Genomic DNA, 72,089 nt, shown 5'->3' with positions numbered 1-72,089 from the left:
GAGTAAACGTTAAGCACAATTTCTAAGTTGTAAAAACTCATACCTAAATTATGTACTCGTAGGCCTAGACTTCAAGAAAAGGTTTAAAATTTCAGAGGCCATTTTATTTGAAAAGTAATTATAAATTTATATTGTACTATTAATGTAAATTTTATGTACATTGAAGATTAAATAAATGTATATGATATTTTACTCATTATTTACCCTACAATGTAAATTAATCTTACAATTGTTAGTACAATGTTAACTAAAAATTATCCTTATTTGAATCATTTCTGTGTCAACCGTATTATGATATATTGCAGCTTCACCAATGATAACGATGAAATGGCTCTGTACTTTGTATTGTCAAAATTTAACTTGGTTGAATCAGTAACTCTATAAACTCAAGTTATTGTATATTTCTTTTATTGCAAAGTAAAAATATTTGTAATTGTTTTTCATATCATTTGGATTCTAGAAATTGTCTATTCTAAAGTTTCCCAGCTGATCCAAAAGTTAAAAGACAAATGCCTACGAGAAACTCAATTCGAAAATAATCATATTGGGTTATTTTCAAATTTTCAATACAGTTTGCAATGAGAAATTTATTTGAGGATGGCACGTCTTTATAACTTGTCTTTTTAAAATACTTTTCAGGGTAAAATATTTTCTGTATGGATTAGAATCTTGAAATTGAGAAAAGCCATATTAGAAAAGCGAATTGAAATGCAAAAGTTCAAACTTGAGATCAAATTACATCAAATTATCAACCCACAGATTTTACTTCTCAATCAATGGGCAAAGTTAGAGAAAAAGAACCAAGAATCAGTTAGCAGAGTGGTAAGAAAATTATCAGGAATATCGGTCAGGCTTCCTTTAGTCGAAGGTGCTAAGGTACTTCCGTTTTATTTAATATTTTTTTGGTAGTATCTACGTATGTTATGTGTCTGTATATATATATATATTTATATTCCTTTTCATCTCTCCCTCCCACCTACTTTCTTTCTTTTACATATATATATATATATATAACATTCTCTTAACCAAAAATAAAATAATCTCTAATCTTTGTTAGGGGAATGGAGGGTTGACATAAGCATAAAAGATTTGATCTTGATTTTTTTTTTTTTTTTTTTTTTTTTTTTTTAATTTTAAAATTTTTTAATTTGTAAAATATATAATTGGAGGTCCAATATGATGTCACCTTTCATACTTAACAAAATTTTATAAGTTATTTTTTAATTGATGTATTTCTTAACAAACCAATTATTCGATTATATTTTCTTGTTGTACCTTTCATACTTAACAAACAACATTTGAAGAGATCAAAGATCAAAAATTACCTTATTATATATAAAAAATAATTTTTTTATTTATTTTAAAATTATAAATAAAACTCAAATTTATGATTCATAGTTAATAATATCCAATTAAATACAAAATTTAGTTTTTGTGTTAAGAATAATAAAAAAGTGCAATATAACTAAGTACTAATTTTTAAAACATCAATCTAGTAAAAAATTTATTGAATAGTGAAGTATTAACAAAAAGTTATCATGTGGAACTTAATTGTGTCGCTATTTATCATTACACACAAAATCTTTTTTTAATTGTTTCCTTCGAATTTGAATAATAATTGAACAGGAGAAGTCTCTGTCTCATGGCATTTTATATTTCTATGCAGACTTTTGATGAAATTTTATTTTTATTCCTTCCTCAATCCCCTTCCAATTAAATTGTCATTTTTTCTAAAAATTTAAACTATTAGTAAATTTAATCATTTAATTATAATTTTAACACTGTTCTTCATTCCCAATCATATGGTAGGCTGAAGAGGAGTCTATCTACCAAGCTTTCAGCACAGCCGTGGGAGTTTTGGACAGCATTGAAGCAACGATTGCCAAATTCTTCTCAAAGGTACAATTTTCATTTGTGATCCTAAGTACCAAAATACATGAAATACTCCACTTTCTTCATCTTTTGAGGCTATATTTTCTTGAATAAATTTAACAGCTGAATCCATTGGAATTGAATTTGGTATCTTAACCAATAAATTTTAAAAAAAATTCTATGCACTGGTCCTGTGAAATCCTCAATAGCATATGTTTAATATTGGACATACAGGTCAACTAATATAAGTTTCGGTTATATTTCAGCAGATTGAGACTGTCCTTTTTATTCTTACAGAGCTCAGAAGCACGTTTGAACTAGAAGATGAGTTTCTGGAGGAACTGGAGATGGCTATAGCCTTGGTTTCTACATTATTGGTAAGCCTAGAATCTTTTACCTTCAAACATTTTTTCTTTTTTCTTTCAAAGGTGTCTGTCTCTATGTGCATTTAAATAGGAGTAGTTACATAAGAAATGCATTACTTTTGCTATTACAATTTTATTTATGTTTAATATACACAATAAGGTTTAAAATCTTTTATTTTCATTTTATGATAATTACTCCTTACCATCCACAATGAAGGTATCAATGAGTGTTCTTTTTGTGGTAGATAAGTTTTCATAAAAGATAGGGAAACATATAAAAATACCTTTTATTTTATTTGCAACAATAATTGTCTATGAGCTTTTAATGAAATGAACTCATTTGTCAACTATATAAGATACTAATTAATATTCATATGAAGGATATTTTAACCAAAATCATCCTCTCCAAGACTTGGACAAAGACTTTATTTTTTGTTTTTGGTTTTTTTTTTTTTTTTTTGGTATATATAAATTATAAAATGACCCAACCATATAGAGATGCTAGACAAACCACCAAACATATCCTAGTCTCTTCTCTTTTTTTAGCACCATCTGAGAGAACTAAGAAATGAATAAGAGCTTGGATTAGGCTTTGATATAAAATTTGAGGTTCTGGCCAGTTAAAATCCACAACGATTGTGGCCCAAATAAGGAAAACCACATTGCTATAGGGGCTACAACCAGTTCCGCTTTGATTTTAAAATTTCAATAAGGCAGGCCCAATCAAAATATCAATAAGCAAACAAATGAGTATCAAGGCCCAAATGAGGAAATAATGCACAGCTAGAGTGGCTACAAGCCTACAACCAGCCTCGGCTTTTGCCATTTGAAACGTGTAACCTAAGGGCTAAGGCCATAATCACCAAAAAGATAAAGTGACTATAAAAAAAAATGTGGATTTTAATTCAAAATTGCTACACAAACAATTTATTTTACAAACTTTCTCGCGTCTGTTAAGTGACAAGTTGTAAGTAGTAGACTATTATTTTTATATAAACTCATTATTGAAAATATTTTTATTTTCTACCGCTCACAACTTGTTATTTTAGTAAGTTAAGAAAAAAAAATTATGAAATAAGTTATCTAGATTTTTCCTTTTTCTTTTTCTTTTTCTTTTTTTGGGATGAAAAGAAACAAGCAAGATTCGACAGTTTAAACTCTAAAGTTATAGGTCTCTTAGATAAATTCAAATTTTGTAGTAGTAGTAATAATAATAAAAATTTATACAATAATAATTTAAAAGCAAAAATGTAGTATTTATTATTCCTAAACTCCGAGCCACATCATGATAGCATTTCGGACTACTTCGGTCCATTTCGGTATACTTCAAAAAAGAATAATGTCAATCAAAATATTCCAAAAATAATAAAATAATATATTTATAAAAATAGAATAGTAAATACTTTTCTAATTTGTTTAATTTTAAGAATGAATAATTATCTTTAATAAAATTTAAAGAATAAATTATACATTTTCCATTTGTTTCTATGGAAAATCTTGTGTAAAGATAGTTTTCCATATTTTCCAGTGTTTGGTAGTATAAAAAAAATATGAGTCAAAGGAAAACTATCTTTGGTCAACATAAAAAGTATGACTTATTTTTAGACATTATTTTCCATTAATTTTTTTTGGAAAACAACTTTATCTCACAGCAAGCTAAATAAGGGAAGTTAGAAAATTGTTTTTTAACTCATTTAAAATTGCTACCAAACATTGGAAAATAAAATAATTTTATAGAAAATAATTTTTGAAAAATGACTCATTTTCTAGAAAACATCATTATTAAAACAAATAAGGTGATATATCACAATTTAAAACACGCAAGCGTGTGCGTCGGCCACGGGTAAAAAAATAAAAGTTAAGTACTGCTGGGGCCTGGGTCAAATAGGACTTCAATGGCCCGGATGAAGGGTTATGAAGACACAAGAGACCCCAGCTTGACTGAGACTTAGCGATGAATCATGAAAGAATATTATCATTACCCCAAGTTCCACTAGTAGTGTTTGAGGACCTTGATTAGCGTTTGGGATTGCCTGTAGGCAACTTCTAGAGAGAATGAAATAATATAAAGTAAAAATATCACATGCACATATACCTGTTTGAACCTTTCTTGGGGGCTAATTATCAACTTGTTGAAATATATATATTTTGTCCTTCTATAAAGTTATAAAAAGATTTTTTGAAGAGCAATGAAAGGTGGATAAGCCTTGTGGATTGGGGAATATTGAATATAATTGGCGCGCTTCAACCACCTTATAAATAAATATTTTTTGAAAATACTTTGTAAATAAATATTTAAATTGTCTATTTATCATTGGTAACAGTTAAATAAAGTTCAATGTAGTAAAATATGTAGTACAAGTAGCACTTCTCAGCCAAAAAAAGAAAAAGAAAAAAAAAAGTAGTACAAGTAGCACTACTCTAAAAATAATATTTTCAAAACTTATTAGAAAATCCAATAATCTTTAGACCATAGTACTTCTGTATTCAAAAGTCTCACTCCTGTTTTTTGAGTCTCTCTTAACAGGCAAAGGAGGAAAGTGTAAATGTACATCTCATCCAAGCTGCTAAGGAGTCAAGGAGAGGCCAAGGTCACTGAAAAGAAGGGTGTATATATAATCTATATACAGATATAGCTGAAGTGTATTATAGAAAATTGATATTCTTGGCCTCTGAAAAGAAGGGTGTATAATCTATTTACATATGTAGCTGAAGTGTATTATAGAAAATTGATGTTTTGTAGGCAGCTTCCATTCATCATATTAAAAGTTCTTCGTTAAGAATTGGGTTAGTTTTATAACCACTCTGCCCTTTTTATTTCTCTTTTTAATTTTAAATAAAGTTTTCTACTAAATCAGACTGGAGGAATTTTCTATAACTCATTACGTAATGGATATGAGACCACTCACGTGTATTAAACCACTCACGTGTATTAAACCGCATAATTCATCAAATCATTTGAACAAATCACAGCAGCTCATATATATAAATAAAGTTACCTGTGGGTACTTATTTGATTTTCCATAGAGGGTTGTAGGAACTTTAAAGGACTGTCCTTCAATTTTGCAGCATACTTTCTAGAAGTACGAGTAAAACATGCACATCGATCAGGAATGACTGACCACCATATAAAATAATTGGAACAATGGCTTACATACTCTAATTTTTATCAATAATCGAAATAGAATTATTAGAACAAGACTTAGGTATAGTATTTAGGTGTTGTTTTTTAGGTTCTCATTTTAAGATTCTGTTATATGGATTTTTTCTCATAATATAATATGAAAGTGTATTTTTTACTTAAGTAGTCACATGGCTGAATTTTAAGAGGAGAACTTAAAGAATAACACTTAAGATATTATACCTAAATTTTGTCTTATTAGGACCTCCTAGCATCCAGTGATGTTAAAATATGTACTACTTTTTGTTATTTTCCTAACTCTTGTTGTTTCTTCTTCATCCCTTTCACTTTCGCATATTAGTTTGATAGGAAATTTAAATTTGTCATTGTTTTGTAACAAGGATAGAGTACAAGAACGTAAAGTGAGTTCAATCTATAGCTAGTGCAGGGTACGGCCAGTCCTCCGGATATATATATGTAATTCACTTGCTACTTTCACTATTCAAATGGTGCTTCTAATGCTTTAAATCTTCTTACATTTGGTACATACATTAGTCCATGGTAACCATCACTTAAAGTCTTTACACCCTTGATATTAATTATAAGCTCGAGCACACAGAAAGTTATATTTATAACAATATTGTAGCAAGTAGAGTAAGAAAACATGAACATTGAAAGCCAAAAAAATAAAGAAAAATCACTTCTCCTATACCAATCCCCCCACAATTTTAGAAGTAACAAAAAAAAAAAAAGAAAAAAGAAAAAGAAGAAAAAGAGGAAAACCAAGTAAAATTAGTCATATATTAACATTCAACCACTGGTTTTTCTGCCATAGGAATTTCACCACCACCACCACAACTAATAACATTATCCCGACCGCCACCGCCCACCCTCTCAGGCAATTTCCTCTTTGGCTTAGCTTCTTGCAGCATCAACACAACATCCCTCATGGAAGGCCGGTCTGCGGGGTTTTTACTAGTACAAAGCAATGCAATTCTAAGCATTTGCATCATCTCCTCCCTGACTGGTGAACAAGCTGCCCCAGCATTTTTGTCCAAAATGTCAATTACACCTTCCTTAGTCTTTATCTTAGACCTCACCCAATCCACAATGCTATTCCCATCACCAAATTCAGCATCCACTGATCTTTTACCACTTAAAACCTCCATCAACACCACTCCATAACTATAGATATCACTCTTTTCATCAACTTGAAGTGTATAAGCATATTCTGCAAGAAAAAAAAAATTTGTTAGTTTAATAATTAAGCTCAACTATAAAGTGCTAATATCCAAATCAATAAATTTATAAATACAATATTTTTCACAAATATTAAAATAACAAGTTAAGACTTAAAATTAATAAATAATAAAATAATGTCAATGATGAATAAGTTATATGAAAATTACTAATAATAACTTATCACTTTCTCAAGTATTAAACTATTAATACGTCCAAATGCATTATTTGTGTGTTAAGAAAACATTGATACTTTGACTTGTGAATATTTGCTACGATATTCGGGTCAAGTCAAGATTAGACAAAATTCTATGTGGGGCATAGTAATTATGAGGAAACCCTTCCAAAAACGACTTGTGAAAAAGAAAAAGCGGAAATAAAACAAAAAGAAAAAGTGACACACACCACGCGCAATAGTGCGCCATGAAAACAGTTCAGAGAAGAAGAAAATTCAACCTCTGCGTCTGTATAAAGAAATAGTATAAAAAAAAAGAGGCTTACAGCTACAGGCCAATGCAAATTGTGCACCACTGTCAGAAATAGCATTAACCAAAGCTTTAACACACAACCATGCACTGTAGTATTAGCTATTAACCACGATTTGATAGAGAAAAACAAGGGTCACTAGCTCACTGGATTACATTTTGGACCAACTTGGCCTATAAAGGAGGTGTGTATCAGCATTCAGCAACAAAAACAAACCAAAAACAAACAAAAGAAACCGAAAGTGTTACAGCCAAAAAAAAAAAGTGTATATGATTAACCTTCATGATTTGGGTAATCCATATAAAAGAAAAAGGTAAGATTTACAATAAGCGTAGAGAAACTTTGACTTTATGGAGCTAAAAGAAAACAAGGAGAGGACCTTGAGTCATCTCTGTTGAGTATTGAGGGCCTGAACAAGTAGGAAAGACAGACAAGAAATGGGCACTAGTCTAATCCAATAATAACCAAAAAGATATTTGTTTTTAAAATAATTGAGCTTTGAATATATATATATACACACACAATCAAGTATGGTTTTTTTTTTCTTTTTCTTTTTTCTTGGTGTGTGAACTAGTGTAATAAATAATAGTTGGGAAACACAACTTACTTTCTTTGTGTCTTTATCTCTATTTAACTTAACACATTCACTTCTAGATGTAACATTCTCCTTATCTTTACCCACACTTTATCATCGAATCCTATGAATGACATAGACAGAGTTGACACTTTGACATGCTATTGTGCATGCCAGTTAGCCAGTTATTTCGTCGCCCAACAAAAAGAACTAAGCAAACATTCTGAAAACAACAAACTCACCACACAAAGAATTAAAAAAAAAAAATATATATATATATATATATATATATTCACACTAACAGTAACTAAGAATTATCAACCCCTCATTCATTAATGTACACCAAAAGTCAAAAGTCAACATCCCATACACCCTTGGCGCACAATAGCAACTAGCAAGCTTTCGTCATCCAACAAAAGAAACAAAGAAAAGACTGTGTTAACATTAGTAGTATTTGGCTTGTTATGAGATGTGTTTTAAGAGTAATGCTAGTCCCACTAAAATTGGTACAATTTTGTGCTATAACTCGTCATATAACGAGTTTTGATTTATGAAAGTATGTTAGTGGGTCATATGAGGATACACTTTCACCAATCACAACTGACCATGTAGCAAGTTGTAACACAAAATTATGTCAATTTCAATAATACTAGCATTACTCGTGTTTTAAATAATCATGTAGATTTTACTACATAGAAACAAACGCGTAGCAGTTACATGTACGCATCAATCGCATCAGATCTAGTGCATTAAAGTACAAAATCTAAGATGTATTCAAAATTTAACAGAAAAACTCACCTGGTGCAATGTATCCATAAGACCCAGCAATCACCGACATGGACTCGTCGCTTTGGATCAACTTAGCCACACCAAAATCTGCCACCCTGGCCTCCATCTCACCGTCCAACAAAATATTACTCGGCTTAAGATCGCGGTGCACGATCACAGGGTCACAGTCATGGTGAAGATAACAAATCCCTTGAGCCACACCTAATGCAATCTTGTACCTTGTAACCCAATCAGCCACTAAATTCTCACCCTTGTTCTTTGCATGCAACAAATCATCCAAATTCCCATTAGGCATGTACTCATAGAGCAACATGGTACACTCCCTATTGCTACAACACCCTAACAATCTCACTATGTTTCTATGCCTCACGTTCCCCAACACATCCACCTCAGCCAACACGCCTCTCCTTTTTCTCACATTTTCAACCTTGTGTTTGCCCCACAACTTCTTCACCGCTATGATCTCGCCACCTGGCATCTCAGCCTTGTAAACGGTTCCCGTGGACCCCATCCCGAGTATCTTATCAGTTGCATCCAAACACTCCAACACATCATCAGCCGTGAAATTCAGTCTCTGAAATGCAGTCAATCTCCACGGTCCGACGATCTCACGGTCGTTGTTGCTCCCATTGCTAAATCGACTGCTGTAATTCGCGTGGAAACAACGGGTTCCAGCTGCTAACACAAACAAACCTATCCCAAATGCCAATGCTATGATCCACACGATCGCTCCCGCTGTGCGTTTTGGCTGTTGCTTATTATTCGCCTCCACGTCACCATTTGCATACGTGTCACTCGCACAAGGCTTCGCTAATATTCCACCGCAGAGTCCTTCGTTGCCTGAAAACGACGACGGATGGAGGTTTGGGAATATCGTACCGGTCGTAGGAATTGGTCCGGTTAGCAAATTGTATGCAACGTTAAAGCTCTCCAATGTGGTCGCATTACCTGTCAATTACAATTAAGACAAAAAAAAAATGTTATTATTAGAAGAAAAAAAAAAATCTTAGCATTTGAAAAATATGGATAATCCAAAATCATGAAGATCCATTGTTGGACACTTTCGGTTTCTTTTGTTGTTGATATTTGACCTTTGTTTTTCTCTTTTTCAAATTGGTTAATAATTAATATTACAGTGCATGGTGGTGTGTTTATTGTGATTTTGTGTAGGCATTTTCAACGGTTCAGTTCCTAATTCAAAAGTGTGAACCATTTTGAAAAATCTAAACCTCATATTTGAAAGTGAAAACAACTTTAAACGTTAAGTATACCAAGATAAAACAGCCTGTTATACATTCCATTTTTTGAATTGAAATTGTAAGTTAAAACATGATAAACTAAAATCATGTTTCAACTCACGATTTCAGTTAAAAAAATGTGCCTCTAACTGCTTAATATAATTCAAAACAAAACAAAGATTAGAGATTTAGTATGAGGTTTACCGAAATTTGAAGGAATGGTGCCGGTGAGATAATTGTGAGAGAGATCAACATCTGTGATAGAAGGAATGGTGGAGATCTCCCATGGAATAATCCCAGTCAGTGAATTTCGGCTGAGATTCAAAGAAATGAGCTTTTCGCAGTGTCCGATATCCCAAGGAATCGAACCGTTGAGAGAATTGCCTTGTAGCTCAAGCTTGTACAGACTCGGACAACCACTCAAAAAGTCCGGTATTTTTCCGATAAGTTTCGCCGAACCGGCCGAAAAGATATTCAAATTCGTCGCGTTCCAGAGATTATCGGGCAAGACGGCGTCGAATTGGTTCTCCGAGATGTTCAAATACTGCAACTTCACTGCATTGCCGAGATCTTCAGGAATCGGACCCGAAAAATTGTTATTGCTCAAGTCCATGAAAGTTATGTTCGGTGAGGATCCGAAACCGTGAGGAATTGAACCGTTGAGCCGGTTGTTTTGGATCCGAAACCGAATTAAAGAAGTGCAAGCGGTTAAAGATTTCGGCAACTCGCCGAAAAGCTGGTTCTCGAAGAGAATGAGCTTGAAGAGCTTGTTTCCGAGACAGAGATTTGGTGGTATCGGACCGGTGATTGAGTTCGACGACACGTCCATCCACTGTAGCTTGCCGTTTGATCCCAACCTCTGAGGCAAAGTGCCGTTTAGCGAGTTGTTCCATAGTTTGAACATTTCGAGGCTCGGTAAATCCCCGATTTTTTCCGGTATTTCGCCGATAAGATAGTTATTCATCAAGCTCAACTGTGTGAGTTCCTTCAAATTCGCTAACTCGGAAGGAATCGGCCCCGAAATTCGGTTATCGGACAAGTCCAAAGCCTTCAAAGCCTTCAAGTTCCCGAGACTTTCCGGTATTTCGCCCGAAATCTGGTTCTTGAACAGCAACAACCCTTCCAGCTTGGTTAAGTTTCCGATTTCGGGTGCAAGAGTGCCCGATACATTACCAGTAGAAATGTCCAAGTACGTGAGATTGAATAGCTTAGCGATTTCTATAGGCAATGGACCCGATAACTGGTTGTACCCGATTTCCAAGCGTTGGAGCTGAGTCAAAGAGCCCAATTGAAACGGTATCGTACCGTTCAAAAAATTCCCAGCTAAATACAAAATCTTCAACCTCGGAAAATTGCCGTAGGTTTCTGGGATTGTACCTTGGAAGTAGCTTCCGCCGAGGTTTAGTTCTTCGAGGAATTTAAGGTTTGTTATGTCTTCTGGGAGTGGACCGGTGAAGCTGTTACTGTAAGAGTTGAAACCACGTAGGAAACTTAGCTTTGAAATCCCAAATGGGAAGGTGGAGTTGAAGTTGTTATGGCTGATGTCGAGGAATCTGAGGTTGTAGAGTTCGAAAATGGATTCTGGGAATGGTCCGTCGAGGTTGTTTCGGCTGAGGTTCAAGCGGGTCAAGGTTGTCAAGTATCGGATATCGGATGGGATTGTGCCGGAAAGGTTTCGGTGAGAGAGGTCTAGCGTGTTGATCCGCGGCGAGTTCGGGTGGCATTTGATTCCTGACCAGGTGCACCAAATTGGGTCTTGGAAATTGGTGTTCGGGTTCCAATCTCCGAACGTGTTGAGCGGGTCGTTGAGCTTGGATTTGAGAGCGAGGAGAGAGACGAGTTGGAGCGGTGGCGGTAGCGGCGGCGATGGGGCGGAGAGAGCTATGGAAGTGAGTGTCAATGTGAATGTTAGAGAGAAAAAAAAGAGTGGGACTTTCATGGTTGTGGTGGTGGTGGTGTTGTTGGGGTTGAGAAGTGAGCTGTGTTGAGAGTGGTAGATTTAAGGGAAGTGAGGTTTTGATGAGAAAGAGAAGCTCTTTTTTGGAGTGCTGGGTGCAGAGGGTGTTTCATGATGATGATTATGTTTTTTTTGCTTCAGTGGGTTTTGTTGGTGGTGGCCATGAAGTAAAAAAGAGAGAGAGAGAGTAACTACTACCACTTGTAGTAGTAGTACTTGTTTCTCAGTCTTCAAATATCCCTATACTGATAAGAATAGCACTGTCTTTGTCTCTCTTTTATGTTATTTGCATTATTCTTCTTTCTTCTAATATTATTATACCTATACTGTTAAGAATAGTACTATTTTCCTATTTCTATATCTATCTCTATCTATCTCTATCTATAACTCTCTTTTTCTTTCTTTTTCCCTTGTTTCTCTCACTTCATTTTCTGTATTATACCTTTGCCTGATAGCCCAATATACTTTTGGTTTTTCTTGGAATTCTTTTTTTCCTTTTCTTTTGCATCTACTTTTCATCATTCCTTGTTTCCTTGATCTCAGGCTATCAAATTGATAAAAATATGTCCAACAGTGCCAATGTCTGTCACAGGATCCGAGAAAGTCATTTCAATTTCCCACCATATTCCCCGACCCCTTATTTAAATAACTTGTTCTCTATCTATTTATTTTCCACCTTTTATTTTATTTTTTCGAGTCACAAAGAATTTTCAGGTGAAAGTAACTATTTGGACCACTCTCTTAATTTTGGCATTACCACCTGATTTGGGTGGATCTAATCCGCGCCAGTTTCCTGTTTTTACAAATCATTGATATGGGTATAAACAATAATATTATTGGGACCATTTTTTATTTATTTATTTATTTATTTTTTTTATGTTTGAAGAATTCACTTAATTGGTGGACTACCATGTTCCAAGTACCAATTTTTTTTCTAAAAAAAAAGTACCAAATTTTGTGTCATATTAAAATGTTTTACCAAATAATTATTCCGAATATGAAAGAACGAATTACTAAAAGAAAAAAAAAATTAAGAAATTAATAAGCAATATAAATAGGAGAATTTATGACCGTTCTATTTTTTTAAAGAATTCACTTCATGGGTTCTCTCTTGTGATAAATCTTCAAATTTTATTGATACAGATTATGTCATTATTTCGTTAGATACATTGGTAAGAAAATTAAAAGTAACTAATGTATTCACTACTGATACCAATATCATAAAACTAAAAGTAATTTATTAAAAATTAATTAGTGTCTTGGTCTGATAATAAAGAGTTATTATCAGGAGCGGACGTTATAAGTTGAAACTTTCTCAATTTTTTTTTAAGATTTCATGAAATAATAGTTCTCATTTAAAACTATAGAGACAAAAACATTTAGTAAATAAATTTTAAATCAATAGTATTTTTGCTTGGATAAAATATTAAAACCCCTATCACCCTCCTATATTCCTATACCTCCAATTATATATCAAGAGAAAGAAAGGTTATATATTAGATTACGATGGTCAATCACCCATATAAAATAAAGATAATTCTTGAAGAATATTAAGTCACCCCGAGTATATTCTTTTTGTTAAGGTTAACCAATTCTGATATTGATTGAAGAGGGAGGGTATAATGTGTAAGTTATTCTAGGATATTGTAGAACTTTCAGATTTTTAGAATCAGGATCATTAAAAACAAAGATTTCGTAAAAGAAAAAGGAAAAGGAAAAAAAAGGAGAGGAAACAAGAAAACAAAAATGGCCAGTCATATGAGTGGCTTGTCACAACCTGTGTCGAGCAGGCCTGTCACTGTGATTATGCTTCTTGGAGTAAACAGCGTCAAGATGTTGGCGCGGATGTTTGAATTTCAAGAAAATTCATAAATTCTCTTCAATAATTAAAGTGTCAGTGGTAAAAAAAAAAAAATTTATTAAATTCACCAACTAAGATAAGGTCATATTTTTTATAGTTTACACTTTACATTTACATTACACTAATATTATACTGAGAATATACTAATCGTTGTTGCTTTTCTGCTCAGTTTGACTTCAGTTAAAGGTTTACAATGATGGACATCTACTTTGTATCATTAAGTGTTACTAAAGTATATATCAGATAAGAATAAAGCTTCAAACACAATCATCTTTGCACATTTTATTATTCACTTAAATCTTGGTTTTTTATGCACTAGCTTCCATCCGACATCTTTTGCCTATCTACATTATTCATGCTATTTCCTATGTATTCACTTCTGTTACCAATATTATAATTGTAATTATCCATAGAGATAATATTGTAGGGAGGGATTGATATGAATATAACAATATGTTGGAAAATTATGTTTTAAGTTTAAAATGAATGTTTGTAAAAAAGTTATATATGAAAAATTATGGTTTTAAAATAGAGTTTTGGATTTTAAAAACGCTCTTTTAAATTCTTAAAAAGCCTAACAAAACAGACCTACATAATAAGTGTGAAATGAATTCATTTAATTGGTAGTTTGGTACCTCTACCTAAATTATTGATTTGAATTTTTACATGGAAATGTGAAGTTTTGAAACACTGTATATAACTAGATAAGTTAAAGTAAGTTCCCCAGATAAACCAAACTAAAGTTACACGCAACTTTTGTTACACCAACAATGGTGGGACTGTGGAAGAGCATCAATTACCTATATAATGATTTTTGTATTGCTAATTATACAAGTATCCCAATTTTGAAGCTATGAGCTTATTGGATAATTATGTGGTATTGTCATGTTGGTAATCATGTTATAAGTATGTGGGGGTGATGATAGTCATGACAACAAATGATGAATGAAATAGTAATGGTAAAAAATAATTTTCTACATTTGTTTTGAAATATAGAGATAAATTTCATGATAAGAATTTCGCAGTTAAAAGATCTAAAAATGAATAAAACATAGTATTGTTTAAAATTATATATCAATTTATTATCTTGTAGAATAAAATTTTAAATGACGTGATATTTTATATATTTTTGAATTCATCGAAACTATATTTGAAACATGAAATTGATATTTTCAAATCTCAATTTCAAGACAAATAGAAAGGATTTTGATGTATGTTAATTATGGTGTATTTTACAAAATGCGTTTTTAACGAGCCAAATCAATAACTTCAATTCACGTAAGTTTGTTTCAATTGCTTATAATTTTTTTTTAGTAGATTGCTTATTCTTTCAATTATTATTTGTTGTTGTTTTTATTACTACAAAATAGATAAATAATGGAAGAGGGGGTGGGGTTCTAAGTTCTAACTATAGACATGAGGTACTACAAATAAATATCATTATTATTGGAATATAATTTGAACCTCACTTCAAATATTATTTATTATAACCATTAGAATATTTCTTTTCTTAAAAAGAAGAGAATGTGGCTCTTACATTTTAGTTTTTTTTTTTTGAACAAGGCTAGCTCTTACATCTTTTTTGAGAAGAAAGATAGTTGGTTCTAACATCTTAAATAGTTAAATGCAACAAAATTGGCTATCTTTTTTTGCAGTTTCAGTTCTGTCAACTGGGGACATGTCATGCCAAATTTTGCCAAAGAAAACATGACCTTGCAGAGTGACCCAAACTTCGTTGATGAAGAAATTATTTTAGAGGACAGGTGACCATAAATTTGGAACTCTTATTAGTCGGTGGATCTCAGAGTTTGTTCTCAAGAAGTCAAAAGACAAACTGATGAACCATCACGATCAGAGGACTATTAAGAAGAAAAGTACAAACCAAAGAATTTAATGAACCTTCAAGATGTGTTATGGGGTTTTCTATATGTCCAGCCAAATTAACACGTGGATGTTCTTACAGTGAGAGGGACAGTTTCGTGGTAAGAGATCACTAAGAACCATAAAAAGAAAAAGAAAAAAAAGATGAATAATAAGTTAAACTGATCATGAACATATTTGTCTAATATAAAATATGAATAATAAATATTTTAAAGAACAACTAAAAGAAAAAGGGAACAAAAAGAACATCAAAGAATAAAATCAGAATTAAAGTGTTTTTCTTCGGTGTTAGAAGGAAGAACACGTATGTCTAGTCGCCTTCTGTGAGGGCATTTTGGGAATTCCACTTATTCCTTTTTCATCCATTTTCCTCTAGAGCTCGTGTGGAATAGTCAAGATTTTCTTATAAGCAAAGCTTTTGATTTTGATACATCGTTGTTAGAGCGAGAGATTTAAACTTTAAATGTCTTTGTCAGAAACATTAGAATATTTCAATTGAGTTACAAGACTCTTGACTATTTTGATAATAAGAAATTTTATATAAACTAGATAAAGTTTGATACAAATCGAAGTCCTTGGACTGATGCGGAAGGTGAAGTATACAAATAGAACTCCTTCACTTGAGATCTTCCCAAGACTATCAAAGAATCAATGGACCTATTTGCTTCCTTGTAACTATACTTGGCTTCCCAATGATTGATAATTCACAAGAAACACTTATATTTCATCCAGTAATGAGATCAAACTAGGGTGAACTTTAATATTACTAACAAGAAAAGAGACCACCTTAAAATCATCCCTTCTTTTGGGTCCATGTTGGTCCTTTTCTTTTTGTTAATGTTAAAGTTTTAGAAGCCACAACATAATTAGTTGGTACCTTAAATTTGAATTTGGGTTCTGAAATCTAGTTCATGCTTTTAAGTAGAAACATCTTAACAATTATCAACCTGTTATACATGTCAAGATTTATATTCAAACATATAATTTTTTTTGGATATATACACACACGTTTTGCAAATTCAGAATTGCAATGTGATTTAAATTTTAAATTCACCTTTATTCTTCTTCCAAGAGCATCACCTAAAACAAAAAAAAGCCAATGGGGTCCTAAAACAAAGTTAAAAGGACATATATAATAGACAAAATCTTAAACATGACAAATTTTTTTTTTATTATTATCAATTTCTAAACATGACTAGGATTAGATATAAATTAATCTTGAGGCATAATCTGGTCTAAAAATCGAAACATAGAAAAACAAAAACACAAAAAAAAAAAAAAAAAAAAAAAGAAGCAAAAGAACTTGTAACAAAAAAGACCATAGATCAATATCATATATCTTGGTATACCGTAGGCAATGTATAGTCTATGATTTTTGGAATAACCAAAAGTACCCAATATTTCAAAGACACTGCAAAAAAATACATAAGGGACAAGCACAACACAAAGGCCAGGCAGGCCCTGAGTAACTCTCTCTTTTTTAACCGCAGAGGCAAAAACAAAAAAGGGCCAGGCCTGCTTGGTGGGCCCCCTGTAGGAAGGAGTGGTATATTGGGGCCCACAATTTACTTTGTCTCTCCCAATGAAATTACATTCACTCTCTCACAGTCACACACGGACACTGCTTCGCTTGTATTGTAAAATAAATACTCCAGTAGTTTGGTTTTGGCATTTACTTGGGTTAGGTTAGGCACGTGCCTGGCCACGCACTCATGCCAAAGACCATAAAGAGCTCGCGTGACGGGCTTGACCCTACCACCTTTGCAATTTGCATGATTACACAGCCCCCACGCTAAAACCCACGTAGTTTTCTCAACGACCAAAACTCTTATCTATCTCCATGCCCACTATTTTACCAACTATTTCTACATTTTACTATATCAGTTTTATTAGCTATTGGGTCATCAACTATTAAAAAAAATATGTCAAATGTCAAATGCTCATTTCATTTTTGATTGAAATGGACCAATGGTACCAGTACCATATCAATCACAATTTTTGTTTTGTTTTTTTAAACTTTTATGGTAAAGTTTGCAATAATTTTAACATTTTCCCTTTCACATGCTCCAACATTAAAAAATCTCATTCATCTGTTTTGGAGTCCACCACAACACCAAAAATAGAAAAATAATGGTGTGTAAAATAATGTGAAGCATTTTTTTTTTCCCTGAGAAACTAATAATGTGAAACATTTAGTTTCTCTAGAGTTTATGATTTTTACCTTAACTGTACTCTGTGTTAGCTATGTTTTGACTTATAGTATAGCTTACTACTGATTTTAACCTAGTTAAATCAATTGTTCAAATTAATCCAATTCAGTTTGCAAGATTGATGGATGATTAAAAAAATAATAATAATAACAAAGCACACACATAGAGATGAGATGTGATTATGGGGATAAACACAAACCCATCATGGACCAAAGCTCTCTAGTCTAGCAAACAAAATCCACTAGGAAGATGTTGGATTACACGTGTGAGTGAAGTCCCACATTGAATAAAGATGAGAAGAATGAGTGATTAATATAACATAATTGAGCACATACTCATTGGGCTTAGGTATTTTGGGTTTAAGTGTGTCTCTATATGTTATATTAATTATTCAAGGAAGCTCCCCAAGGTATTTATCTCCTCGACAAGTGGTATCAGAGTCTATGGTGATGTGTGGCAAAGGTGGTGAGATGTCTAAGGTCCCTACCCAGCGGGGACACATGTGAGGGGGAGATTATTAGGTTACACAACTGAGGGAAGTCCCACATTGAATAAAGATGAGAAGAATGAGTGGTTAATATAACATAATTGAGCACATACTCATTGAGTTTAGACCTTTTGGGTTAAAGTGTGCCTCTATATGTTATATTAATTACTCAAGGAAGCTCCCCAAGGTGTTTATCCCCCCACCAGAAGATAGTTATAATCCACAATGACTCACAAAACCTCTAGTATTGTAATGTAGATGTACTTGAGTCTCGAGTCTCTAGCTTGTGCTAGCAACAAACTGTACTAGTTGTTTATCTCTTCATAGTCTCTAAATGCAAGTCATGACACTGGCCGCAATTTTGATCACTCAAACACTTCAAAGACTCTTGTGGATCTAAGCTTATCTCTATCGTTTTCAGCAAACCAAAGCACTTAAGGAAATTCTTATGCGGCGTTTGGTATGGGATAATGTTTTAAGATTCCCATGATTGGTTGCAAATCACGCGAGATAATTAGATGCCAGGGGAATCTAGATTCCCCCTTTAAACCCTCTTGGTAGAAATGTAGATTCCCTTTAAAACAGGTGGGTATCCAGATTTTCAAATTTAAATGAAATTGTATTTTTTATATATTGACAATTTTATCCCTTATTCCTTATCATTTATGCAATTAAGATAAAATATAAAATAGTTCATCAATATCTTTTCCCACCAAAATAACATAAACAAGATAGACAACTCTGTTGATATATTCTTTAACAAAGTTCTATTTAGGTTTCATGTGTGGAAAAAAAAAAAGTTTGAAGCGGACCCTCTATTATTGCCAGGTATTCACTTTTGCTGTTGTGTGTGTGTTACTTAACAAATTATTAATAGTTTATGTTTTGTTTTTCATTATTTATTTAGAGGAATATTTTTTTTTTTAAAGGACTTGGTAGTTCACATTCAAATTTAAGGATAGAAAGGAAAAATAAATAATTCATTTAAGATTCTTGGGTATAAACCAAACATTATCATCTTACATTCCTAAGAATCTTAAGAGATTTCCAATAAAACCAAACATAGGAATAGTTACATTTTTAGGCATCCAGATTGCAAGGAATCACATTCCTAGGAATCTGGATGCTAGGAGTATTTGGATTCCTTTGTACCAAACGCCACATTAGTGTTTGGGCAAAATCCTCCTCTTGATGATGTTCAATGGGACATGATGAAGGTATGTGAGAATAAGAAAATTTCTCTTTAAGGTTACAAAAACTTCTACCTTCATTCTATGGGGATTAAGATTTAGTTTTTGTTCTTATAGTGAGTACAAATCAAGGGTTGGATGACTACTCTTGGACTTCGAAATTCTGATATGGCAAGTTTCTGGGTAGCATGCTCAACCGAGGTGATAGGCAAGTGTTAAGCAAGCTTCTCGGTGACTTAATTTAATTCACTTGTTTGATAGCTCACTTAGCACTTCAGAATTCGCTCAACCGAGACCTTCACAACATCAACTTCAATCTTTTCTTTCAATTCTTCTTCCTTGATTACTCAATTGATTACAACTCAAATGAAGAAGTTACATGGAAAACAATGCAAATAAATTTGAAACTTTGACACAAAATTTGCCGACACTATTTTAGCCATGCATTGAATTAGAAGTTAGTTAGACATGTGAGAATTAGCTTAGATTGTGATTATTTTAGCAAAACTATCATTTAAAAAAAAAAAAAAAAATTTGAAATGGTTTGTGTTCATGTCAACCCAAGACAACTTGTTTATTAAATAGGTTGATATGAGTCATTGATTGTGTTAACTCAACATGACTTATTTATTATTTAGCGTGTTAGGTGGATCATATCATATCAACCACAGGCACTTAATACACATATCGTGTTAGGGTTGGGGGGGGGGGGGTTTGACACAATTATTTAATGAGTTATGTTCAGTTGTTCCATGGAGTCGAATATTCCTACTCTAACATGACACAAACATGAACATAAACATTCAATGTAAACTTCCATTTCTAATTAGGATTTTAAGAACTTCACGATGGAGTTAACACAAGAAATTTAGATTATCTTAGTCAATATAATCTTTAACTTAAAAAAAATCCAAATCCCCCGCGGCTTTGGCTTTACAATGCAATGCAGTTTGTGCATAGACTTTCTAATACTAAATGCACCTAAGTTGTAAAACTATTTTAATCTTAGGGACTGTTGATAATTAGTATATGTATCTAGGAGACCAGGAATGAGTTGTTCAATTGGACTCGTTACCGTAATGTTGAACAAACCTTTGATTAAACCAATCTTGAGTGCTGATCTTTTCAAGAACAAAATGATTAGTTGATTGGGGTAGTAATTTGGTAATTAAATAAATAATGTGTTTGTATAATGAGTTATTCAATCAACCCTTTATCAAGTTAAATTCAAGTAGCTTAATTAAAAGTTAAATCATAGAAAATTACAAGGGTTTGCACATTTTTGTGAATTAATCCAATGCTCAAAGAGGTCTGCATTAATTTCCATCTTTAAATAAATTAAAAAGAGGTCTGCATTAAACAAATAGAAAATACGAATTAGGTTATAAGAAATTCATAATTTTTTTTTTAAGCAAACTATAGAATGATTTCTAATGATTTATAAATCCTAAGAATGATTTCAAAACATATATATGTTATGTTTTCATTCATCTTTGTTTCTTTGTTATTTGATATTAGTTGGTATCATTAAGCATAATTATCATTCTAAACCAATAATGGATTTTGGTTAGCATATTTAACATAGAGCAAGACTTAAGTACAGTACTTAAGTGTTGTTCCTTAAGTTTCATTTTTAAGATTCTGCTATATAGATTTTTTTTTCATGGGATAAAAGTATATTTTTAAGTTAAATAGCTATATGACTGAATCTTAAGAGGGGAACCTAAGGAACAGTACCTAAAGTTTTGTCCTTTAACATAATAGTCATTCTCATACCCCACATATAACGCGTTAACATGCATGCAATGACACCATCAATTTTGTTGTTTAATCAAACTTTATATCTCTTTTAACCTTTGTTTTCTTGTTAAGATCTCAAATATACTGAAAAGAACTGAAGGAGATTGCCTATTAAATCAAAGAGGATATTCCTTCAACGAAGGAATTAGCAGTATAGGACCGTTGGATCTCAATTTTTGTTGTTTACGTTGATGTTAATCAATGATTGTCCTACAAATATAATACGACACTTCATCTTTCTATCATATCTTTATTCATTATGAAAATATTGAAAGGTGTTCTTAGTTAATATTACTAATCAAAAGTGGTCTGTGTTAATAACTTTCTATTGTAGCAGTAAAAAAAAACCTATACATTGGTACAGAGAAATCTGCATTGAATTCTTACCTTTGGTCACAATAAAAAACAAAAGAACAATGATTATAAACAAAAGTGAACGCGGAATGAAGAGTGAAAGGGTAAGGGAGAACAATGTAATTTAGACACTTCCATAATGCATTCAGCCATTCATTCTTTCAAGAAAATGTACAAATTGTACAAATTTTTTTTGCCTATTTTCAATTTGCAAATATGTGATGGTTATCATTTATAAGTAACCATGTCTTTCCAACATCTTTTAGTGTAAAGAAAAAAAAAATGATGTTTCATATTTACAATTTGTCTCAAACAATTAAAAATTTAAAAGAAAGAACAAATTAATGCAACTAAATGATACATAGATTAAAGTTTTATGATATATTATCTTACTTCAGTTAAGCAAAATAGGATTTGAATTCAGAATATGCATTGTATATATAATTACTAACTTTTCTTGGATAAAATAATAGCATTTTATTAAGATATATATATATATATATATATATATATATGGTACTAATACCAGCATTACTTTAAATAAATTCTAAACCAATTACCGGATTTTATTTTTATTTTTTATTTTTTATGATACTCTCAGCCTCAATCCCTACTTGGGTCTCTTTATACCAACCCCATGCAACCTCATTCTTTTATCAACGTATAGCAACATATGCAAATAGGTTCATTTAATCCAATTAGGTTTTTTTATTTTTTTTTATTTTTTTTTAACTATAATATCAAATAACTTTGTTGGCGATTGATCATGATGAAATCAATGAAATCCACATAGATAAAATACCTAGTTAATAAGGACAGTGTGTACAAGTTGATAACTGACCATTTGATCTTGCTCATATATAAATAGCCAATTGTTGGTCATATTAATATTCCACTATAGAATTTGATTCTTAAACCAAGGGGAAAAAAATCACTAAAATATTTGAGATATTGCTCACATGCTACAGGTTTCCAAATAAACACATGAATAATTAAGGTCCTATGTGTATATAATCTGAGGTGCAAAGCAAACAAGATTAGAAACCAACTAGGCCCAAAGCAGAAAAAGGACCAAGCAGAGAGATCCAACAATGGTGTAATAGAAAGTAAAAGAGTGGGGCTATGGGGGTCCATAAGAGAATGATGGAAAAAAATTGAACATACTTGAGAACAAGATTGGTTAAGGAAAAAGTTTTGGGTGGGATTGGAAAAGGGACCCATATAATGGATCCTTTTAAATTCTTTCTGCAGAAAACACTGCAGCATTGCACTCCTAGTGTTTGACTTAACAGTCATTCACCCATGCCATGAATGAATGAATTGCATATATATATAAAGGTTCATCTTTCTTATTTATTAGACTTGTGTTCTAATTTTGTTCCCACTTGAAATTTTCTCATATATGGGTCATCCCTAAGTGGAGAACAAAATAATTAGTGTTTGAAGGTGAGTGAAATGAGCATTTGATGACAACACCTCTAAGTCAAGATTTAGACTTAATACTTCTCAACAAGATATATATGTGTTCACCTTTCCCATCTCTCTTTAGGAGAGAGTGATGAACACCTTCCAATGATACACCATCTAATTATTTCCCCTCTCAAATTTTTTATTTTTAGATTTATGAAATATGTGTTGTGTAACTAGAGTGCACTTCTCAAATTCTTGGAAGAGTAGCATTTAAAAATAAAGTCCTAATCTCTTTTATAAGATCTTTCTTATTTTTAATTACTTAATAATATCATGCTCAATAAAATTTAGGCCACAACAAATTGGGTATCGTCGTGAATTTTTCATGAATTTGATTGCTGTGACTTTAACTTCTCTCTATCATACTAAGATTTGACTTAGTGTGCGATTGGGTTAAGATTAAAAATTAAAATTATTTCACTATTCAGCTTATTTTTGCTACTATTCATGGGTCCCACTGTACTTTTTGATACTATTCATAGGTCTTAATGTATTATTTCAACTAACTTTTACCTTTATCTATAGTACTTTCAGTAATAATTTTTCAGTTTCAGCAAAATAAGCGGTATCCAAACACATTTTACAACTAAATTAAGTAGAATTTGCAATAATACTTTTACTATATTGTGATTTTAAAAATTAATTAGTGTTATTTTGAATTAGTTATTTTTCATCATCTAATTAGCTTAAACGTATTTGCTTACTAAATTTTAATATATACCATATTTTTATTAATTTTGATATTTTTGGCCCATTTGAGATTCTTTTTTTCTTCTTCTCATTGGCTTATAATAATTAAAATATAAATTGGGCAAAACTAAAGTAGAGTTACATCTAGAAAAAGGCTTTGAAAAATTGTGCACATGAAGGCATGAAAATAAACTGAATTATAAGCAAAATGAGAACTTTTCCTAGCTGATTGTGGTTCCTAAAATCCATTTGGGCAAGATGATTTTCACTACCTACTCTCTGTGTGGTTTTAATTATTGGTGCAAACTAGATAGGTTTATTTCAACTAAAAATATCTTGAATGTTGCACCAAATTTGTTTTGTTCAAATGAAAATTTAAAAGTAAATGAAGCTTTTCCGTGATTAGATGGCTAAAATGGATAATTAAGAGGAGTCCATGTGATCCTTGAACAATTACAATAATCACACATTTGAAACCTTTATTAGCTTATTTGTTGGTGAATCTATGTGGCCTAAGTGAATTGGAGAAGACAATAAGAGGATTACAAAGAGGGGTCCCATATCATCATTACATGTCACATTCTATCATTTGATGTTGGATAAAATTAGATGCTTTAACGTGAAGATATATGCAGAGGGCACTGCCACTTAATTTGAGAGTATTGGAAGATATAAGAATAGACAACCAAATGATTTGGACCTTCTATTGAAAAGGGATAAAAAGTTAAGTGAAGCTAAATTTTGGGGAAGGGTTTTGGGAAATTGCTTCATTACATGATTTTAAGAAAGGAGAAAACCACTACTCCAGCTTTATCTTTCATGGTGATATATATTTATATATATAAAAGTGCCAGGCAAACTATGTCTAGCTCAATGGTTGCAAATGGTTGCTGAAGCTCTTTTTAAAGTTCAAAACAAAAATAAAAACAAAGTATTCTTTTATTATTATTATTATTATTTTTTTGATGAATACAAAGTATTCTATTTTGAATCTTGAATCTCCGACTTAAAATGAACAAGACTTGTTTAATTAAGGTAATTTACATGACATTTTTCATGAACATATATGGTCTTCAATTATGACCAATGCTTGTGTTTATTTTGCTCATGATTTTCTTTTCCCATTTTCTAAATTTACTCGTTTTTTCCCCTTTTTTTTTTCAAGTAGAATCAATTATAACAGAGGATACTGGCTCATCCTTGATGCTGTCTCAAAATCTATCCAAGTCCTTGGAGTTTTTTGGCTGCTCTTAACTCTAAATTGCTTTGTCTTGTTTGATCCATAACTCCTAAAGTAACTTATAAACAAATGCAAAAGTTAACCATTTTTATATGCTTAATGGTCTGACCTTTGACCAGCGAAAGACTAGGCTCATTAAATTTTAAAGGTGCTTTTGGTCTAATAAGTTTTCAAAGACAAATTTCAATCCCTTTCACAAATTACAGAGGTTTTTGTAACTATGTGCTTGTGTAAAGTAATGTTAATGATGTACATGTGAAAGTATAGCAAGACATCTAAATATATTGTGAAAAAAGTTAAAATGTGTATATTTTGATTGCGATATTATTTTGGGACCATGAATTTTTCTGATACATTATGAGTGTTTGCAGAACATAGATGATAATTATAGTCTAGCTGTTGATTTGAGCAAATCATTTTCTTTTCTTTTTCTTATTCTTTCTTCTCTATTTTATATAAAGGCAATAATAAATTGGAAACAAGGAAATTTCCTAAAAGGAATTTTAAGTTGAAGTGTGGAATCAGAAAATGGTTTTGTTAAGCTCTGCTGGTTTGTGTTGGTTAAGGTACAAATAAAAGTCCTCTTTTGGTTTTTTGTTTTTTTCCCTATGTTTTACCCATTAAAGTACTCTATGCTTGTGCACTCACTCGTTTCTGCACCTTGAAGCAAAAGACTTACAAAGTGTGAAATCCATTAAGGAATCCAACCACTTAAGTTAAACTCAAAAACTACAATCATATTGTTTTAGAACATGGAAGTTCACTTTATATCTATGTTTTTTGTTGGATACTAGTCTAAAACCCTAGTCTACATATTAATCATAAGTATCATACACAGCATATATTTTCAACCCCTTTTTTTCTTTTTTCTACTTTTCTTTCTCAAGCTTTCAACACATATAATTACCATTGTTGGACATTTCTATTGGCATTGGAGGACAACCCATACACCCGTGGGAGTCCTGTTAATCATCACCTTGACACCTTTGTTCTTTGTCACCTCCTCACTCATCAAAACCCCTTTTTATTTGCTAGGTGGTTTTTGTACATTTTGCTCATTTTCTCATTCTCACCTACTCTTTGCTAGACCATAGATAGGGATTGTTTTCTTCTCCAAAATCTTAACTATGGTGTATAAATGAAATGTGTACACCAATTGCTTTGAAATCATTTGAATCATTTGTTATTTCTAGACTTTTTAATGGTGGAGGTTTAAACTATAAAGTTCGACTCTTGGTCCATGCTGAATTATGGGAGTAAGACTAAGAATTACTCTTTGCTAGACCATATATAGGGATTGTTTTCTTCTCCAAAATCTTAACTATGGTGTATAAATGAAATGTGTACACCAATTGCTTTGAAATCATTTGTATCATTTGTTATTTCTAGACTTTTTAATGGTGGAGGTTTAAACTATAAAGTTCGACTCTTGGTCCATGCTGAATTATGGGAGTAAGACTAAGAATTAATAAAGTTACTTTTACTTGTCACAGTTGGGAGACCATTGGCTAATTCCCTTGTAAAGTCCTATTCAAAAGAAGAAAAATACATAATTATGGTTATTATGACAATTTTAAACTTCACTACTTTTTCCCAGTTTTATATTAGCGATATGGTAAGAAATATTATGGGGAGCAATGTTGTTAAGTGTAGCAATCAATGAGATAAATTTTGTGCCAAGAGGCTTGTAGAGAGAGAATTTGGATTCAAATCCCTATTTTTATCAAATTTTCCCTGCCCATCATGACATTGGTATGTGAATTATTACTCAGAATTTTATTAATTCACATAACATGTTTGATTTTTTTTTTTTTTTTAAAATTTTTGATTTGGTCGGTAGAAAGAGAAATGGAAGCTTATTGGACCAAAATCATAGACTGAATAGAGTCGTCCGACATTGGCTCAATAGGTCAGCGGTAGTGATCACCAGTTGAAATGTAAAGTTGTCAATTATCTAACAAAACAATCTATTATAGATATACAAAAACAAAAGGACAAAAATTTTAAGATAGTATCTAAACCAACTTTAATATTTTCTCAAAAAAAAAAAAAAAAAAAAAAAAAAAAAAAACAACTTTAATAGATCAGTGGACCCTAGTCACACTACCACGCTTCTTCTTCTTATTTCTTATTTCTTATTCTTTTTTGGGTTTCATTTGAGGGCTGTTGATCTGAATTTGGATAATTTCCAAAGAAAATCAAAATTTAATGCTATTTTGTAGCATCAATTTACTTTTGCTTTATGTTAATTTAGCTAAACACCTTTTGAGTACGCACATATTAGTGAAAATCACACATGAAGAAAAAGTAAAGAAGTTGAATATATTAAACCATTAGAAAAAGTTTGGCTCCAAATTGTTTTGGAGCTATCTTCCTCTGAATCCAATCTACTACTCCATAAGTAATATGACATTTGAATAGACAATTCATGTGTAGTTTTAGTTGTTTCTAATATATAAAAAAGGGTATAATTTTAGTCACATGATTTTTTAATAAAGTTATATTACTTGTTTAAATAATGCACATGGAAGTATTCTAATTCACCACATAATATGTTGTAAAAGATAATTTTAAACTAGTTTACAGCCAAATTTTGTCCTTTAACATTGTTGGGTCCAAACTCATAGACTTGAGTGGCCTGAGTTTTTTAGTTAAGTAATCTCCCAACAACACTGATGGTTCCAGGTTATCTCTATTAATTTGGATAGGTTTGTAATAGGTTGAGTTCCATCTTCTTACCAAGGTCTGAGATTGGGTGAAGTAATTGGTTGGGTTCCATTCTCATAATGGAGTTTAAGATTGAGTTAGATGCTAAAAGAATATACATTATTTTTATTAACAAGACATGAATGTGATGATTATCGTGAAGAACAAGAATTTAAATAATTGTTTTTGTATTATACATGCTATTAAAAAGTATTACACTCTAGTGTGGGAGAGATTGGGCATTCATGAAACTCGCAATATAGGGAAATACCTAGGATTCCCTATTGTGCATAAAGGGCTAGTACGAATCAATATAATTATATCCTTTGCTAGCCGGATTGTTTTGATTAAATCTGTCATATCTACCATACCCAACCATGTGATGCGAGGGGTGCCCTGTAACACCCCATAATTTTGATACCAATTTAATTCTTATACATAAATTAAAAAGGAGGCCCACAAATTAAATGGATTTAATTGGTTTGGACTTAAGATATTTAAATCTGATAATTGTTATGGCAAAAGAGGCCCAAGTGAGATGGCAAAAGTATAAATATATAGGCCTTGATAAGCTTTAAAAAAAAAAAAAAAAAAAAAAAACCTAGCCTTTTACCTCTTAAGTTACACGTGTATATATATAAGAAGATTCATTTTGTTTCAACCGCAACACACAATTAAGGTTTTCTTTTCATCTATGCGGCTATGCGTGAAAACCTACAGGTTCTAATCCTATTGAGTTATTGTGATTTAAGGGAGGTTGGTTTCAAATTTTTGCAAATAAGAAGTAAGTGGTGTTTACTAATTTTGGAGGTTTTCTCAAAACAGTGTTGATTATTAAACTATTTTATATCAAAGAAATATGTTGATATTCTATATATAAATTGATATTTTATAAATGCTTGATGTGCACATTGACTATTCGTTTTATGAAAAACTTGTGGGACAATCATATTGCAAGGGATAATCATATTGCAGCTAGTCCTTAGCAAGGGATAATCATATTGCAGTTAGTCCTTAGTAATGGACGGTCCCAGAAAAGAGGACAGTGCACATTTAATAGCTCCTTAGCAAGGGAGTATATTATTGAGGATCCAAAAAGGAAGCTCCTTAGCAAGAGAGTGTACATTTAGGTTCCAAAGGAGCCATTCTTAAGAAAGGGGATGAAAATCTTCCAAAAAAAAGAAAAAAAAAAAAGAAAGGGGATGAAAATGAGGTTCTAGTCCTAAAAAGGGGATAGCATAACCCTGTCAACGGGGCATAAATGTTGACCATGAGAAAAACCTAGGAAATTGTTTATATGATGGTATTGATATATAAAAAAAAAAAATATATATATATATATATTATGATGACACACAATATAAAGATATATTTTTTTATATGAAATATTTGATGATAAAATATTGATGAGTTACAAGTTATGAATTTGTTGTAAGAATTATTTATTTGAAAGGTTTGTTCCCACACCTCAATGTTAGTGAATTTCACTTATTGAGTTGTCTCACTTCCCTTTTTTTCCCCCTTACAAATACATTAGAGAGATCACTGGAGTAGAGATTCTTGGAAGACAACAGTTACAAATTATAGTGAAACTGAGGATTTCATCATTATTTTTATGGTATTGAATATTGTACTAGAGAATTATTTTTGAGGATTTTTATCTTTGGTGGAATTAGAGCTCTAACAATTGTGATGAGATTTTAGGTTGTTAGTTACATTTATTTAATATTTTTATGGATTATTTAGATTGAATAGACATTTATTATTTATGAATTTTGGGGTGTTACATGCCCTCCCAACCCATGTTTGCGACAAACTAGACAAGATCAATAGAGACTTTTTATGGGGATCCACAAGTGATAGAAAGAAGATGCACCTTGTGGGTTGGAACAAAATTGTTAAATCAAAAGAAGAGGGAGGTTTAGGGATACAAGCAGCTAGAGCAAAGAATATTGCTTTGCTCTCGATGTTAAACTGGAGAATGTACCACGAATAGGATGCTAATTGGGCTAAAGTTATCCTACATAAGTACTATTTGGGTCTGAGAGCTAGATCTAGCAACCCAAATAAACTCCCCTCATCCCTTAACTGGAAAGCCATTAAGATGGGGTTTCCCATATTCCTTAAAGGTGTGTGCTGGGGAATTGGAGATGGTTCAAGAGTCAGAGTATGGTTAGAAAATTGGATAAGGGGTGAATCTTTCAGGGATATGATCGAAGGACCCCTTAATCAAGGAGATCTCAATATGACTATTGCTGAATTTTGGCATGATGAAGTGTGGAATTGGGAGACTGTCTCTTTCGTCCTTCTTGAGGCCATAAAGGATAAGATTAGAGCCACCCCAATCCGAAGTTTTGGTGAAAGGAGAGATACCATCATGTGGAAATACTCAAAGGATAGGGAGTTTACCGCAAAGTTAGCTTATCTGTCAACAGGACAAAAGGGAAACTCTGAAAATTTGTTCCAAGGACCTTGGGTTTGGAATCTGGACATCCTGCCGAAGATCACTAATTTTCTATGGTCATGTCTCCATGGCAGTGTCCCTGTGCGTGATGTGTTTGCTTCGAGGGGCATCAATTGTGACAAGCTTTGCCCTTTATGTAAATGTTGAGATGAGACAATCACTCACCTCCTCCAAGACTATGACCTAGCCCGAGCCTTTTGGAGGAAGTTAGAACTACCGCCGTCTCTCCTTAGCCCTTTTACTGGAAATCTAGAGACTTGGTTGAAGGTTAACTACATGAGCACTGTAACACATGTTTCCTCCTCCCCCTGGTGCACTCTTTTTCTCTTTGCCATTTGGGGTTTGTGGAAAAACGAAAACAAGGAAGTGTTTGATAACATAATCCCTAACCCCAACCCTCATAAGGTGTGCATTAACCAGATTAGAGAGTATTACTACTATGTGGGTAGAACAAAGCAACCAACTCCGAAAGTTGCCATTTAGGATAAGTGGACCAAACTAGTGAGGGGTGGCATAAGCTCAACATTGACGGGGTATCCCTTGGGAACCAAGGCAAGTCTGGGGGTGGAGACATCATCAGAGATAGCCATGGACGTTGGGTTAAAGGGTTTTCAAGGTTGATTGGTTTTACCACTAGCATTGTAGCAGAGTCGTGGGCTTTAAGAGATGGGCTCAAGTTAGCTATCCAACTAGGTTGTCAACAGCTGGAGGTGGAGCTCGACGCCAAGGTGATTGTGGGCCTCATCAACTCTAACAATGGTTCTAATAGAGTTTATTCCTTTCTTTTGCATGACTACAGGACACTGTTGACCAGACTTCCGCAGGTCAGAGTAGCGCATGTGTTTAGGGAAGCAAACAAATGCGCAAACCTTTTGGTGAAGAGGGGCTTCTCCATGCAAGAAGAATTTACCCCCCCCCCCCCCCCAATAGATTTTATTTCTTTGCTTACCTCAGATATGTATGGTGTTTATTTTTGTAGGCTAGCAAGCCCAACTTTGGTCTCTGTGCCCCCCCCCCCCCCCCCCCCCAAAAAAAAAGGACATAATTTATAGTTTATATTTTATTTCTTATTATTTATTTGGAGGAAGATAATAATAATATTAAAAAAATAACTTGATGTTGTGTTTTCAATTTAAGGATATTTTGAAAAATAAATAAATAATTCATATAAGATTTTTTAGAATAAATCAAAGATAAGATCCTCATATTTTTGTGAATCTTACTAGAATCTTAATCAAACCAAATATAAGAATACTTGAATTACCAAGAATTTAGATATAAGAACTAATGTGGATTCCCTTAAACTAAACATACCTTAAATGTTACTACATTGAATGCAATATTTTTTTAAAGGTTGAAAGTAATGAGTCATGGTGATTAACAAGTAACAATAGTGACTACTTATTTTTGAATTAGATTATTTTTTATTTAGTGTAAAAGTGCTTATTACTTACTAGTAGTTATTTAGATGTCCAATATTTGCATAATCCATTCCAATCCAGCTCATTCAACCCAACTCATGGTAAGATAAACAGATGGGTTTAAAACGAGTTTAGCTTTTTGAATATAAATTGGATGATTTTAAAATGGAATTCCTAAAATTTAATACATTTTAGGATGTAAAATATCAAAATGGATTTGTGTTTGGAAATGCTTATTTAAAACCAAACTCAATCCATTGCCATTCCTATTTACAAGTCATGGGCAGCAAATGATATAGAGAAATTAATATTTAAAACCAAGCTCAATCCATTGCCATTCCGAGAAACTAGTATTTAAAACCATGGATATCCTACATCCAAATTTTACAAAATTTTCCTAGCACCACAGCCAAAATGGTGTTGCTTTAAATATAAAATGAAAACAAAGAATCACCATCAAAATAAAGATTACGCCTCCAAAGCTTTTCAATGCAGTAGCTCTTGCTCATATTGCTTCTTCCAAAACTGATTTCTGAAGTTTTCATTAAAAAATATGTTCTTGAATTTGGCTTTAACTCTCTGTTGTTTTTGCTGCATCAAAAAGGATATTTGATTTAGCATATCCAAACAAGCAAATGGGGAAGTAAACAATTAATTTAAGCCAATGAAACATAATCCCACCTCCAGATTTGTTGGGCAAATGTCAGTTCTTCAATCCGAATGATCACGAAAACGGATAATTTTGTTGATGAAAGGCTTCTCACGGCGATAGCTGTCAATGGAAATGGAAAGATTAAAGAGAGAACTCCCAAGTCAAAACAAATAGGACAACCATTTTATTTATTTTCAATAAGCAAACAAAACTAATATTGGCCAAAGAGAAAATGCGATAACACTCCAATAATGACCATCAGAGAGAGAGAGAGAGAGAGAGAGAGAGAGAGAGAGAGAGAGAGAGAGAGAGAGAGAGGTTTTCAGTAGCTAATAATAATTTTCGAACGGATGGGGAGCACAGGAAGATACTTACATGACAAAAGATGACACACAGAAGCAAGCCAACCCAATTGAAAAATGAATGAAAAATGTTGGCCAGAAATTTTTACGATCCAAAAATATCTTCTCAGAAATGAGAGTAGTTACACCTGAAAACAATAGAACTTTCCATCCTGAAGGCAAGCAGCTGGAAAAGGAAAATGAAGAATCCTGTGGACAGCAGAAAATTATTTCATGGTCAAATTAACACCAAAACAACCAATACCTAACACATAAAAGTCATACCTGGAAATAACGCTTTATGAACAGAGTGGAGTATATAATCCTCAAAACCATATCTTTGAAACAGTCAAGAAAGCAAAGATCATCTTATTTTAATCTCAGTTATTACTCATCATAACTAGAATCTATTTGAATGATTCAAAAAAATCAATTGTTGTTCAACGTAGAGCTTAAACAACAAAAAATTTGGAACACGATCAAGAAAACAAAAGAAAAAGGTACAAAGACGAATGCACACAAAGAGAAAAGGATACTTAAAGAATTTGCCAATATTAAGCCAACTGCACCGGCTGATCGTATCAGCAGGACATTCAGTACTATATAAATCACCGAGAATACAAGCAATGAATCATTTGAGCGTTTGAGTTGGTTCTCAGTTGCAACGGCGTGTAGAAATGCTTCAGAAGTTCCTGATGCAAATTCAAAATAAATATAATATAAATATCTGGCATCATTGTTTTGAGATAAAGCTGAAAATATTTGGGTTAACACTGGACACCTCGCCAACTACAAAGTTCATAGACATTGACTAATTGGCCAAAAGGTTTATGTACAATCCATTTGTAAGAAAAGTATAATTTTTTATTTTTTAGGTTTCCATTAAGTTGAAATTGGAGACTGGTTGTAGAACACACTTCACTTTCTAGAATTCAACAAAATCCTAGGATTATATTAAAAAAAAGATGTATAACTAATATATAACTGAAAGAGGCTGCTAAGGAAGAATGAAACAGACATTATTAAGGTCGTGAAAATGAGCAAAATAACAGAAGTTACTAACCGTTCATAGCCAAAACAATGATATAAACACAATAATACCGGAGGGCAGTTGATGCTTCGCCATCACTCCATTTCTGACCATACAATAATCTGATGAGAGAATAAGAATAACTCGGTCCAAATGCCATAAATACAAGCCCTACAAGATATGTGGTTGCAAATTCAGACCAAGAGAGAAGGGGGAAGTGCGGGGGAACAGGTAAAGAGGAAAAAGAAAGGAAGCAAATGACACCATTGCAAAAGGCTATTAATAAAAAATGACATTGCTCATAATGGTCATCAATTTGTATCATCTAAATATATAATTTTAAGTAAGAACATTCCCAAAGAATCCATATGTGCTCACAAGAAAAATAGAGAGATTAAAGCTAGATTTATCAAGCCTTTGGAAATTCAAACATGTGAAATCACGTAATTTGAACTCAGTTATTTGATTTTCCTCATCATACGTGCCAAGTTGAGACCACCCATTATTGCAGTTGCAAACTCCTTACTGAACATTAAGAACCAGGGTAATGCATGTTAGTTTGATCCCATTTCTTTATCCTCAGCTATTCTTTACAAAAAATATTATCCCTTTTTTTCCTGGGCTAAAAAGATACCATTCAAGGTGCAGTCAGTCTAGTTTCTGTTGCTTTCAACTTGTTAGCAGCTGTATTGGGCAAGGGACTACTGTTAATGTCAAAATTCATGTACTTGATTACATTTTGTTCCAAATACTTTCACTTTTACATCTTCAATTAGTCAAATTATTGAAAAATGGAAGGGCCTATTAGCAACAACATTCAAGGAATTTTATGAAAGACAAAACACCATGGATGCAATAAATACGTTATACATACAACCCCCACCTAAAGAGAGAGAGAGAGAGAGAAAGAGAAAGAAGAGAGAGAGAGAGAGAGTTGATTGTTCAAAAAATTAAACAAAAATATTATAAAAAGACATTAATCAAATAAAGGTTTTGGTGGGGCGGAGTTGTTGTAGGTCCTATATGCAATTAGAATTTGCCTTATTTGCCTAATAGTCCAGTCAAAGTAAGAGGTGTAAACCATAGAGGAAAACTACGAGGACAAGTTACCTACATATATGAATATGCAAATCCATCACTGCAAGACATAATGACCTCTTCTCAATCCTAACAACTTCACATATTTCCTATGGTCACTTCTATAATACTCTTATCTTTTGGTAAATTCTTCTACAGTATCCTCATCTAAATGAGTTGTAATGCTGTTGGTGAAAACTAAACAAAGTAAATGGAAACTCAGCATAATTAGCTACAGGTCTCTGTAGACTATGAGTATTCTAATTCCAAGTAACAACTCACTAATACAGTTCCTAATATTGCAAGTTTTGGAGTATATTCAAGCATACCTGATAAAACTATGTTAATATCACTGCAAATTCATGTTATGAAATGAGTGCCAAAATGGAAGTTAAATGCATAAATAAATGGATTCAAAAGAAGCAAGTATGGAAACAAACCAATTAACAGAACTAACTTCAGGGCCTCTGCAAGGCAATTTCCCAACCTCCTGCTTCTATCTGGATGTTGTCCTGTCAATATATAGATGTAAGAAAAATATAAGATATCTTTTTAAAGCTCACCAAATTAAAGATGCATGATTTATAGAGACATGCCAAAGTAGCACTCCTGAACCAAATGAAGAAAGAAAATGTATATATCACTAAAACTAAGGAAAAACAGCCTATGATCAAGATAAGATGTATGCTTGATTTCTGCACACACACAAAAAGGAGAGATATAAACCTGACGCAGACCTTGCAAAGGTAGCATATGAACTTTCTTCAAAAGGAAGAAACACCAACCTTACCACTAAGCTTCCTGAAATGTGAAAAACAATTAGCAGTTTTAGCATGCTCAGAGAGTCCAATCATAAAAAAAGATTAGAAATAATCACATCTATTGTTAGCATAAAGCAGATAAAAACAAATGCCAAATTGTTAAGTAAAGCTTGTATTCTCCACAAGAGATTTGGTCCATATACTTACCTAGTTTGTCTACAAGTCCATACACAGCTTGATTATATGGTGTATCTAGCCACACAAGTACAAGCTTTTCTCCTTCTTGAAGGATCAACTTCCGCAAGGATTGAAGGGTAAACAAAAAACACATGTTTGACAGCTGCCTGTCATAATCCTTCAAATTTCCTGCTCTGTGAAAGTGTAATAGTTATATAATGAACTTTGATTATAAAAATATGAACATCAAGAATTTAATTACTATTGAAAGAAATGAAGTAAACAAAATCATCTGATAAAAGACTATTACAAATGAGAGCCTCACTAATAATTAATAAAGTATTTCATAGGGTTCAGTAACTCGATCCAACCCTAAGGCAATTTCTAACAACTTTTAGAGTGATAGTTCTAGAATTATTGGTGATGTGGAAAAACCTGATATGTTTCATACATTATAACAAAACCATTTCATTTAACGATCATACTTGTTTTAATATTGAGAGTTATTCTCTCAATAACAAAACACTAGTGTTTTAACTGAAAAGATTCAAATAGGAGCCTGTATGTAGAGAAGAAGAGCAGGTGAACATATCTCCTGTCTTGGTTTTCCTCTGAGTAGCAAATAAGAATGATGCAGCCTCAGTTGGGAAATATAATGGTCCACTGAGTTACTATCAATAAGGTATATGGCCAGGAAACTACTGAAGATGACACCCATGCTACCACAGCATTTCTGCTAGGCCTGCTGAATGTACACATACTAATAGAACAAATAACTCCAGTATGAAAGATTCTAATGAACGACCTGGTCTACAAAGCAGAAGCAGATTGCTCTCAGTGATAACACACATTTTATGTGTTTGTATTTTGAAAAGCAAATTAGTTAGCAAATCTGTAAACCATTGCTAAGCTGTCAATGCGTACCATTCACTTTCAACAGAAGGTAAGGGAATGTTGAAAGGGTCTAGATAGCTCAAAGATAAGAATAGGACCCATAAGAAACAGCATAATTTTTTTTCCAGAGAGAAGTAGAAGTCAGTTGGCCCATTACAAAAGCCAAAAATGAGATTCACACAAAGATAAGTAGGACTGACTCCAGATAAAATCCTGAAGTGTTCTGTTTGTATTATAAGATGATAGCTGAAAAGAAGCTATACCTAAACGGGAAAAGATCAGAACTTCTAAAGGCACGAAAAAGAAGAAAATAGCCCCAATAGCCTAGGAACAAGCAAGCCCCATATGCAGTCTGTGACAATGCGAATACAATCCCTTTCTCCTGCAAGAAATCAATCATACTAAGAGTTAAAATCTTATTAATCCTTAGTCATGTAAGCTATCAGACTCTGGTTAGTAAAATCCTACAACAGATCCAAACAAAAAATCAAACAGGTGCTATGATGCCAATGAATTCATTTACAAGGGTTTTAAGGTGACATGGTAGCTAAGCAGAGGATGTCATAAATATTAAACATTTCAAACCAACATGAGTAATATTCTATTTAAAAAGCAAAAAAGCACCATTTACAATGAGCATCCCAGACTTTGCAATTCACATTCAAAGACCAAAACATTTTTTTGGGGTTTTGTTTTGGCCAGCAAAAAAACAATTTTGTTATATATAAAAAAAAGCAATAGAAGTAATAAAGTACACCAAGTCATGCAACTTTTATGCTATCCAGACATCCCTCTGTAACATTCAACAACTGAACAACTGTCAAACCAATTGCTTTCCCTTTAACCTCTACTTTTTATCAGCTTAATAGGATAGGCTCAGCAATAACTATAGAACTTGTAACAAAATCCATGCTATGCAGTGAAGCATCAGCTTAAAAATACACAGTAATTCCCTTTGTTCTCAATTGAGAACAATTTTTAATGCTGCAGTTCATGACAACAACATATAGCTTCTATCAAGCTTATTGGACTCCAAGGTTGAAAAGATTCGCAGGCAGTAATTCCCTGTGTATGTTCCAATTCATCATCTAACTCCCATTTCGTCATGCTTAACATATACATGGAAAATATCATTTCATAGAAAGTTAATCTTTGCATTGATAACTAAATCATCTACCAGTTTTACTTATTGAAAACAAAAGGGTTAATCCTTGCATTGATACAAAAATTCTCTATTATTTACAAAGGAACGCAGTTGAGAATTATGACAATTTTTAGTGAGATTGTCACTATTTCTTGACAGAACACATTTGATTGTAACCATTTCTTAAGAAAAAGGAAAATAAAGCATGATAATGATAATAGAACAAACAGTCACAACAAAAATTCAACTGTAGATACATAGAACCAAGAGAAGTCATCAAATGTAAACATAAAAAAAGGAGGGAAAAAGAATATATAAGGATCTGGTGTGGTTGACAAAGCATATTCAAAACATATAAATACCAAGATTGACAGCATAAATCCAGTTTCAACCTATACCATGTCAGTTTGATTGACAATGAGGATATACATAGTTAAGCACCGCGAAAGTGTGGCTGCAGCTTCAACGATCAACCGCAATTTAAGCAGAAGCAAGTTCTGAGAAAGGATATATAATGGCTCGGCTAATAGCTCAAGTAAACAAGCACAACCTGCCATATGATACAAACTAGTCTTATGGATCAAATAAACAACACAATAATGAAAGAAATAAAATATCCATTCAGTTCAAACTCAGTCAATCTAAGATCTTCCAGCCATAGTGCTACAAAAATGCATTTTGTTCCCATTATTTTCCGAAATATCAATGCTATATACTAGTTGCTGCAAGTAAAAACTTTGATTGCCTCAGAAATAAGAAGCCAGGCAATAAAGCAGCAAACTTATATCATCCAAGCTAACATTGCAGTGCACTATGCTAAAAGCTACCAGCAAAACAGCAAACTTTATCATAAGTTCTGTGAGCTTCCACATATTAAGGTGTACTTCTATAGGTATGAAAACAATGGATTCAATTGCTATCACGATGATAAAAGACTTCTAAATGAGGATTATAAGAAAATCTTAAGCTGAAATCTATAAGCAAAAACCTTGATAGAAAGAGGACTAAGCCAACATAATGGTTCTACAAATAATTAGAAGTAGATAAAGAACTTCACCATTAATCAAGATAGCCTGTGCATATGGGTTAGAATAACTTATATTTTGCCACCAGAAGACAAAAAAACAGGCTGCTATTGTAATAACAATTCCAAGTGGGAGAGTCATCCAAGCAACTTTCATTAGCTTCACTGTGTTTCCTTCCAATGATGTGCCATCACTGCAGCATAAAGCAATATATTTAGGAGTTTGATTTATGTTTAGACTATCATCATGCATCAAGGTTCCTCAATTTCAGAAAAGTCATGTATTTTGGCAAAACAAAAATTTGTCTAGTCTAGTGACACAACAAATTTCACAACTTGTCAAGGTGGCAAATTGTTGATTAGGGCAACATCACATTTATTGCACACTAATCACAAACTGCCACCTCAGCCGTTGTGAAAAATGTTATGTCTGTGTAAAAGTGGCGATACTCCAATCACAACTTGCCATCTTAACAAGTTGTGTCCTAACAATAATGTTATGCGAAAAATCAAAACTTGACCAAATTTCATAAACAAAAAGTGTAATTTAGCAAAATAAAATTAAAAAGTGCACTGAGAATAGTTTTTGGAATCACCATTTCATGTCTGCACGCAGGCAAGCTCGCCGGAACCCCTCGCGACTTAGAAACAAGATACAGGTAACGAAAAGATGGAATTGAACCGCGTAAAGCTACATTCATATAAAAAAAAAAAAAAAAAAAAAGGAAATTCACAACAAATGAACTGTTATATAACAACGATTCGGAAATCAGTTCGAAATTCATAACCTATAGAAATTCATGACAAACGAACAGTACTATAACAAAGATTCAAAAGGAAGCTCAAAAATCATAACCAATTCAGCGAAAAATGACAGAAATTTTCGAAAATGGGAATGTTACCGCGTAGTCGGATTCTGTGAGATGCCTCACGATCCATGAATTGAACACAAATGGAATTCCTCTAGACAAGAACTGCGTAGCTGAGCTCACAAAAATCCAAAATAAATAAAAATTGAGAACAACAACGACGAAATAGGTTACAGAAATCAAAATTTTTTTTTCCTGAGCATAAGACTCTGTTTGGTTACTGAGAAAAAAAATTTGCAAGGAAAAGAAAATTTATTTCTCGTTTAGAGAAAATTACTAACCGAGTAAGTATTTGAAAGTGCGAGAGAAATTGGTAGGATCTTTGTCTTTGACCATTGTGGAGGCCTTTGACTTCTCTGAGATTTTTCTTGATTTTTTGGTTAAAAATTTAGAGCTCGCAAAATCAAAATTTTCGATTTATATCTGAGATAGTAGAAAGTAATCGGGTCGGGTCGGGTGTAAATGGCGAGTCCGAAAGATATGAGAGAAACGACAGGTCGTTTCTTAACATACTATTCCTATATCAAGTCAGGTGACTATATCTTTTCTACGTGATAATTATTAAATTGGTTTATAGCTTATTAATTCTAAGAATAGTTTTTTTTAGGTAAATATCTATTAACTATTTTTTTTATAATAAATTTAAAATTATGCACAAACTAGAATTCTATCACAAAATTTTTTAGAGATTAAATTCTATAAGGACGTGGTGTAAAATCCATGTTTTATCCCTCTAATACTAACATGCCACATCATCTTATCACATATTTAAGAATAAATACAATCACACTCAATTAATTTTAATACCCATATATAAATCTAACCAAATCGAGAATTTATTAAGATGTTATTAGGTGTGATATGATGTATTAAATTTTAAGTAAAATGCTGATGTGACAATCACTTATTGGATGGTGTAAAACATGGATTTTACACCACATCCTTATAGAATTTAATCTCAATTTTTTATGGTGCATTTGGATGACATGATTTAGACATTTGGGTTGGAATTTGAGTGATTAAAATCCAAATAACTTGTTTGAGAAGTTTAAAAAAGGTCAAGAATTTGGATTTGACAAATCTTACTCTGGCATCCAGATTCCTTACAATCTGAATATTTAGGAATGTAGCTATTCTTATGTTTGGTTTTATTGGAAATCTCTTAAAATTCCTAAAAATGTAAGATGATAATGTTTGATTTATACCTAAAAATCTTAAATTATGAATTATTTATTTTTCCCATTCTATCTTTAGTTTTTTTTTTGAGAAATAATTACAACATGCTGCTAACCCCGCAGCTCGAACCCTTTTCCCCCTAGACCCTCAAGCACTTTGTGCATGGGGAGGTGCCAATTTACCTACAAGGCATTTGGCATTCTATCCTTAGTTTTGAATGTGAACTACCAAGTCTTTTAAAAAAAAAAAATCTTCTTTTAAATAAATAGTGAAAAACAAAATATAAACTATTAATAATTTGTTGAGCAACACACACACAAATACTTGGCAATAATGGAGGGTCCCCTTCAAACTTTTTTTTTTTTTTTTTCCACACGTGAAACCTAAATAGAATTTTGTTAAAGAATATATCAACAAAGTTGTCTATCCTATTTATGTTATTTTGGCGGTAAAAGATAAAGACAAGTGAAAAGATATTGATGATTTGTTTTATATTTTATCTTAATTGCTTAAATGATAAGGAAAAAGGGTTAAAATTGTCAATTTATAAAAAATACAATTTCCTTTAAGTTTGAGAATCTGGATACCTATCTGTTTTAAAGAGAATCCACATTCCTACTAAAAGGGGTTTAAAGGGGGAATCTAAATTCCTCTAGCATCTGATTTCCTAGCGTGATTTGCAACCAAACATGGAATCTTTAAACATTCCTAGGAATTCTAAAACATTACCCCGTACCAATCGCCACATTAAATGCTTGGATCTGAAATAACTCCTAAAATCAATGGATTTGGAATCCCTTGATTTCAAATATATTAATTTAAAACCTGAATCCGAATTCAAATCCAAGTTCCCAAATGCAACCTTAACCTTAAAAAATTTAAATGAGTTTAAATATAACAAAAATTGCATAGTATATATTGTCCTTGCCTCAAGTGGTTCAATATATATATATATATATATATATATATATATTACTATAGTTAATTTAGAACTTCAAGTAACTTACTAATTTAGTAAACAAAAGAGATAAGTAGATAAAGTTTATAGATGTTAATCTCAAAAGCTCTCATCTAAAACGATATATATAATTTTTTTTAGAAAACAGTAATACTTACTAGAACACACGAACACGAAATTAGTATATAGAGTTTTTTAAACAGATATATTCTAATTGCTTTTTAATATAATATTCTGGGTTGTTTAAAAAAAAAAAAAAATTTGGCTTGGATATGGTTATATTTATGTTGGACCTAAGATATAGGCATGAAGAAAGGTTTTGAGTGTCTAGTTGTCTACATTTTTGTACTTTATATTACTATGAATTCATTCAATGATATATAGATGGTAGGCTAGATCTTATATTAAATCAGGATTATAATACACTCTTATTAAGGTCCGCCTACACACATGACTATAATGAGAAAATTGTAATACCCATTTTTTATATTGTTACGCTATTGTTGTTATTCTTAAAAAAAAAAAAAAAAAAAAAAAAAAAAAAAAAAAAAAAAAAAAAAAACATTTATTTCATCTCCCAAGGTTGCCAATGACAATATATACTATATGTCCTCACAGTCTCCCCCAATCTCCACCAGTAAAGCTCCCCTGCCTCCGTGCATGTATGCCACTCATCTCTCTTGGTGGCACATATTAAAAGAAATTCATCATATATGTGTGAGCATGCGCACAGACATACTCTTTCTTATAATGTGTGAACCTCACATAGTAAGAATGAATATTTCAAATACATGAAATACATCCTCTATTTAAATATGAATTCATTAGGCTTAACTTGTCTTTAATTTACATTTGTTTTTTTTTTAAATTATTTTTTAATTATTTTTGATTTTTATCTGGGTCTTCTTCTTTTGCATTTTTGACGTTTTACACAATCTCATGTTTGTTAATCGAGAAAGAGAAGGGAAAAAGATAGAAAAAGGTCTATTTAAACCTTTTTTTTTTTACTTCCATCATTTCAATTTTACGAGGTTATCAACTTATCGTGGTTGTCTCAAGTCTAATCATAATGCTTATAATGTGAATGAAACATTACAAATATAGAATTTTTGTTTCCAACCTTTGTTTTCCTTTTCTTCTTTTTATTCCAATTAGTTTTTTAAGGGGTCAATGAGACCAATAATTATCTTTTACATATCAGCTATATATTATCCCTCTCATATTGTGCGGAGCCCACCGCCATGTGGGACCCACATGTTGTGAGATACCTTCTCCAACAAGAGAAGTCTCTAATCTCAAAAGAAATCTTCCAAAGTAATTGGAGACTAATTCCATGCCGCAAATTATATTTACAAATTTAATATCTTTTGCAAAGTTAATCATAAAGTCGGTGGCTTTTCCTAGTTTTGGACCTCCCTATACAAAGAAACAGAGTTTTTTAGTGAGGTAGGTGTAGTGTATAGTAAAGTTGAGGGGCATTGCCATTAATCATGAAGCCAAGGAAAAAAAATGACTAGATGATTTAGTGAGAGAAGGCAATGCTGGCTAACGATTTGACAGATAAATGTGGACCTAACTATAGTAATGTTCTGGATGGAACAGAATTAGTGTAAATTGACATCAAAGTATTTGGACTCAGGCTGTATACAGCTCATAGCCCCCTTATCTTTCACTGTCTATTTGATTTCACATTAGATGATCCACCTTTCATAGTATGTGAAATAATACTTTGCCTCTACTATGAGTCTATATCACATTATCACTAGTCATTGTCGTTGTCTCTCAATACTCAGCTGTGGTGCAACACTTCTTGGATAAGCTCATTTGACTTTCACTACTTTGATCCTTGATTTGTCGAGAAATTTTCTTTGTTCTGTATCCCTCATCAAAAACCTCTCCATTAGGCATTGATCTGTCTGATCTTATATAATCCTTAGAGAACTATATACCAATGGTGATTCTCTCTTGTAGGACTGCAAGGTTTCACATCAGATTTGAAGGGATATCCGAATAGCAGAATCTAGCTTGGAGGTAAGTTCAATAATTTTTTGTAAAGCAAATCAATATAGAATATACAAATTTAATTACCATTCTGCTCCATTTTATGTTCCCAAGTGGGTGTAGTGTTTCTCATTTCTTTTCTTCTTTGGTTTTGACTCCTTTATCACCATTTTATATGCACCATACTGAATTCCATTGTTTTTAGTTGTGGGATATTCTAAGCATCACATTAGTGGGATAATCCATCATACTTCAATTTTCCTTTCCCTACAAATCCATCCCTTTCCTCTCATCAAAAACTCCCAAGCAAGGGGGAGAAAAGAAACAATTCAAATATTATTTTCCATTCCTTTGCACCCAATTCCCTTTTCCCCAAAACATATGAAATCATCTTGCAGGAATGAAACTAATAAGAATGATAACTCATAATAAAATGGAAGACACATTTTGAGAACTCATAATAAAATGGAAGACACATTTTTGGTTATCTATGCTTCCAATGATTACTGATTGTAGTTGGTAAAGATCAGTGAAAAACAAACTCATTGTTTCTCAGTGAAATTGGTAGATATGCTCTTTTGCTAATGTTCTATAAGTCCTGATATTCTTTTCCTTGGACATTGCTTTCTGACAGGCTCATTTACTTAAAGGCATGGAGAATTCAGATGGTTCATCAACCATGAGAAACTTTGCATTCAAAGGAAGACTGTTACCGCTGCCACCTAATACCTTCGATTGCATTTTTCCATCTGATGAAAATTGCATTGCCAATCCCACTGTTAGATCAGAAGGTTATCCAAAGCCTACGGGGGGATGCCACCAACGTACATCATCCGATAGCTTTCTATTAGAGGAACAACCCGCTTGGCTTGACGAATTGCTTAATGAGCCAGAGATACCTGTGAGCAGAGGTCATCAGCGTTCATCAAGTGACTCTATTGCATCCTTAAATGGACTAGCTAAGTCCTTTAGAGAAGACAGATACAAGTTCAAAAACAATCCTGAAGCTGGACCTTCTAGGGGATTTTCTAGTTTTGATCATCATAAAGGTTTGTCACAGGCTTCCTTGCATGCAAATGCAAGCACTTCTCATGTGCATCAAAATAAGGCACGGAAATCATCCTCCACTTCTGTTACCTCCTCAAGCAGATCTTTATTTACAAGTGATGGCATTAGTCTTCAAACCTCAGGATCATCATGCACTCCACAAGAACCTGATGGCATGCCATCTAAAGCCATTGTAAAGAAAGATGGAAAGGATCCAGAACTCTCTTCATTTAGAAGCGATTGCAGCCAGTCTAATCCAACTACATCCAGGGCAGATTTAAAGCGTGCTAAACAGTATGTTGTCCACTCATTTGTTCCCCAGTGGCATTATCTTCATATAGGCTAATTATTGTTTTACACTCTTGGATGTGAAATGTTTCACATAATTTCCATACTTTTATATTAGATATCTGCATTTTACACATGGTATGAAAAGTGTGGACATGATGTGAATAAGTGTGAATATGGTTGGATTTGAAACAATGAAAACCCATCTCCATATGTTCAGTCGTTCAGATAAGCATAATATGAGTAACAGTGTAACACCTTGATCCTAACTGACTTGTGCTGCTGAGTTATTATGTTACTTTCACGTCCTCTATGCTTAAACCTGTTTCTTGCAATTTCTTAATTCTAAATTGTTCAGAAGCTGCATAATCAATTTTCGATGTCCCTTCCACCTCCATATGTCTCTTTCTTCAATTTGTTTGGATTGATTAACAACATCTCTTTCGGTTTTTTATTTATCTAAATATAAATAAATAAAGATTCAATCTTATCTAGGCTGGGGTAGTTTCAAGTTACTTTTTTATTTTGTTAAAAATTTACACTTAAAATTGGATTCTCTTTGTAGTGTTCTATACATAGTACTACTCTTTATTAGGAATTATTCCTACATGTATACATCTAAAAGAAAAAATATTTTAAATCTTCACTACTTTAGGAAGCCAAATTGAAATGATAGTTTGTATTATTGTTGCTCAATGCATACATCTAAAAAAAATGTGTATGGATTGATTTTCACCTGGACTTCCCCTAGTGTGCCTCCATATGTGCATACGGATTTAATCATAAAATCTCTCAAGCCCTTCCACCCCCTCAAACCCTTCTATTTTCTAGACACTTTCCCCCTTGATAACAGTATGCAACAGTTGATTTTGATGTTTTCAGCTTTACCATGCCCTATAATTAACTGAATGACGGTCATGGACCAATTTTTATTCAGACTTCAACATAGTTTCTCTATAGTTTTGTAAAATCTAGCAATTTGAGTGCTTCCACTTTGAATACGAAAAAAAATAAAATTAAAATCCTTAGTTCTACAAAATGCAGGCAATTTGCCCAACGGTCCCGACTCAGGAAACTTCAATATATAGCTGAAATGGAAAGAAATATCCAAGTTTTGCAGGCAAGGCCTTCAGAAACTAAAATGCTCAAATAAGAATTGTTTATTTACTATTGTACAAGATTTGACACTGTCAGCCAATATGACCTTACAGGCAGAAGGATATGAAGTCTCAGCTGAGCTTGAATTTCTTGACCAACAGAATCTTATATTGGGCATGGAAAACATGGCCCTCAAGCAACGGTTGGAAAGTTTATCTCAAGAGAGATTCATAAAACACTGTAAGTTTCTTATTAAAAGCTTGAGACTTTTTTATGCTTTGCTTCTTTCTATGCTGGTTTATAGCACCATTTAAATGAATACCATATCACCAGTTTATGGTTTTAAATGTTATGGCATCAATCTCATCTTTTGCTTGGGCATCCTTTATACAAATATTTCTTTTTCCTCCATATGTCTCTTTCCCAGTTTAAAATCAGAAAATGGCCCTCTTTTAGTATGATGTTTCCTTGAATACCTATTCATAGGACTGCTGATGAGTAGTGCTTTATTTTAAATGATATTTGTCCCCACCATCTCTTTCTCATAGGTGCATTAATCTCTATGCTTTACACATAATCAAACTCTCTCAAACAACTCTCCTTGACACATGATCAAACTATCTCAAAGATGAGGAAGAGTTGTTGGAGATGGCTAAGATGTGCAAAGAGAGCAATTAATGTACAAGTTAGGAAGAGTGAATTGATTCAAGCAAAAGGAATGAAAAAAGGTAGAGAAAGACCTAAAATAGCATAGAAATAGTAAAAAAAAAAAAGAAAAAGAAAAGGATGACTTGGATGTGATAAAATGAAGAAAGAGAATATATGCAACTGTCCCTAATTAGTCTATTGAGGATTCATAGCCGACCCTAAAGTTTTATGACTAAAAGCTTGATTGTTGTTATTGTAATTGCCCTACCATCTTAAGGTAATTTTTTTAGAAGTATCATAATCTAACTAGAATTGGGTTTCATGATCAATTGTATGCTCTGGACTTGGTTACTACAGTGGAACAGGATATGCTACAAAAAGAAGTCTCAAGGCTTCAAAATTTATACCAACAGCAGCAGCAGCAGCAGATGCATTCAAAACGTCATCAAATCAACAGTACAAATCTTGATTCCCACACCTCCATAATACCAAAGGAAGCTGGTTCCTGAGAATGCAATTAGCAGCTGACAAGACAAAAGATATCATACATAGATGGATTAATATTCTCATTATCTAATCTATATTCTCTTTCTTTTTTTATGAAATTTGGAAACTAGTAAGGCCTTATTATTAGAGCCTTTGTCACTTTTGTTGTTATGTTATAGGTATATGCCTTGTTGGTAAATCCTGGGAAAAGCCAATCTCTTGGAATTGAGCTGGCCCGGAAATACCAAATGAGATTGTATTGGTTATTCTCCATAACATGGCTTGCATAGTATGTTCTTTGTTTGTTTGTGACTTCCATATGTTGCCTCAAAGTGAAAGAGATTTCAATAAACTACAGAATTTGGTTTTGTTTGGTTTTACTGGAAAATACTCAGTCTAGTATCTACAATTAACAATGGACCTTTGATAGATCACAAATCTAAAACTCAGAATGAGGGTAATTTCCAGAGTTGCTATGATGATGCTCCTGCAGTGTTAATAGAGAGAATATAAATGCACATGACAGGAGATTTCTAATTTGGAGAGCTTTACAAACAAGAGAAACAGCCTGGGCAATAAATTTTTCCCATCCTCAAAAAGTAAATATTAGAGACATAAGCGTAACCATAGTTTATAAGAAGCAATACACCAGTTCCTCCATTAGATTTAGTTAATAATTGTTAATTAAAATTTTCCTGACCTAGAGTGTTTGACACTGAATCATAAAAGTATCAGTTTCTTGAGCAATATGTTACATGCGCATTATTATATGTAACTGAAATGAAAAGAAAGATAAATAATGAATATAAAACTATGGAGCCCTGGGAAGTTTAAACTTGAGATTCCATCTTCATGATGGTTGTATACTGGACCTATTTTCTATACTACAGAAATTTGCTGGTCAACCTACAACACTAGTGCAAAATAGATACAAAGCTATACATGATTTAATTTTTCAGACTTTTCATAAGCTTCCAAAGCTTCCAAGTCTTTCTCTTTTTCTTAAACCTTAAGACTGCCATCTTCTCACCTTTCCATTTACGATGTCTTTGTTTATCCTTCAACCAAATATGATAATCCTTCCCACGCTTGCACTCAATGAAATCTGCTAGATCATCAAAATCAGGTAAATTTTTAGAGTCTCCTAACATGCATTTCAGGAACGTCTCCCCATTACAGGTTTTCACTGTTTCCTCCTCTGTGCCATCAACAGACTCCTTCATGTGATTAAGGATGGACACATTCTGTGAAGTTTCTGCTTGCTCGTTTTGTAATTTCTGGTCAAAGCTTCTGAGATCCATGCTAGAAAAAAGGGAAAAAAATGCATTGAGAAAGAATAAAACTGCACAGAAGATCCATGCAAATGATGGTACTCCATTCTTGGTAAGACTATTAAATAATGAACTAGCATATGGCACTGACTTTTTCATCGCACAAAAGACAAAAGCAAGGCTCTAGTTTGCCTAATAGTATGCTTAGCCAGCATAATTTCAAGGAAACAACTTTCCACAAAATTATATGAGGTTAGTTCTCTTTCTAATTTGGAACTAAACGTTCCTAAGGTAGAAAAAAAATTTCAAGCTCCAAAAACTAGCCAAAACAGTGGCTTCCAACATCACAAGATGTCCCAATTTGAAAGCAGAAAGCAATTTAAAACATTAGAAGCATGAACACACTGCATTACATGCTCTACATGAGAACCAAAAATCATGCTCATGTGACAAAGACAACAGTATCATGTACCTTAAGTGAAGCATCTGAATCTTTTGAAATCTTGATGCAACTCTTTTACTAGATTTATGTTCCAGCCGGGCCTGCAAAATTTGTCAAAGCTTCAAGCCTTCAAGGCATAAAATACGACAAAGTAATTAAGAATTTAAATCTGGGAAGAAACGAAAATCACCTCTTGAACTTTATCATAGGATGATACTGATGACAAGGCTACAGATCCGGTACCAAGCAATGACCTTAGAGCTGCCAAATTACCCTCTTCAAATGCAAATAGATTAATCAGTGCCATCATCATGGAGATACATCCCTTCACCAAGAAATTAAGCCCACTTTTAAAACTTAAAGACAGCAAGCCCGAAAAGTGCAAAAACATCCACTTGGACTCCTTATGTCTTGTTGGGTAAATTTTCATAATGTCACACAAGAATCTTTGAACTGGAAGATATACACTGGATTCTTGAAAACAGTGAATTATGCCCACCATAAAATCATATTCCTTACATGAAGCAGCATTTTCCAAGGATTTCAGACATCCCAAATTCCCACTATGCCTTAAACACCAAATTGCTTGTACCAATGAACTACTCATTAACTTCAATATAGAAGCAAGAAGATAAATATCTTGGGTATTTGTCTCCCCCTCTTTGTACAATACAGTATCACTAACATCATCTGAAAAAGCATTAAGAATTATACAATCTAAGATTGACAAATTCTCATCTCTGCTTGATTCCTCAAAAACATGTCCATTCTCTTTCAAATATGAAATAGATCCAGTCATCAAGTCAGACTTTGTTCCAAAGAACATATTGCGTAAATAAAATTCCCACAAATCATCTGCCTTGGAAACTACTTTATAAACTCTATTTATTGTTCCTTGCTGAACACATAAGTCAAAAGTCAGATTACTTTTCCCAAGCACGCATGGATTGACAGAACCTGTAGATCCTATAGAATGATCGCCCACTTGCAAACTAGACATGAGTTTGCTGTACAAGATGACAGACCTTTCAAATGTAGTAAGGTAGCAATTCAAAAGTCCAAGATCTGGACTCAAATTCTTAGAAGACATGCCAATGCCAATGGCATCCGAAACCAATGAAATTAAATGGGCCTGGAACATTTTTGGTGCAGAAAGAATGACAGGATTGAAAAGCAATGACATGGCTGGAGTGAGGCTCAGTTCAGGAATTCTAAAATCATTGTCATGCTGCCACACTAACCTGTTAATGAAATTATCAAATGCATGCCCATCTGAAACTGACAGGACAAAATGAACAGAAACCACCTCCAGCACACTTTCAATATCCCCATGACCAAAATGGCACATAAACAGTGCTTCATTTCCGGAAGCAGAATCAACTAGCATAAAGCACTTTCTCAATGATTTATTTATTAGAAGCTCGTCTGCCAAAACCTGAATATCATATTTTGACATTAAGTTTCTATGGCTTCAACAAAACTCCATAAAAGAACTACCCGGATAAGAAGGTACAGAGAGGGGTAAAATGAAATGGACAAAAGGCTTTAAATAAAGGATGCTTAATTTTGAAAGAGTGACGTGCTACTTTAATTTTTCATTTGAAACAATATCCTCAATGTTCAAAATCATGTACATCCATAATGCTAGTAATAAAGATTCAAAAGTAACTCAAAAAGGAAGCCAGGATATCAGCAATCACTTAGCATATAAAGGAAAAATTGTTACCAAGCAGACTAGGAAGGTTTTAAATAGCTCCACTAAATCACAAGTGATACAAAAACATAATTATGAATTTATTCCAATATTGCCAGCTTGGTTGTTTAAACTTTCACCCTTCCATCTATTAACCATTAAAAAAAATACACTAAAATACACTTTTTGGCTCTTGAAGTTTGGAGTTGTTTTCATTTTAGCACATTATGTTTCAAAATTTTAATTTTATCACTTCATGTTTGATGATGTTCTCATGTTGACTCTGGTGTCCATTACTCCATTTCTATGAGTAATTTGACCGTTAATTGTCCTTCATGTTTAACTTCTTCTTTTTTGGGATAAGTAAGAATGATTTTATTGAAAAGTGATTACTTCATGAATGAAAGACACGGAGTAGCCTAAAGAATTAAAATCAGAAAAATATCTACATATAAATTGACTCTAAAATTTTGAATAAAAGTACTATCTATAAGACCCAAAGTAAAGGACCATTCATGTTAAACTATTTCATGAAAATACTAGTTGTAATTTCTAAAATGTCATGCAATGCATGGATTTCGTTGTTGTAGGAAGAAACAAAACACACACACACTATGAACGGTTAGATTACTAAGACGGTATGACCAATATGAAATTAAAAATCAAACATAAAGGGCCAAAATTAAACAACCCAAAGTGCTAAAAATGTACTTTAGTCAAGAAATTCCATAGTGGCAACAAAGCACTAACATGGGATGTTACAAAGGATGATTTTTTTTTTTTTTTTTTTTTTGGTGCTTATTTAGTTTATTTGCTTATGTAAACTTTTTAAAATCCTCACCTTTTCAACTGAGCAACTTTCAGTGGAAAAACAAGCTATACCAAATCAACACAAGTGATATTAAACATTCACAGAAGCATGAAATTGATACATTTTCAAAAATTTCAAAGTATGAAATTGCAACATTTTAAATTAAACAGACCAAATCACCAAAACTGAGCTTAGCAACTGCATAATTGAAATCAAAAGCCAACAAATGTTTCAATTTTTCAGCGATTACCTCGATCAAGGCGCATAAAAATGGCCGGCAAGGATCCAATGGTTTGAGAAAACACAGCGAAGCCACAAAGTCCTCAGCCACAGAGGCAGTGCAACCATCATCATCATCACCAAACAACTTCTCAAACTTAACACTACTCTCGCTCTTCTCACTCTCGCTCACTAGAGAAACCAAAACCCTAACAATCAGAAGCAGAACCCTAACTTTCTTCCAAAGCAAATTCGGATCGAACTCCAACAAATTCAACACAACCATACAGCACCTCAGGATCAAAATCAGCTGCTCCACGCTGGCCCAAACCTTCGCACTCGACCTCGTTCCCCGGAAAACGTCGCGCAGGTCGGAGAAGAAGAACTGCTTGAACCGCCGATCGAGATCTTCGAACAGAATGTTTGAGAGAGTCCGCACGGACTCGAAATCGGAGCGGTGAAGCGGTGCGTTTAGCGACGAGTGGAGCAAGAGGAAGTAGATTGATTTGGTGAGCGATGGCTTCAAATCCTGCAAAAAAAAAAAAAAAAAAAAAACCCCTAGAATTGAGAAATTGGGAATTTGGGAAGGAATTTGGGGAAAACTGAGTGTTTGAATTTACCTGTGGGGAAGATTGGATTAAGAGGATTAGGGTTTTGAAGGAGTGTGGATTTGGAGGAAGGGTTTGTTTGGAGGGACTCGGGTGGTTGTCGATTTTTCCGGGTCCCATTTTTGCTTGGTGTGCTGGAAATAGCACCAAGCTTTGGGAGTTGGAAAAATGAGAATGGAATTGAAATTACTGGGAATTGTGAGGAGCTCTGTTTGGTTTGTGAGAATTGGATTTCTTGGCAGGCAAACCGAGAGAGAGAGAGAGAGAAAACGAGGGAAAAATGAGCTTTGTTTGATTTGAAAGGAAAAGTTAACGGACACCTAAACCGATTAGAAAATATTTTTAAAAGATTTTTTTTGTTTGATATTTATATTTTCTGGTGTAAAAACTTTCCTGATATATTAAATTTATAATTACTCTAAGAGCATGGTTAACCGACCCTAGTTAATGTGTTTAATCATGGAAAAATTATGTGACCATTCTACGAATCAATTGGTTGGTAAGTTTTATTAATGTGGTGATGCTAAAATCTTGTGATTTTTTTATCAATAAGAACTAACAAAAGTTAGTTCTAGGGTCAATTTGACAAATATGAAAACTTTAGAGCATTCCCGTCAAACATGTCAAAAAATATAGCATTTAGCATCTCAAAATATTACTTTATTTATTTTAACATTTTACTTTATAATACACCCAATATCAAAGTTTTTTTTTTCTTTTTAAATATTATTTATTTTAATTGAGTGAGAGAGAGAAAGTAGTGGAGAGAGGCACAGGCGCACAACACAAGAGAGAGTGAGAGAGAGAAAAAGAAAAAAATATAAAAAAAAAACTCTAGCATCTTGCTACAGTAGGGTGTCAAAGATGACACTCCACTGTAGCAAAGATGTCAAAAATTTTAAGAATAACATGCTTGATGTGGATGATATTTTGAGGGGATGAGAGCTAAAATTAGGATTTAGCATTTTTAACATATTTGATGTGAATGCTCTTAGAGAGTTCTAAAGAATAATTGGAACATCATGGAGTGTTTTTGCAACTAAACCAAATTCATAGAGGGTGTTTTTGTAGCTTAACCAAAATCCTAGAAGGTGTTTTTGCATTTTCACTTAAAAATTATGCATTAGGATCATATCTATGTGCTCTTAAGCACATAGGATATTGTTTTAGGAGACAAATTCCTCAAAGAGCCAAAAAGAACTTCTCTCACCAAGGAGTAAAGACAACTACTTCAACTAAATAAGATTCTTTTTTTTTTTTTTAATTTTAGGGATAACAAAGCTGCTTTAGTAACACCTAGTTTGAGTCTCGTTACCATATAAATTTATTAAAGCATTAGTATTAGTAGTGCTAAAAAGTCTTATTGTTATTTTTAACACCCCAATACTAAAAAGCATGCTGCAATGGTGGAGGGAAAGCCAAAAAAATTGGCTGTTACAGTGCACAGCCATATTGTAGCTAAGAAGGTTTAAAAAAAAAATTATTAAAAGTTATATTATTTTATTGTGGTGGTGGTAGTGGGATTGTTGTTTATTGTAATAGATATATTATTTTATTGTATTGTTTATATTATTTTATTGTATTGAAAGCTAAAATAAAACTACCAATATTGGATGTTTTGTAAAGTGAGGTGGTAAAATAGATAGATTAGTTTTTTGTAGTGCCAAATTGCTAATGATGGTTCTTGCAATAAATGCCATAGATGTAATAGTTGTTCATTAAATTTGCTTGATCTATACTGTGTATAATTGAATCTTAAAACCATCATTTCTCGAGCAAAATATTATATGTTGAGACTTGAGATAACATTATCATATCAGTTGTGTACTGGACTTAATTTTGATACTTCAAAATAACACTAGTGCACAATAGCTACAAAGCTATACACAATTTAAATTTTCTGCCTTTTCAAACACTTCCAAATCTCTCTCTTTTTCTTCCACCTTTTCACGATATCTTTGTCGAATGCTTTAAATAGCCAAGATAATCCTCCTCTCGCTTGCACTCAATGAAATCTGCTAGATCATTCATAAACAGATAATTTTCTAAGGTCCTCTACTTCGCAATTCAGGAATTCAGATAATTTTGCTTGGTGTGCTGGACAAGCACGAAAGCTTTGGGAGTGGAAAACGGGAAATGGGAAATGGAATTGAAATTACTGGGAAATGTGAAGAGGTGGAATAAGGTGAGGCGGTCTGTTTGGTTGCGAGGATTGGGTTTTCTTGGCGGGAAACTGTGAGAGAGAGAGAGAGAGAGAGAGAGAGGGAGGAATTGAATTGTTGTTGGGCTGAAATTTGTTGTGGGCTTCGGTTGAGATGTAATTTTTTTTTTAATAGTTTATATTTAACTTTTTTTTGTTATTATTTTTTTTTATGAAGTTTATATTTAACTTTTCATTATAATCCCAAAATTTTGTTATTGGTTATGAATCCATAATAGATAAACTTATCAAGATTGGCTATATGGCCTTGACAATCTTTTATTATGAAAAGGAAAAACATTGAGAGTAAAATTTCAATGCAATTAAGTATTATGAAGAGATATATCTCAATTTCTCCTAACAAGCGCTCAGATAAAATCATTGAACTGTGATATTATATATTACAAATTAAGATTTATTGTAAATTACATTGTTGTTTTGTAAATTTTAACCAATGAATGATTTTAGTATCTAAAGTTTAACATGATCGTTCTTCTTCTTAAGAAAGAAAAAAAAAAAAATTTAACATGATCGTTTTTAGTCTTTAACAAACTTGAAGTAATCACTTTTAATTCCTAACTAGCGCGTCTAATGAAATGATGATGTCTTAGTTCTTAGTTTGGCCATGTTATCATTTCGTCTAAGAAATTTAATGAATGTTGACAGAAGGACCAAAAGCAAACAATTTAACTTTAAATAGGACTACAAAACAAAAAAAAAAAAAAAAAAAAGTTTACGAAGGACTAAAATCACTCATTTATTAAAGTGCTAGTACCAACAATATATTTTGCCCAAACATGTGTCTTATCAATTACCTTATCCTTGCAGTAGAATGAATTAAAATTATCAAATAGATTACACGAACAAGTATAGAGTTCCACCACTGATAGCACATAAATCATGTTCAATCACATAAACAAGTGAACTTTCATGATTGTAGCCACAATATATAGTTTGATGTGAACTTGGAATGAGGGGTCACTTTATATACATTACATTTATAATACAAGGCTCTAAGCTATTCTTGATTAGTATGGTTCTTTGAAGTAAAGAGCAAAAATGATACTAAAAATGGAAAAAATAATGACGATAATATCAAAGCCAAGGGCTGCGGTTGCTTGATCACCTAGCTCCATGTTCTTTCCACCAAGGCGATCAACCATGTCAGGAACAGATTCCCAGTTCTCTACATCTTGCTTGTAAGGATCCTCCAATTTCATTTTCAGTTTCTCGGCTTTGCGGCTTGCAGCCTCCTGAGCAAGTGTCCAATCATAAAATCTACGGGTTTCTTCATCGCTCAGTACATGGTATATCTCTCTAAGCCTCATGAACTTGTCTGAAGCAACTTTTAGTGGAAGAGAAGTTGTGTCTGGATGGTACTCTTTTGATAATCTTCTGTAAGCAGCTTTGATCTCTTCCATATCTGCTTCTGCTGATACTCCTAAGAACCTGATTAATTCCAACTTTATTGGGTATCATGGGTGCACACATATATAGAAGCAAATTCATATATGGTTTAAGAAGGGACAATTTTTCTTTTTTGGAGTACCTTTACACTTCTATGGCACATTGCAAAACTTAATCAAATTCAATTATATGATTGTATCAGTCAATGCAACATCATTGAAGTTCTCTTTCCTTAGCCATAATTAAATTCAATCACGTGACTTATTAGTCATGGACTCATGGTCTAATCTAATTGAAAAAATCTAAGATCAAAACCTTGGTCCTTAGTTACTGTATCTAAGTTTTACAACTTTAGCTAATGTACTTTTTAATACATTTTCCACTGAACTTGTGATTAATTGACTATCCAATATGGACCGTATAAAGCTAAGCAAATGTTTTCAAGGTCACGGTCTTAGAAGTTCATAAATACATCCAAGATTGTAAATTGTATATTCAATTCTAGAAGGGAAAGTTCATAAACGACTCACTGGTAATGAGAATCGGATGAGTCGTTTAGCAAATCAGCAAACTTCTCACCCAATAGATTCTTCTGCTCCTTTGGTTCATTGCTTTGTTGTTGTTGTTGTTCTTGCTGGGAACTAGTGCTTCCTCCAATCCAACCTTCATCTTCATTATCCCAATGGATTCTTGTGTCAACTCCTGGTGGTGCTCTTTGGGGTTTTGGTGGTTCTTGCTGTGATGCAAAGACGCGCAAACTATTATCATGGTTTCTTCTTGAACTTCTTGATTTTGCTCCTTTTAGCGTTGGGTGGTACTCTTCTCGTAAGTGGCCACTGTTTTGGGCTTTGCGTATGAGAGAGTATGAAGCTTGAGGAGCTATTGTGGAGGCCATGGCCATGGGAGGGAAAGCCAGATGGTCTTGTTTTAGAGGTGGGAAAGACGAGCTCTCATGACCGCTTGTTTCTGTGGTTGGGATTCGATAGCAAGAGGGAAAGAAAGCTTGATATTCATTTGATAGTTACTAGTTATTTTTATTTTTTATTTTTTTTCTTTATTTCTATTTTTCTATTTTTTTATGAATATATTTCTGTTTTTCTTTCTGTTCCTTTTATTTCTAAAAAAAGGTTTAAAAAATATATAAAAGAAGGTTACAAAAATTAGAAGTACCAATAAAGCTAAAAAAAAAAATATTTCTAACATTTTCTAGAAAATAAATAGCTGTTTTTTTACCGGCTAAATTCTTTTTGATCTTTATAAATTGAATATTGATTTAAATTGCAGAATGTCCTCATGTGGCCTAGTTATAGTTCATAAGAAGTTAATAACTTAATATTAACCTTACTTTGAAGTTAATAGTAAATTATTGTGTGATGGGTGGGTTTAGCAATTATCATCCTTAAAGGACATGTCGTAAACTTAGATCCTAAGTTCCATTCATCACACTATTGGCCCATAAAATTTTTGGAATGCTTCCTAAATAGTAAGTAGATACCACTTGATCCACATCTTATATTAAAAGAAAATAATAAAAAAGTATTATTTTAAGGGTTTTAAATTTTTTTTTTTTAATAACTCCGTGTCAGTAACTAAACTCATCAAAATTAATGTATGTTACAAAAGGTTCTAATTCTACACTAAAAGTGCTCCAAAATTACAAAGGGAAGAAGATTGAAGTTTAAAACTTCAAATTAATATCAATAACAGCATCCATAATGAAAGAAACACTTCGCAACATCTTCAATCTTGAAACAATTTTATAGTCTACGATTTTTGGAATTTGGGGATTTTTCATGATGTGAATGTTTTAAAACCAATTGAGTGTATTATTTATATAACTTCTTACTTTGATGAATTTTAAATTTTGGAGTTAGCCCAAAATGTGATCTTAACATTAGAATTTCATAAAAATAAATGTATGTTTTCCACTCAAAATATCTAGTGGGAATTGATCTGGTTAATAACAAGGAGATGTAGAAAAAAACAAAATCTGAAAAATTAGAATATCTAGAAAATATGGGTTTCCTAGCAAAGCTCAATTGTGGGCCTCATATAGTTGAAGGAGAGTGTGGCTCACCTCTTGTTGCAATTAGGTCCAGTATAGGCCCATTATGACCCACCCACTCAAAAAAGACTACAAGAACCTCGCCCAGCCAATAGCTTCTTTTATTTTTAAATATAAATTATTATTATGTTAAATGGCGTTGCATTTACATACCGAGACATGGTAGAGCTGGTTTTTGTGAAGCAGAGGTAAGGGGCGACAATGGGCCACACTACGGGGGCCAAGTTTAAGAAATGAGCAGTACTTAGTACACTTGGTACATAAAAGGTTTTATAAGTTTTTTCATGACTTATGATGATGAATTGTAAATGATGAAACAGACGCTATTACTATTGGACTATTATTAGAACCCTATTGAAACATCAGCTTAATAAAACCATTTTATCGTGTTATCCCACTTATCATTCAATATGACTTTCTTTACCTGATTTTTCCCCATGCACTGAACTAGTAAAAACTGTAAGGATATGTTTGGTAGATTGAAATAAACACTGTAATGCAATAATTATTCTTATAATTTAGTTATTCAGTAGTTTGATTGTATTTTTATTACATGAAATAGTTATTTCTTATGAATAGAAATTTTTTAAAATGAGGGATAATTATTCATTTCTAAAATAGTTGTAATAACTGTTCTTTAGTAGGTGTAATAATTTTTAAAATTAATATATTCTCAAATAAGCAAACTTTTCCTATGTACATAACAATTATATAAAAAAAAAAATCATAAAAAATAACCAATATCTCTCAACTTTAAAAAATATTAGTTTTTAGAAAATATAATTGTATGCGTAAAATATTTCTTAAAATATATCTTAAGTTTTGTTTCTTTGTTCATGAATAGGTTTAATTATTTCATCTCAACACATTTTAATTTTATTCCTAATAATAAAAATTATCATTCCTGTTGTAATCTACATTCAATGTACCAAATGTGTCCTAAAAATAAAATGATGGCTTACCATAAAAATATCGGTTTCAGCTTGAAGTGATTACACATTAATCATTCAAGTGCTAAATATTAAAGCTACATAAAGAAATTACATTGTTGTGCAATATTAATTTAGTATTTGAGGAAATTACGTGTTTATCTTATTCATTTACAGGCAGGAAAAGCTAAATCCTAACACTATTTTTCCATTAAAAAAATGATGCCAAGTGATTGCACAACGATTTCTTAGCTAGTTGCTGTCCTCCTCAAGATCTTGAATGCATAAATCCATTTTTTCCAACTGATTTTGAGCCTTCTTGAGGATGCCACCATATTTTCTGGTCTTGCAACCAAAGAGAAATGGTAATGCAGCATTTATCTTTGAAAATCCGATCTATATCTCTTTCTTCTTCATCTCAACATGCTTACTCTTTTGGTACACAAAGTTTGAAACTAATGACCACCAACTCATCTTTAAATGTGCCATTGCAAAAATAACAAAGAATGCGGCTATAGCCAAATAAAAAAAATAAAATAAAAAGCAACTTTATAATAATAATAATAATAATTATTTATGAATGAGCAATTCATATATATCTATCTATATCAACATAATATCTAAAAGGTAAAGTGTGACATGTATTATCACTACGCTGCTATTATGCCTTTAGACATTCTCAACACTAATTGTGACTTACCAATTATGATATGACCCCATCACTTTTTAGTTTTTACCACCATGACTTTGCACATTCTTGAACCTAAATAAAACTTATAATAGAAAAAACATATAATACAAATAGCTTAAGTGGAGACACCGTTTATTTATTTTCAGTTTATGCTCACTCGAAAAATATTTTATTCCACTACTGTATTCATATGTTAATATAGTATCCAAGACCAAGTTGAGGGGTCTAGTTAGAGAACCATATGTCATTTTCATCAACTTCAAGAGATAGAGATAATAAACACCAACTTCTGTCCAATTTGGTCCAAATAGGTCTACTTTGATCCATTCGGTTTGGTGCATCTCGATCCAATTTAGTATAATTTGGTCCATTATGTCCAATTTGGTCCAATTTGGTCCATGTAATTCAATTTAGTCCATTCAGTTTAATTCGGTCTACTTTGGTTCACTTCGGTCCATTTCGGGTGAGTATGAACTAAAACTAAATAAAGTTGTTATCTTTATTACGCCGTCGCCAAGTCCTTTCTTCAATTTAGCTTCTGGATCCCGCAACCGAGCCTGGTTACACCCTCAAGCCTCCAAGGCTGAAATTGGCAAGCTCCAATGGTTTTCAAGAGTCCAAACCATGCTCACCACACTCAAGTGATGATGGGTGTGAAGGATCAAATCTTCTCTCAAGGATTTGGCTATGGTGAGAGGAAAGAGTGTAGTGAATTAATGATGTTTGACTATAACAAGTATGGGTTCAATTCTCTCAACTCTTAAAGGATGCTTCACTATAGAAATTGTGGAAAATGGGGTGTATTTATAGAGGGAAGAGGTTGGCATAGCAGGTGATCTGTCTAACCAGTGATCTGTCTAACCGATTTTTCTATAACTTGACAAATTCTTGGGTGCCAAATTCCCAAGGACCCATGATTTTGTCTTGCGAATTTTGTCTCAATAGCTTTTTAAATGATTGTCACCTGCAAACTTGTGGGTGTCAAATCAACAACACTATCTTGAACACATAAGCCCAACCCTGATTAAGAACAAAGCCAACAGATACAAGAAACATGACAGTACTATCAAATTGGCATGGAAGCAAAATAAGCAAAATAGCTAACATAACACAAAATTACTTTTATCTATATCTATATCATATCATGATATACTATATAATAAAAATTGGGTTTAGAAGCCGTGGTTGTAACAAGTGACTACACCAAATTGCAAAAAATTTACTAAATTTCTTTAAAAAAAATTAAATTTAGTTAGTTGATGGCATACAACTACTATACCTAAGAGAGACCTAATCAGTTTGAATAACAAAAACTAAATTATTGTATAATCATTGTTTATCTATATTTTTTCTAATTTTTGAGAACGTCTATATCCTTTTTGATTTTACATACACCTCATGGACTTTTTTTTTTTTTTTTATATATTTTTTTTAGGGTATTTTATTTTTACATGGACTCCTTTTAGGTGGAGTATATACACAGACACGGTTATTTGGTGTATTTTTTCAATCACCTACAAATTGTATGGTTTTCTAATTTAGTCTTTCCTTCTCCTACCTACGGCACCTACAGTGTTACAAGTATGTTGTTTACTCTATTTTTTTTTAATAATTAGATTAAATAGGTTTTGTATATTTGTTGCTTTTGTTTAAGTTAATTTCCTTAAATTTGATATATTTTATATGCTTATGGTTTGAGAATCAATGATTAAATATTATTAGACATGCTTTCATAGTGGTGTATCTTCCACAAGAATTAATATATTAGTATTTACAAATCTCTTATTCGACTTTTGGAAGATCTATTTTTTTATATATCATATATGAATTACATGTTTATGACATTCTAATGGTGATATATGTTGTTTCCATCCCCTCAATTTGTAAAATTAATTTGTTTTTATCATGTGACTCACAAATTATTAATATAGATTCAACATATATTGCTTTTAATTAAGCCAGGCATAATACTAGTAATAATAATATAAAAGCGAAATGTTTGACTTTTTGTTGATGACTCCTTATTGCGCCACGTGACTATGTTTACATTTAAAAACATTGAACAGTTGTGCCTTTTCATTTTGCTTGTTAAGTTTCAATATCTACTCATTGTTTTACATACGATGTATATATTGAAACAAAAAACCGTTGTTGAGAAGAAAAACATCAGAAAGGTGTAGGGAAGAGAATGAAAAATCTATCCTTAAGATATTTAAAGAAATCATTCAATATTTATTGTTGCTACCGTTGGTGTGGCTTGATTCTTGGACCTTTTCACTATTTAACAAAAAAAAAATCGACTTGAAAAAAATCAACTGCCCAAGGCCCCAAACTAAACAGATGAACGAAATGAAAAACAAGGAACAGAAAGAAAACAAACCCACGGAAGAAACAAGGACATGCACTTCACTGACCCATATTAGAAAAGTAAAAGAAAATTGAACATTGGCTTCAACTATTAGACAAAGAAAAATGTTAAAGTGGCAGAAAAAAGTGGAGTGGCAATCAAAAAGTTAGAACTATTGATTTCACCCAGAAAAAGAGTTTTTGAAAAAAAAGGGGTGTCCAATCAGCAATATAATTTTGATCAGATGAAGCATCATTTCATTTTGCGGGATGAATGCTGAAGAGTCTTGAGCAGGAACGTCAATGTGACGACGAAATGGAGTGGTAGGTGATTTCCCATTTAGTATTTTCCAAATGGTTTCAAGAATTTCCTCTGTAAACTTTGACTCCGGACTACAATTACAAGGGTATCCACAATTATTGATTTATTTTCAAAATTGAAGTTATTGATCAACTGATCATACAATTAAGAGGAAATGAGCTATGAAAAATTGAATGAAATGCCAAAAATCTGATTGGATAATTGATTTCTCTGCCAATGAACGAACTGCCTCAAATTAACAACCACATATACAACCAAGTATATTAGGTTCTAGGAATAAAAATTTTGGAGAAGACCCACCGTTTTTTGTGTTTTAAAGAAAGATGAAAGAGAAAAAGTTGAGAAGAATTACCACATGAATATGAATCACTATTTATACCCAAAGGATGGCCAAAATGGCCAACTACCACCTTTGGCCAAAATATTTTGCAATCTACCACTATTTTCAAAATATTTAGCAATCTACCACTTTTTTGAAATTCAACTTTGTGAAACTCAAGTTTGATATGAAACTCAAGTTTCAAAAACTCGAGTTCCATAAAAATGCCGCTAACGTGGATTATTTAAATTAAAAGATCGAGTGCTATGCAATGTGTTACTCGAGTTAATAAAACTTCGAGTACAACACATTATTTGCCTTGCCACCTTCTACCATTCACCCCACTAGCCACAATCTACAACTAGCTCTGGAATCATCAACTAGCTCTAGCGATCAAAATCTTCATCGCTGATCCTACTCCTTAACTTCGACGACCACAACAAACGCTAGCTGGAATCATCAACTAGCTTTATTGACTGCTTTGTGGGACTCTCATTGCCAAACCGCGATTCCATCATGGTTCTAGTCATCTTCCTCCAACGACCCACTGACACACCTTTTAGCCACTAGTCGTAGCTTTGATCATCACACTGCGCTAGATTCCCTTCCTGGGTATCGATATGCTCTTTTATGGTTCAACTCATTGTCTTTGGTTTGATATGACTTGATTCCCAATTTGGGTAATCCTTGTTCGAACCCTTTTCTTTGTTGATTTTGTAATTTTGTTTTGGAACCTAATGTTGTTTGTGTTACTGGGCATTTGGAAGATCGTGGTGTTGAGATCGGTGTGCGTGGTGTGGTGGGGATGTGGCAAATCGGCGTCTTGGTTGATGGGTTTGCAAAGGGATGCTTCTCAATCTGGTTTGCAATGAGATGCTTCTCAATATGGAATCCTTGATTTTCTCCATTTTGGGTAACCCATTAGAGTTTGAGTTTTATTACAAGGAACTCGAGTTTAAGAAATTCAAGTTTCACATGGAGTTTTTTAATTAAAAAATTCCATGTTAGCAAGTGGTACCGTGGCATTTTTTATTGAACTCAAGTTTTTGGAACTCGAGTTACATGTCAAACTTGAGTTTTAAAAAAGTGATAGATTGCTAATTATTTCAAAAACAGTGGTAGATTACTACATATTTTGGCTAAAGATGGTATTTGGCCATTTTGGCCCCCAAAGGATTATGACCTTTCAGTAGGTACATTTTCATTCAATATGCACATTTTCAGTCAATAAGCACATTTTTGATCAATAGACATATTTTTATTTAGTAGGCACCTTTTTTGTCAATAGGCACATTTTAGTTTAATAGGCACCTAACCTTTCATATATATTTAATATGAAGGATTATGACTTTTCAATAGGCATATTTTTGGTATATTCAATTTAAAGAGCTATGACATTTCAGTAGGCACATTTTGGTATATATATTACAACTTACCTTGTATATACCTATATATACAACACAAAATAAACTAGAGATGCAACATTCTGTTTCTTATTTCTTTCCACAAAAAACTAAAAACTAAAACAACATCGCTTTCTTTTGTCTAACTAATAAAACTTAGTGTTATTTCTTTCAATATCATTTTTATGCATTTTTGCTTACTACAACTCAAAAATAATGGTTTTTTTTTCCTAGAAACTCATCCAGTAGCTATTCTTGTGCATCGCATGAGTTAGCGACTAGTATAATATAAAAATGAAATGTTTGACATTTTGTTGACCACTTCTTATTATGCCACATGGCTACATAAATTCCACAAATCCTTCCGATTGGTGTTTTGATTCAGGTGCAATGTTGCATGTGTGCAACTACAAGGCACAATTCAAGACTTATGAAGAGTCTTCCATAGAACTAAAGGTGCTTGTGAACATCCACAATAAGGCAAAAGTTTATAGAAAGTGCATTGTTGAAGTGAAATTGAGTTTTGGCAAGAAGTTCTCTTGACAATGCTATATTTTTCATGTACCTAATATCAAGAAAAGCTATTTTGTTATTTAAGAATGGTCTTGTCCAAGAATGGAATATTAGTAGGCAATGAATATGCTACTATCTGAGTGTTATTTATCAATGTGTTTTTGTTGTTCTTATATTGTTGATTCTTGAAATTTATGTCAAAGCATGATATAATTTATATAAGCCTGATGATTTGAATTGAATGGTGTATTAACTAGAAATGATGAATATTTCTAAATGTATATTATTCTTTGTGAAGAACATGTCATAATACACCAAAGTGCAATCTCTTATACACCCTAATAAAATGGTCTGATCAAAAGTGAAAACTCTATTTGATATATGAATGTCATAAACTTGAGTACAATCAGCTAAGTTCCTATCTGATCAATGGGAAGAAGCTTTGCTTAGTATATGCTATGTGCATAATAAAGTTTCATCTTAAAGGTATTTCATATGTGTTATGAAATGAGAAAGTGACTAAATGCCTATCATTTTAAACTGTGGGGGTGTTTAACCTTTTGTAAATGATAGACCAAAGAGGACTAATTAGTCAAAGAGCTATATAAAGTGTATATGTAGGTTTTGAGTAAATTCGAGGGTATGTAGTTTATTAGACTTAATGTCTAATATAAGAGTGAGATCAAAGGATCTTGAATTTATTAAGTTTAAATTCAAAGATGATTTCAAGGATACCCTGATACCTACTTAAACATGAGTAAATGACTTCAATCTTAAATATCACATTAAGTGATATTAAAGATTTAAATGTGGTTCATCAAGTAAACAAAGGTGGAGTCAAAGTTTGAGAAATAAAAAGGATTTTAATCCAAAATTTTATTTCATGTGAAGCTCTTGTTTACCTTTTTAAAGGTAATAAAAGTGTAGTCCTAATTAAATACCCATGGTATTTTTTAGGGAAGTGATCCTAAAGTTTGAGAAAGCTTTGTGCTTCTAAAAAGATGTAGCTTTCTGTTGTAAAAACTACTAATGATGAGATAGACTCGATATTATTTAATAATAATTGGGTCTTAATGGATCTACCTCTAGTTTTAAAACCAATTGGTTGTGAATGTGTATTAGAATAAGATATAAAATCTTTTGGTCTAAGGTTAATAGTAAAAGGTTTGAAACAAAGGGAAAAAGATAGATTTTTGATATCTACACACTAGTAACTATTTGTGTTATTAGTTTGATATCTTTAAAACCATTCATATAATTTTTAAAAAATTCACTGTATTCTATTATTACATTTTGATATATGTAATTATAGTGTGTATATATGTGAATTTTAGAATGGTTGAGAACTCAAATTGTGGGGTTTAGAAACTCTAATTGTGGAATTATGATATTCAAGAAGTGTGGAGGTATAACTCTTAAACGGGTCATGGACTCATAAGAATGCGAATGTGTATCAAAGATGTGCTTGTTAAAGGCATTGAGAATTAACATCGAGGGATGTTAAATTCATTGTGATTAAATTCTGCCATGTGTGGTAGATGCCTCGAGTTTAAACAAGCACATGTTGTGATCCTATTTTGAAAGTACCTCTTTGTGAAATTAAGAGAGTACAAGTGAGTTCATTAATTAAACATTCAAGGATCAATAATAAAATATTGGATTGTGTCTCCACATATAATTTGAGTATGCATCATATAGATGTGAAGTGACTTTCTTAAAAGTGATCTTGGTAAGGAAGTTTGCTTGAAAGACCTGTGGGTTTGTACTTCCCTAATTAATTAAATGAAAATCTTTTATGAATGAGATTCCAATAAAAAAAATAATATAGTGGAGATGTGCACTATATTTATCTCATTGGAGATTTATGTTATCTCATTTTGTTGAGATTTGAGTAATCTCATTGTGTTGAGATTAGTATTGAGAATTTGCTTCTTAAATTTTAATATCTTTAAAGAGACAAAGACACTCTGATTCCAATAATAAATAAAGAAATTACTGGAAGGGTAGATGTACAACTCGAGTTTGCTAGTGAATTAAGTACATGTTGCGTATTATGTATGAAACTAAACTAGACATTGCCTTCACAGTATATAGACTTTCAAAATTTCTAAAACTTGAGGTTGATCGCTAGAAAGTACATAATTGTGATGAATATCTATAATATAGAATATTTAAGTTTAATTCTATTAATGATGTGAGTGATAATATCTATATTTAGTTAGATAATCACTACATGTGGAGGTGCTATGTGTAAGCATTAAAGAAATAAGGTGTATTTCTTACTCTACTATAGAATTAAATTGAGAGCATTGATTATAATGGTAATGGGCAAGGAAAGAAAATGGCTAAGGTTTTGATATAGTGTCGTGGCCACGACCATAGTAAGTCATTCCTTGTATTTTAGTTGTGAAACCACAATGCATATGGTATACATGAGTTGTATACAATGTGAACTTAGACTTAAGAGTCTAAGACAAGAATATGTAAGGCAAGTCAAATGTGTTTGGACTAGTCTATTGCCTACGTAATTCTATATATAAAATAGGTCCTTTACCGAAGTGTGTCTAGAGACTTGGTAAGGATAACATCCATTTGAATGGGACTAAAACCCTTCTTTTAAGAGAATCACCAATAGTGGGAACTTAACCTTGAACTGATTATATCTAAGAGGTTTAAAGGGTGACAACAAACTATTGATACGTGGTTAGTAAGAGCACTAAATTTGTGTCTCATTCAGGATGAATTAATGCAGATTGTTACGATGAAATTGAGGATGAGTTTTAAACTCTTAATGAAGTTCATAAATCATAATTGTCTGTGTAACAGGGACATAAGAAGGAACTTCACCTTTGTGAACATAGGAGTGGTGCCGCTTCTAGGAAGAGTAAAAGGGTTTTCTTTTGTACATGTTCACTAAATCGAGTAGAGCACAAGGTCATAATAGTGCTAACAACTTGGATTTTTAAATGTGTTGTTGATGTTCTCATGTGTGTATTGTTTCTGATTTCAACACATAAGAGTTTCGGTGTAAGCACCAAGCCACCATTAATTCTATTGATTTCTTGAGCAATTACACTAAAGGAAGGTTTAAGTTAAAAGACACAATCCATTATGCATGATAGGATATCAATCAAGTGAGACATATATTATTACAACCTAGTGGAGGATTGTTGTATATATAGGTATATACAAGGATAGGTTGTAATAATGATGTTTGAGTTTGGAGAATATGGATTCATAAAGTGAAAATTCAAGTTCTGGAATTTTTTAGTGACTATTCAGAAAGGTTGAAGAGGTTTCAATATTTTTTAACCGTTTTATGAAAAATAAACTAACTCTCCATACGTGCCTTTTCATGAAACATAACCCTATGGGTATAAATAGAGGCTTATGTTCACTTGAAAAATAACTAACTTTCCATACGTGCCTTTTCATGAAACATAACCCTATGGGTATAAACAGAAGCTTATGTTCACTTAAAAATAACTAACTCCACAAAAGAGAAAGTTTGAGAGAAACACAAGAAATCTTGTGGTTATTCTCTAGAACTTCTATATGTAGAACCCAACATCTTGGTTGTATCCTAGGAACAAATTTGCGATAACCTTTTAGCAACAAAAGTGTGGGGGGGCAAATATTGTCTAAGGAAAACGATATAGTGCCTCTAAGTTATCTATTTTTTGTTTGTCTTTTGTGTTAACCTTATTCTTCCATTATTACTTTGTGTAATATCCCAACATCAAACCCAAAATAATGATATTTACTTTTATGCAAGAGAGTGAGAGAGAGATAAGACAAACGGATAAACGGAGAAGAAGAAAAGAGGATGTGGGAGTGGGTGGGGACCGTGGGGTAGAAGAGATATTAATGGATTGCTGTTTTGATTTTTCATTTGCCCACAACTTTTTTTGTTTTTTACTTTCTTTTATTTTGGTCTATGAAGACTGCTCTAAGCTTATAAAAATATGTTATATATATAACACAAGATTTAAAATTTTCCTTTTAATTAATATTTTTAATTTATAGTTAAAGATAGTGTATATATATATATATATATTAATTTTTAAAAATTATAGTATTAGAAATTTTAGCTTTAATTATGAAACATTGTTCTTTTCTTTCATAAGTATGTTAAGAAATATATATATATATATATATATATGTGGGGGCCGGCCCAGAAATGATGGGCTATTCCAAACTCAGGCCCATCCGAGGAGCTTACTATCCGAGGAGGAGCCTCGTATGCAGCATTACCAACCCCAGCAGCTCCAAGGAAACCCGTCCGAGAAGCAATTCGTCCTCGGACATCATGAAGCCAGACGAGAAACTCTGCTCAGCCATTTCAGCTCACCTTCCCCAACATATAAAACGAATTAAATTCAAAATATCTCACGGAAGGCTACCACCACATTAATTGCGCCCCAACCACCCTCTTGGCCGCATTAATGAGGAAAAGACCCCTGAACAGTACCGCCTTGGCCTCTGCAACTCACAAAGAGTCTGATGAGGGCGTCTGATGGGACAGGTGCTCGAGTGGATGCTTGGATGGCTAACAGGTGTAAGGCTGGGATGAAAAGATGAAGAATATATAATGTAAATGAAGTCCCTCAAAGAGGGGGCGGCAGAACTGTAAGGAGAGAAAGAAAAGAAATAAAATCAGACTTGAGGGATCCCCTTTGGCGTTATTATTTTCCTTTCTGCAAGCAGTATACCACATGCATTAGACCTGCTAGTTTCATTGAGGCCAAGCTCTTCAACCCATTCTCTACAAGTATTTATTGTGAGTTATGCTTTGGGCCATGGCCTGATCAACAGAAGTTGGGCCGGGAAAATCGTGTAACTACAATTGGCGCCGTCTGTGGGGAGAGCTAGGGCATCAGCTAGTGCAACGGTCGAGCATGGAAGAAATAGATCCACACCAGGAGGATCCTCACCAAGCTAACTCCCAACGAACACAACCCGCCGAGTCCCAGAGGCAAAATAACCCAACCAACCAGGGCGGCAGGGGGAATCGTGAAGGGAGTGCGCATACCACCCGGACGAGTCAAAGTCACACAGAGATAGGAAGTCACGTGTCTCAGAGGCGAAATAGTCACCAGGCCATGCAGCGAGAGATAGATGACCTAAAAAGGAAGCTACGACGTGTACAGCGAAGACGATCTCCCTCTGACTCAGGCGAGTCTTCTAAGGAGGAGGACATGAGTTACAGACGAAGGTCAAGGACCCCCCCAAGCGAGACCTTTTCTTACGTAAAGGAACCACGCCCAGTACGGAAGTATGAGATCCCATCCAGCAGAGGTTCGGGGAGCGACGCCATGAAGAAGGCGTTGGATCAGGTTTCAAGATCACCCTTCATGAATAGAATCGAAGGGGCTAAGCTGCCAAGACGCTTTAACCAACCGGTGTTCGTCATCTATACCGGCAGAACGGACCCGGTAGAGCACGTGAGTCAATTCAACCAGAAAATGGCGATATATTCATAAAACGAAGCCCTAATGTGCAAGATCTTCCCGTCCAGCTTGGGATCGATGGCAATGAGGTGGTTCAACAGCCTGAGGACAAACTCCGTAGGCTCCTACAAGCAGCTCACTCAAGCTTTTTGCTCCCGCTTTATTACAAATACCAGAGTCCCTCGACCGCTCAGTTCGCTACTGTCCCTGTCCATGCATGAAGGTGAAACTCTGAAAGCATACTCGGATAGGTATTGGGAAGTGTATAACGATTTAGACGACGACCATGATAACGTTGCTATCAGCACGTTCAAAAGCGGCCTCCCTACCTGGCATGGCTTGAGGAAATCCCTCACCGGAAAGCCAGTTACTGACGTCCAACAGTTAATGGATAGGATCGACAAGTACAAAAGGGTGGAGGAGGATCAGCTGCAAGGGAAGGGGAAGGAGAAGGTTGTCCCCTTTAAAGGAAATGATTTCAGGACGGAACGTCACAATCCTGGTCAGCCGAGGAGAGATTTTCCGCGACAGGCTGGGCAGAGCAACCCGCAAACAGTGAATGCCGTATTCAGAGAGCCGGTGCAACAGGTACTGGAAAAAGTAAGGGATGAACCCTATTTCAGATGGCCGGGAAAGATGGCTGGAAACCCTGCCAACCGTAATCAGAACCTGTATTGCCAATATCATCAGGACCACGGGCATACTACTGAGGACTGCAGGAGTCTGTGGAATCATCTAGATCAATTGGTCCGAGAAGGAAAACTACGTCACCTGCTGCACCCATCGAGCGGCCATCCTGGCCCAGCGACACAAGAACCTCGAAGAGACGTGTCTTTAAGACCCCCCACCGGGACGATACATGTCATCCTCGCTGCACCAGGAAGAACCGGGCCACCCATCCCCAGGGTATTAGCCGTGGACTGCCTTCCTTCCGAGGGCAGGCAAAGGGAGCCCAAAAGGATAAAAAAGGGAAGCTCTTTGATACTGGGATTCTCGGATGAGGATAAGGAAGGAACAATTCAGCCTCACGATGACGCCTTGGTGGTCACCTTGCGGATTGGGGGTTTCGATGTGAAAAGGGTATTAGTAGACTCTGGAAGTGTGGTGGAGATAATGTACCCCGACCTATACAAGGGGCTGAATCTGAAGCCAGAAGACCTGACAGCTTATGACTCCCCCCTCCTCAGCTTCGAGGGGAAGCTCGTTACACCAAAGGGGCAAATCCGACTTCCCGTGCAGACTGGGGCGGAAGTGGTGGAGGTGAATTTCATCGTGGTCGACGCTTATTCACCCTACACCGCGATAGTCGCAAGGCCCTGGATCCACAGCCTAGAGGCCGTGACCTCCACACTTCACCAGAAAGTGAAATACCCCTCCAGAGGACGAGTGGAAGAGATCCGAGGAGATCAGGCCGTGTCCAGGAAGTGTGTGGTGGCCGCCATTTTACATCGGCCCTTGGTCGAGACCTCGATCCCAAAGAGCTTATAGCAACCAGCCTCCTCGGCAGAGCAAGACAAGGGGCTGGCCGAGGAGATAAGGTGTGAAGGTTTAGATAGGGTTGCTGTCAGCAACGACCCGGAGAAGTTCTTTCAGGTCGGCTCTGAATTACCGTCTCAGGAGAAGGAGGAACTGATCAAATTTCTCAGAGAAAATGTTGATGTATTCGCTTGGGACGCCTACGATGCCCCTGGAGTTGATCCCAGCCTCATCTGCCACCACCTGAACGTCAACCCCTCTTCCACTCCGAGGAAACAACCACCCCGACGCCCCTCAAAGGAGCACGCTGGTGCCGTGAGAGACGAAGTGGCTAAGTTGAAAAGAGCAGGGGCTATCAAAGAGGTCTTTTACCCTGAATGGTTGGCGAACACAGTGGTGGTGAAGAAAAAGACGGGGAAATGGAGGGTCTGCGTGGACTTCACGGACCTGAACAAGGCGTGCCCCAAGGATCCATTCCCCCTTCCCAAAATTGATCGATTGGTGGATGCAACTGTGGGACACCCTCGAATGAGCTTCCTGGACGCCTTCCAGGGCTATCATCAGATACCCCTTGCGCTGGAGGACCAAGAAAAAACGGCTTTCATGACGCCCATCGGAAATTACCATTATAAGGTGATGCCATTCGGGCTAAAGAACGCGGGCTCAACCTACCAGAGGATGATGACTCGGATGTTCGAACCGCAACTGGGTAAGATTATTGAGGTGTATATAGACGATATGGTTGTAAAGAGCAAAAGGGTGTCCGAGCACGTACAAGACCTGGGAACTATCTTCGCTATCTTAAGGGAGCACCGGTTGCGGCTGAATGCTTCCAAAT

At 33.5% G+C, this 72,089-nt stretch overlaps 6 protein-coding genes across 8 annotated transcripts in view; 2 read left to right on the top strand and 4 right to left on the bottom strand.

The window, feature by feature from the left end:
* The window catches only part of LOC126699981 (QWRF motif-containing protein 7), a 6,379-nt gene extending 1,264 nt beyond the window's left edge, over positions 1–5,115 (top strand). Inside the window, exons 2-5 of one of the 3 annotated variants that reach the window (XR_007646953.1) lie at positions 640–876; positions 1,810–1,899; positions 2,170–2,249; positions 4,765–5,115. Coding sequence is in view for 2 of the 3 variants with exons in the window: in XM_050397962.1 (XP_050253919.1) it covers positions 640–876; positions 1,810–1,899; positions 2,139–2,249; positions 4,765–4,836 (510 nt within the window). In the remaining variant the exon portion in view is untranslated. Of the gene's footprint in view, positions 1–639; positions 877–1,809; positions 1,900–2,138; positions 2,250–4,764 lie in introns of all 3 variants that reach the window. The other 2 variants (XM_050397962.1, XM_050397963.1) reach the window with 2 other exon arrangements.
* An 805-nt stretch (positions 5,116–5,920) lies between these two features.
* On the bottom strand, positions 5,921–11,842 carry LOC126698293 (leucine-rich repeat receptor-like protein kinase TDR). The gene is made up of 3 exons (XM_050395417.1): positions 9,889–11,842; positions 8,456–9,394; positions 5,921–6,589 (listed from the first exon to the last, which is right to left on the bottom strand). Exons 1-3 carry the CDS (start codon positions 11,621–11,623, stop codon positions 6,162–6,164), a joined length of 3,102 nt encoding a protein of 1,033 aa, XP_050251374.1. The 5' UTR covers positions 11,624–11,842; the 3' UTR covers positions 5,921–6,161.
* A 19,855-nt stretch (positions 11,843–31,697) lies between these two features.
* On the bottom strand, positions 31,698–39,768 carry LOC126699355 (uncharacterized). Its single transcript, XM_050397108.1, has 15 exons — positions 39,666–39,768; positions 39,418–39,497; positions 39,112–39,206; positions 38,549–38,709; positions 37,890–38,041; positions 36,611–36,729; positions 35,484–35,647; positions 35,242–35,316; positions 34,956–35,027; positions 33,472–33,609; positions 32,945–33,100; positions 32,694–32,746; positions 32,443–32,618; positions 32,097–32,187; positions 31,698–32,006 (listed from the first exon to the last, which is right to left on the bottom strand). Exons 1-14 carry the CDS (start codon positions 39,718–39,720, stop codon positions 32,127–32,129), a joined length of 1,557 nt encoding a protein of 518 aa, XP_050253065.1. The 5' UTR covers positions 39,721–39,768; the 3' UTR covers positions 31,698–32,006; positions 32,097–32,126.
* A 3,433-nt stretch (positions 39,769–43,201) lies between these two features.
* Positions 43,202–47,454, top strand: LOC126698951 (uncharacterized protein At4g06598-like). Its single transcript, XM_050396472.1, has 5 exons — positions 43,202–43,549; positions 44,154–44,860; positions 45,899–45,974; positions 46,066–46,192; positions 46,958–47,454. Exons 2-5 carry the CDS (start codon positions 44,172–44,174, stop codon positions 47,107–47,109), a joined length of 1,044 nt encoding a protein of 347 aa, XP_050252429.1. The 5' UTR covers positions 43,202–43,549; positions 44,154–44,171; the 3' UTR covers positions 47,110–47,454.
* A 232-nt stretch (positions 47,455–47,686) lies between these two features.
* Positions 47,687–52,444, bottom strand: LOC126698950 (uncharacterized). Its single transcript, XM_050396471.1, has 5 exons — positions 52,143–52,444; positions 51,554–52,051; positions 48,990–50,234; positions 48,830–48,900; positions 47,687–48,388 (listed from the first exon to the last, which is right to left on the bottom strand). The coding sequence occupies exons 1-5, from the start codon at positions 52,248–52,250 to the stop codon at positions 48,034–48,036; spliced, it is 2,277 nt and encodes a 758-aa protein (XP_050252428.1). The 5' UTR covers positions 52,251–52,444; the 3' UTR covers positions 47,687–48,033.
* A 2,773-nt stretch (positions 52,445–55,217) lies between these two features.
* LOC126700630 (NAD(P)H-quinone oxidoreductase subunit T, chloroplastic) lies at positions 55,218–56,758 on the bottom strand (the record flags this gene model as incomplete). Its single annotated transcript, XM_050398846.1, has 2 exons — positions 55,218–55,779; positions 56,268–56,758. Coding segments are annotated over 2 exons (912 nt in total), but the record flags the coding sequence as incomplete, so codon positions are not given.
* Between the last annotated feature and the right edge of the window lie 15,331 nt (positions 56,759–72,089).

Source organism: Quercus robur, chromosome 9 (genome assembly GCF_932294415.1).
Source record: "Quercus robur chromosome 9, dhQueRobu3.1, whole genome shotgun sequence".
NCBI lineage: Eukaryota > Viridiplantae > Streptophyta > Magnoliopsida > Fagales > Fagaceae > Quercus > Quercus robur.
The sequence above is the reverse complement of the archived record's forward strand: the minus strand, read 5'-3'. Positions and strand labels throughout refer to the sequence as shown.

Excerpts from the sequence above, each read along its gene's own strand:
- LOC126699355 (XM_050397108.1), bottom strand. The coding sequence starts at position 39,720 with ATGGTCAAAGACAAAGATCCTACCAATTTCTCTCGCACTTTCAAATAC. Across the intron at positions 38,042-38,548 it reads ACAGGCTATCTTGATTAATG|GTTGTGCTTGTTTACTTGAG; the intron begins GTGAAGTTCTTT and ends ATCATATGGCAG. Across the intron at positions 33,610-34,955 it reads GAAGTTAGTTCTGTTAATTG|GGCTTGTATTTATGGCATTT; the intron begins GTTTGTTTCCAT and ends CATATCTTGTAG.
- LOC126698293 (XM_050395417.1), bottom strand. The coding sequence starts at position 11,623 with ATGAAAGTCCCACTCTTTTTTTTCTCTCTAACATTCACATTGACACTC. Across the intron at positions 9,395-9,888 it reads CACCATTCCTTCAAATTTCG|GTAATGCGACCACATTGGAG; the intron begins GTAAACCTCATA and ends TGTAATTGACAG. Across the intron at positions 6,590-8,455 it reads TTATGGATACATTGCACCAG|AATATGCTTATACACTTCAA; the intron begins GTGAGTTTTTCT and ends TTTTTCTTGCAG.
- LOC126698951 (XM_050396472.1), top strand. The coding sequence starts at position 44,172 with ATGGAGAATTCAGATGGTTCATCAACCATGAGAAACTTTGCATTCAAA. Across the intron at positions 45,975-46,065 it reads GAAATATCCAAGTTTTGCAG|GCAGAAGGATATGAAGTCTC; the intron begins GCAAGGCCTTCA and ends ATGACCTTACAG. Across the intron at positions 46,193-46,957 it reads AGAGAGATTCATAAAACACT|TGGAACAGGATATGCTACAA; the intron begins GTAAGTTTCTTA and ends TGGTTACTACAG.
- LOC126698950 (XM_050396471.1), bottom strand. The coding sequence starts at position 52,250 with ATGGGACCCGGAAAAATCGACAACCACCCGAGTCCCTCCAAACAAACC. Across the intron at positions 50,235-51,553 it reads TTTTATGCGCCTTGATCGAG|GTTTTGGCAGACGAGCTTCT; the intron begins GTAATCGCTGAA and ends TATGATATTCAG. Across the intron at positions 48,901-48,989 it reads CCTATGATAAAGTTCAAGAG|GCCCGGCTGGAACATAAATC; the intron begins GTGATTTTCGTT and ends CAAATTTTGCAG.